This window comes from Leptodactylus fuscus, chromosome 2 (genome assembly GCF_031893055.1).
Source record: "Leptodactylus fuscus isolate aLepFus1 chromosome 2, aLepFus1.hap2, whole genome shotgun sequence".
In the NCBI taxonomy this organism is placed as follows: domain Eukaryota; kingdom Metazoa; phylum Chordata; class Amphibia; order Anura; family Leptodactylidae; genus Leptodactylus; species Leptodactylus fuscus.
The window spans coordinates 223716894-223788982 of record NC_134266.1 but is presented as its reverse complement, the minus strand read 5'-3'; the positions used below and the strand labels follow the sequence as shown (position 1 = coordinate 223788982).

The window sequence follows — 72089 nt, the reverse complement described above, 5'->3', positions numbered from 1 at the left end:
CGCAGCTATATACAGGGCTCTGTGCAGGTATGTGATATGGCAGTAGTAGAGGAGATGATGGAGCACAGCTATATACAGGACTCTGTGCAGGTATGTGATATGGCAGTGGTAGAGGAGATGATGGAGCGCAGCTATATACAGGACCCTGTGCAGGTATGTGATATGGCAGTAGTAGAGGAGATGATGGAGCACAGCTATATACAGGACCCTGTGCAGGTATGTGATATGGCAGTAGTAGAGGAGATGATGGAGCACAGCTATATACAGGACCCTGTGCAGGTATGTGATATGACAGTGGTAGAGAAGATAATGGAGCACAGCTATATACAGGACCCTGTGCAGGTATGTGATATGGCAGTGGTAGAGAAGATGATGGAGCACAGCTATATACAGGACCCTGTGCAGGTATGTGATATGGCAGTGGCAGAGGAGATGATGGAGCGCAGCTATATACAGGGCTCTGTGCAGGTATGTGATATGGCAGTAGTAGAGGAGATGATGGAGCACAGCTATATACAGGACCCTGTGCAGGTATGTGATATGGCAGTGGTAGAGAAGATGATGGAGCACAGCTATATACAGGACCCTGTGCAGGTATGTGATATGGCAGTGGCAGAGGAGATGATGGAGCGCAGCTATATACAGGGCTCTGTGCAGGTATGTGATATGGCAGTAGTAGAGGAGATGATGGAGCACAGCTATATACAGGACTCTGTGCAGGTATGTGATATGGCAGTGGTAGAGGAGATGATGGAGCGCAGCTATATACAGGACCCTGTGCAGGTATGTGATATGGCAGTAGTAGAGGAGATGATGGAGCACAGCTATATACAGGACCCTGTGCAGGTATGTGATATGACAGTGGTAGAGGAGATGATGGAGCACAGCTATATACAGGACCCTGTGCAGGTATGTGATATGGCAGTAGTAGAGGAGATGATGGAGCGCAGCTATATACAGGAGATGATGGAGCACAGCTATATACAGGAGATGATGGAGCACAGCTATATACAGGGCTCTGTGCAGGTATGTGATATGGCAGTAGTAGAGGAGATGATGGAGCACAGCTATATATAGGAGATGATGGAGCACAGCTATATACAGGAGATGATGGAGCACAGCTATATACAGGACCCTGTGCAGGTATGTGATATGGCATTGGTAGAGGAGATGATGGAGCACAGCTATATACAGGACCCTGTGCAGGTATGTGATATGACAGTGGTAGAGGAGATGATGGAGCGGCTATATACAGGGCTCTGTGCAGGTATGTGATATGGCAGTAGTAGAGGAGATGATGGAGCGCAGCTATATACAGGAGATGATGGAGCACAGCTATATACAGGAGATGATGGAGCACAGCTATATACAGGGCTCTGTGCAGGTATGTGATATGGCAGTGGTAGAGGAGATGATGGAGCGGCTATATACAGGACCCTGTGCAGGTATGTGATATGGCAGTAGTAGAGGAGATGATGGAGCACAGCTATATACAGGAGATGATGGAGCACAGCTATATACAGGAGATGATGGAGCACAGCTATATACAGGGCTCTGTGCAGGTATGTGATATGGCAGTAGTAGAGGAGATGATGGAGCACAGCTATATACAGGACTCTGCGCAGGTATGTGATATGGCAGTGGCAGAGAAGATGATGGAGCGCAGCTATATACAGGACCCTGTGCAGGTATGTGATATGGCAGTAGTAGAGGAGATGATGGAGCACAGCTATATACAGGACTCTGTGCAGGTATGTGATATGATAGTGGTAGAGGAGATGATGGAGCACAGCTATATACAGGACCCTGTGCAGGTATGTGATATGGCAGTGGTAGAGGAGATGATGGAGCACAGCTATATACAGGAGATGATGGAGCACAGCTATATACAGGAGATGATGGAGCACAGCTATATACAGGACCCTGTGCAGGTATGTGATATGGCAGTGGTAGAGGAGATGATGGAGCACAGCTATATACAGGACCCTGTGCAGGTATGTGATATGGCAGTAGTAGAGGAGATGATGGAGCACAGCTATATACAGGACCCTGTGCAGGTATGTGATATGATAGTGGTAGAGGAGATGATGGAGCACAGCTATATACAGGACCCTGTGCAGGTATGTGATATGATAGTGGTAGAGGAGTTGATGGAGCACAGCTATATACAGGACCCTGTGCAGGTATGTGATATGGCAGTGGTAGAGGAGATGATGGAGCACAGCTATATACAGGACTCTGTGTAGGTATGTGATATGGCAGTGGTAGAGGAGATGATGGAGCACAGCTATATACAGGACTCTGTCCCTGGCAGGTATGTGATATGGCAGTGGTAGAGGAGATGATGGAGCACAGCTATATACAGGACTCTGTGCAGGTATGTGATATGGCAGTAGTAGAGGAGATGATGGAGCACAGCTATATACAGGACTCTGTGCAGGTATGTGATATGGCAGTGGTAGAGATGATGATGGAGCACAGCTATATACAGGACTCTGTGCAGGTATGTGATATGGCAGTAGTAGAGGAGATGATGGAGCACAGCTATATACAGGACTCTGTGCAGGTATGTGATATGGCAGTGGCAGAGGAGATGATGGAGCGCAGCTATATACAGGACCCTGTGCAGGTATGTGATATGGCAGTGGTAGAGGAGATGATGGAGCGGCTATATACAGGACTCTGTGCAGGTATGTGATATGACAGTGGTAGAGGAGATGATGGAGCACAGCTATATACAGGACTCTGTGCAGGTATGTGATATGGCAGTGGCAGAGGAGATGATGGAGCGCAGCTATATACAGGACCCTGTGCAGGTATGTGATATGACAGTGGTAGAGGAGATGATGGAGCACAGCTATATACAGGACCCTGTGCAGGTATGTGATATGGCAGTGGCAGAGGAGATGATGGAGCGCAGCTATATACAGGACCCTGTGCAGGTATGTGATATGACAGTGGTAGAGGAGATGATGGAGCACAGCTATATACAGGACCCTGTGCAGGTATGTGATATGGCATTGGTAGAGGAGATGATGGAGCACAGCTATATACAGGACTCTGTGCAGGTATGTGATATGATAGTGGCAGAGGAGATGATGGAGCACAGCTATATACAGGACCCTGTGCAGGTATGTGATATGGCAGTAGTAGAGGAGATGATGGAGCACAGCTATATACAGGACCCTGTGCAGGTATGTGATATGGCATTGGTAGAGGAGATGATGGAGCACAGCTATATACAGGACTCTGTCCCTGGCAGGTATGTGATATGGCAGTGGTAGAGGAGATGATGGAGCACAGCTATATACAGGACTCTGTGCAGGTATGTGATATGGCAGTAGTAGAGGAGATGATGGAGCACAGCTATATACAGGACTCTGTGCAGGTATGTGATATGGCAGTGGCAGAGGAGATGATGGAGCGCAGCTATATACAGGACCCTGTGCAGGTATGTGATATGGCATTGGTAGAGGAGATGATGGAGCACAGCTATATACAGGACTCTGTGCAGGTATGTGATATGGCAGTGGTAGAGGAGATGATGGAGCACAGCTATATACAGGACTCTGTGCAGGTATGTGATATGGCAGTGGTAGAGGAGATGATGGAGCACAGCTATATACAGGACTCTGTGCAGGTATGTGATATGGCAGTAGTAGAGGAGATGATGGAGCACAGCTATATACAGGACTCTGTGCAGGTATGTGATATGGCAGTGGTAGAGGAGATGATGGAGCACAGCTATATACAGGACTCTGTGCAGGTATGTGATATGGCAGTAGTAGAGGAGATGATGGAGCACAGCTATATACAGGACTCTGTGCAGGTATGTGATATGGCAGTGGCAGAGGAGATGATGGAGCGCAGCTATATACAGGACCCTGTGCAGGTATGTGATATGGCAGTGGTAGAGGAGATGATGGAGCGGCTATATACAGGACTCTGTGCAGGTATGTGATATGACAGTGGTAGAGGAGATGATGGAGCACAGCTATATACAGGACTCTGTGCAGGTATGTGATATGGCAGTGGTAGAGGAGATGATGGAGCGCAGCTATATACAGGACCCTGTGCAGGTATGTGATATGACAGTGGTAGAGGAGATGATGGAGCACAGCTATATACAGGACCCTGTGCAGGTATGTGATATGGCAGTAGTAGAGGAGATGATGGAGCACAGCTATATACAGGACTCTGTGCAGGTATGTGATATGATAGTGGTAGAGGAGATGATGGAGCACAGCTATATACAGGACCCTGTGCAGGTATGTGATATGGCATTGGTAGAGGAGATGATGGAGCACAGCTATATACAGGACCCTGTGCAGGTATGTGATATGGCAGTGGTAGAGGAGATGATGGAGCACAGCTATATACAGAACTCTGTGCAGGTATGTGATATGGCAGTAGTAGAGGAGATGATGGAGCACAGCTATATACAGGACTCTGTGCAGGTATGTGATATGGCAGTGGCAGAGGAGATGATGGAGCGCAGCTATATACAGGACCCTGTGCAGGTATGTGATATGGCAGTGGTAGAGGAGATGATGGAGCACAGCTATATACAGGACCCTTTGCAGGTATGTGATATGGCAGTGGTAGAGGAGATGATGGAGCACAGCTATATACAGGACCCTGTGCAGGTATGTGATATGGCAGTGGTAGAGGAGATGATGGAGCACAGCTATATACAGGACCCTGTGCAGGTATGTGATATGGCAGTGGTAGAGGAGATGATGGAGCGGCTATATACAGGACCCTGTGCAGGTATGTGATATGGCAGTGGTAGAGGAGATGATGGAGCGGCTATATACAGGACCCTGTGCAGGTATGTGATATGGCATTGGTAGAGGAGATGATGGAGCACAGCTATATACAGGACTCTGTGCAGGTATGTGATATGGCATTGGTAGAGGAGATGATGGAGCACAGCTATATACAGGACTCTGTGCAGGTATGTGATATGATAGTGGTAGAGGAGATGATGGAGCACAGCTATATACAGGACCCTGTGCAGGTATGTGATATGGCAGTAGTAGAGGAGATGATGGAGCACAGCTATATACAGGACTCTGTGCAGGTATGTGATATGATAGTGGTAGAGGAGATGATGGAGCACAGCTATATACAGGACTCTGTGCAGGTATGTGATATGGCATTGGTAGAGGAGATGATGGAGCGCAGCTATATACAGGACCCTGTGCAGGTATGTGATATGGCATTGGTAGAGGAGATGATGGAGCACAGCTATATACAGGACCCTGTGCAGGTATGTGATATGGCAGTGGTAGAGGAGATGATGGAGCACAGCTATATACAGGACTCTGTGCAGGTATGTGATATGGCAGTAGTAGAGGAGATGATGGAGCACAGCTATATACAGGACTCTGTGCAGGTATGTGATATGGCAGTGGCAGAGGAGATGATGGAGCGCAGCTATAGACAGGACCCTGTGCAGGTATGTGATATGGCAGTGGTAGAGGAGATGATGGAGCACAGCTATATACAGGACCCTGTGCAGGTATGTGATATGGCAGTGGTAGAGGAGATGATGGAGCACAGCTATATACAGGACCCTGTGCAGGTATGTGATATGGCAGTGGTAGAGGAGATGATGGAGCACAGCTATATACAGGACCCTGTGCAGGTATGTGATATGGCAGTGGTAGAGGAGATGATGGAGCGGCTATATACAGGACCCTGTGCAGGTATGTGATATGACAGTAGTAGAGGAGATGATGGAGCACAGCTATATACAGGGCTCTGTGCAGGTATGTGATATGGCAGTAGTAGAGGAGATGATGGAGCACAGCTATATACAGGAGATGATGGAGCACAGCTATATACAGGAGATGATGGAGCACAGCTATATACAGGGCTCTGTGCAGGTATGTGATATGGCAGTAGTAGAGGAGATGATGGAGCACAGCTATATACAGGACTCTGTGCAGGTATGTGATATGGCAGTGGCAGAGGAGATGATGGAGCGCAGCTATATACAGGGCTCTGTGCAGGTATGTGATATGGCAGTGGTAGAGGAGATGATGGAGCACAGCTATATACAGGAGATGATGGAGCACAGCTATATACAGGAGATGATGGAGCACAGCTATATACAGGACCCTGTGCAGGTATGTGATATGGCAGTGGTAGAGGAGATGATGGAGCACAGCTATATACAGGGCTCTGTGCAGGTATGTGATATGGCAGTAGTAGAGGAGATGATGGAGCACAGCTATATACAGGACCCTGTGCAGGTATGTGATATGGCATTGGTAGAGGAGATGATGGAGCACAGCTATATACAGGACTCTGTACAGGTATGTGATATGATAGTGGTAGAGGAGATGATGGAGCACAGCTATATACAGGACCCTGTGCAGGTATGTGATATGGCAGTGGTAGAGGAGATGATGGAGCACAGCTATATACAGGACCCTGTGCAGGTATGTGATATGGCATTGGTAGAGGAGATGATGGAGCACAGCTATATACAGGACTCTGTGCAGGTATGTGATATGATAGTGGTAGAGGAGATGATGGAGCACAGCTATATACAGGACCCTGTGCAGGTATGTGATATGGCATTAGTAGAGGAGATGATGGAGCACAGCTATATACAGGACCCTGTGCAGGTATGTGATATGATAGTGGTAGAGGAGATGATGGAGCACAGCTATATACAGGACCCTGTGCAGGTATGTGATATGGCAGTGGTAGAGGAGATGATGGAGCACAGCTATATACAGGACCCTGTGCAGGTATGTGATATGACAGTGGTAGAGGAGATGATGGAGCACAGCTATATACAGGACCCTATGCAGGTATGTGATATGGTATTGGTAGAGGAGATGATGGAGCACAGCTATATACAGGACTCTGTGCAGGTATGTGATATGATAGTGGTAGAGGAGATGATGGAGCACAGCTATATACAGGACCCTGTGCAGGTATGTGATATGGCAGTAGTAGAGGAGATGATGGAGCACAGCTATATACAGGACCCTGTGCAGGTATGTGATATGATAGTGGTAGAGGAGATGATGGAGCACAGCTATATACAGGACCCTGTGCAGGTATGTGATATGGCAGTGGTAGAGGAGATGATGGAGCACAGCTATATACAGGACCCTGTGCAGGTATGTGATATGGCATTGGTAGAGGAGATGATGGAGCACAGCTATATACAGGACTCTGTGCAGGTATGTGATATGATAGTGGTAGAGGAGATGATGGAGCACAGCTATATACAGGACCCTGTGCAGGTATGTGATATGGCAGTAGTAGAGGAGATGATGGAGCACAGCTATATACAGGACCCTGTGCAGGTATGTGATATGATAGTGGTAGAGGAGTTGATGGAGCACAGCTATATACAGGACCCTGTGCAGGTATGTGATATGGCAGTGGTAGAGGAGATGATGGAGCACAGCTATATACAGGACTCTGTGTAGGTATGTGATATGGCAGTGGTAGAGGAGATGATGGAGCACAGCTATATACAGGACTCTGTCCCTGGCAGGTATGTGATATGGCAGTGGTAGAGGAGATGATGGAGCACAGCTATATACAGGACTCTGTGCAGGTATGTGATATGGCAGTAGTAGAGGAGATGATGGAGCACAGCTATATACAGGACTCTGTGCAGGTATGTGATATGGCAGTGGTAGAGATGATGATGGAGCACAGCTATATACAGGACTCTGTGCAGGTATGTGATATGGCAGTAGTAGAGGAGATGATGGAGCACAGCTATATACAGGACTCTGTGCAGGTATGTGATATGGCAGTGGCAGAGGAGATGATGGAGCGCAGCTATATACAGGACCCTGTGCAGGTATGTGATATGGCAGTGGTAGAGGAGATGATGGAGCGGCTATATACAGGACTCTGTGCAGGTATGTGATATGACAGTGGTAGAGGAGATGATGGAGCACAGCTATATACAGGACTCTGTGCAGGTATGTGATATGGCAGTGGCAGAGGAGATGATGGAGCGCAGCTATATACAGGACCCTGTGCAGGTATGTGATATGACAGTGGTAGAGGAGATGATGGAGCACAGCTATATACAGGACCCTGTGCAGGTATGTGATATGGCAGTGGCAGAGGAGATGATGGAGCGCAGCTATATACAGGACCCTGTGCAGGTATGTGATATGACAGTGGTAGAGGAGATGATGGAGCACAGCTATATACAGGACCCTGTGCAGGTATGTGATATGGCATTGGTAGAGGAGATGATGGAGCACAGCTATATACAGGACTCTGTGCAGGTATGTGATATGATAGTGGCAGAGGAGATGATGGAGCACAGCTATATACAGGACCCTGTGCAGGTATGTGATATGGCAGTAGTAGAGGAGATGATGGAGCACAGCTATATACAGGACCCTGTGCAGGTATGTGATATGGCATTGGTAGAGGAGATGATGGAGCACAGCTATATACAGGACTCTGTCCCTGGCAGGTATGTGATATGGCAGTGGTAGAGGAGATGATGGAGCACAGCTATATACAGGACTCTGTGCAGGTATGTGATATGGCAGTAGTAGAGGAGATGATGGAGCACAGCTATATACAGGACTCTGTGCAGGTATGTGATATGGCAGTGGCAGAGGAGATGATGGAGCGCAGCTATATACAGGACCCTGTGCAGGTATGTGATATGGCATTGGTAGAGGAGATGATGGAGCACAGCTATATACAGGACTCTGTGCAGGTATGTGATATGGCAGTGGTAGAGGAGATGATGGAGCACAGCTATATACAGGACTCTGTGCAGGTATGTGATATGGCAGTGGTAGAGGAGATGATGGAGCACAGCTATATACAGGACTCTGTGCAGGTATGTGATATGGCAGTAGTAGAGGAGATGATGGAGCACAGCTATATACAGGACTCTGTGCAGGTATGTGATATGGCAGTGGTAGAGGAGATGATGGAGCACAGCTATATACAGGACTCTGTGCAGGTATGTGATATGGCAGTAGTAGAGGAGATGATGGAGCACAGCTATATACAGGACTCTGTGCAGGTATGTGATATGGCAGTGGCAGAGGAGATGATGGAGCGCAGCTATATACAGGACCCTGTGCAGGTATGTGATATGGCAGTGGTAGAGGAGATGATGGAGCGGCTATATACAGGACTCTGTGCAGGTATGTGATATGACAGTGGTAGAGGAGATGATGGAGCACAGCTATATACAGGACTCTGTGCAGGTATGTGATATGGCAGTGGTAGAGGAGATGATGGAGCGCAGCTATATACAGGACCCTGTGCAGGTATGTGATATGACAGTGGTAGAGGAGATGATGGAGCACAGCTATATACAGGACCCTGTGCAGGTATGTGATATGGCAGTAGTAGAGGAGATGATGGAGCACAGCTATATACAGGACTCTGTGCAGGTATGTGATATGATAGTGGTAGAGGAGATGATGGAGCACAGCTATATACAGGACCCTGTGCAGGTATGTGATATGGCATTGGTAGAGGAGATGATGGAGCACAGCTATATACAGGACCCTGTGCAGGTATGTGATATGGCAGTGGTAGAGGAGATGATGGAGCACAGCTATATACAGAACTCTGTGCAGGTATGTGATATGGCAGTAGTAGAGGAGATGATGGAGCACAGCTATATACAGGACTCTGTGCAGGTATGTGATATGGCAGTGGCAGAGGAGATGATGGAGCGCAGCTATATACAGGACCCTGTGCAGGTATGTGATATGGCAGTGGTAGAGGAGATGATGGAGCACAGCTATATACAGGACCCTTTGCAGGTATGTGATATGGCAGTGGTAGAGGAGATGATGGAGCACAGCTATATACAGGACCCTGTGCAGGTATGTGATATGGCAGTGGTAGAGGAGATGATGGAGCACAGCTATATACAGGACCCTGTGCAGGTATGTGATATGGCAGTGGTAGAGGAGATGATGGAGCGGCTATATACAGGACCCTGTGCAGGTATGTGATATGGCAGTGGTAGAGGAGATGATGGAGCGGCTATATACAGGACCCTGTGCAGGTATGTGATATGGCATTGGTAGAGGAGATGATGGAGCACAGCTATATACAGGACTCTGTGCAGGTATGTGATATGGCATTGGTAGAGGAGATGATGGAGCACAGCTATATACAGGACTCTGTGCAGGTATGTGATATGATAGTGGTAGAGGAGATGATGGAGCACAGCTATATACAGGACCCTGTGCAGGTATGTGATATGGCAGTAGTAGAGGAGATGATGGAGCACAGCTATATACAGGACTCTGTGTAGGTATGTGATATGATAGTGGTAGAGGAGATGATGGAGCACAGCTATATACAGGACTCTGTGCAGGTATGTGATATGGCATTGGTAGAGGAGATGATGGAGCGCAGCTATATACAGGACCCTGTGCAGGTATGTGATATGGCATTGGTAGAGGAGATGATGGAGCACAGCTATATACAGGACCCTGTGCAGGTATGTGATATGGCAGTGGTAGAGGAGATGATGGAGCACAGCTATATACAGGACTCTGTGCAGGTATGTGATATGGCAGTAGTAGAGGAGATGATGGAGCACAGCTATATACAGGACTCTGTGCAGGTATGTGATATGGCAGTGGCAGAGGAGATGATGGAGCGCAGCTATAGACAGGACCCTGTGCAGGTATGTGATATGGCAGTGGTAGAGGAGATGATGGAGCACAGCTATATACAGGACCCTGTGCAGGTATGTGATATGGCAGTGGTAGAGGAGATGATGGAGCACAGCTATATACAGGACCCTGTGCAGGTATGTGATATGGCAGTGGTAGAGGAGATGATGGAGCACAGCTATATACAGGACCCTGTGCAGGTATGTGATATGGCAGTGGTAGAGGAGATGATGGAGCGGCTATATACAGGACCCTGTGCAGGTATGTGATATGACAGTAGTAGAGGAGATGATGGAGCACAGCTATATACAGGGCTCTGTGCAGGTATGTGATATGGCAGTAGTAGAGGAGATGATGGAGCACAGCTATATACAGGAGATGATGGAGCACAGCTATATACAGGAGATGATGGAGCACAGCTATATACAGGGCTCTGTGCAGGTATGTGATATGGCAGTAGTAGAGGAGATGATGGAGCACAGCTATATACAGGACTCTGTGCAGGTATGTGATATGGCAGTGGCAGAGGAGATGATGGAGCGCAGCTATATACAGGGCTCTGTGCAGGTATGTGATATGGCAGTAGTAGAGGAGATGATGGAGCACAGCTATATACAGGACTCTGTGCAGGTATGTGATATGGCAGTGGTAGAGGAGATGATGGAGCGCAGCTATATACAGGACCCTGTGCAGGTATGTGATATGGCAGTAGTAGAGGAGATGATGGAGCACAGCTATATACAGGACCCTGTGCAGGTATGTGATATGGCAGTAGTAGAGGAGATGATGGAGCACAGCTATATACAGGACCCTGTGCAGGTATGTGATATGACAGTGGTAGAGAAGATAATGGAGCACAGCTATATACAGGACCCTGTGCAGGTATGTGATATGGCAGTGGTAGAGAAGATGATGGAGCACAGCTATATACAGGACCCTGTGCAGGTATGTGATATGGCAGTGGCAGAGGAGATGATGGAGCGCAGCTATATACAGGGCTCTGTGCAGGTATGTGATATGGCAGTAGTAGAGGAGATGATGGAGCACAGCTATATACAGGACCCTGTGCAGGTATGTGATATGGCAGTGGTAGAGAAGATGATGGAGCACAGCTATATACAGGACCCTGTGCAGGTATGTGATATGGCAGTGGCAGAGGAGATGATGGAGCGCAGCTATATACAGGGCTCTGTGCAGGTATGTGATATGGCAGTAGTAGAGGAGATGATGGAGCACAGCTATATACAGGACTCTGTGCAGGTATGTGATATGGCAGTGGTAGAGGAGATGATGGAGCGCAGCTATATACAGGACCCTGTGCAGGTATGTGATATGGCAGTAGTAGAGGAGATGATGGAGCACAGCTATATACAGGACCCTGTGCAGGTATGTGATATGACAGTGGTAGAGGAGATGATGGAGCACAGCTATATACAGGACCCTGTGCAGGTATGTGATATGGCAGTAGTAGAGGAGATGATGGAGCGCAGCTATATACAGGAGATGATGGAGCACAGCTATATACAGGAGATGATGGAGCACAGCTATATACAGGGCTCTGTGCAGGTATGTGATATGGCAGTAGTAGAGTAGATGATGGAGCACAGCTATATACAGGAGATGATGGAGCACAGCTATATACAGGAGATGATGGAGCACAGCTATATACAGGACCCTGTGCAGGTATGTGATATGGCATTGGTAGAGGAGATGATGGAGCACAGCTATATACAGGACCCTGTGCAGGTATGTGATATGGCAGTGGTAGAGGAGATGATGGAGCGGCTATATACAGGACCCTGTGCAGGTATGTGATATGGCAGTAGTAGAGGAGATGATGGAGCGCAGCTATATACAGGAGATGATGGAGCACAGCTATATACAGGAGATGATGGAGCACAGCTATATACAGGGCTCTGTGCAGGTATGTGATATGGCAGTAGTAGAGGAGATGATGGAGCGCAGCTATATACAGGAGATGATGGAGCACAGCTATATACAGGAGATGATGGAGCACAGCTACATACAGGACTCTGCCCCTGGCAGGACAGCCATTGTCAGGTGAACCCCTTAGATGACACACTACGTGACCCTCAGGCAGGAGGTAATGGCCCCCCATCCTCCTCCTCACCAGGGCAGGGATTTCTCTTCCTCCTCGCCTGCTCCTCGCTGTTGCTATGGCTATGACCATTCCTGCAACGCAACAGCCATGTGACCTGCTGTATGATGGCTGCTGTGATGGGAGGTATGTCATCTCACCGCGATGTGCAGCAGCTCAGCCCCTGACACTGGAGCTGGGAGGATAGAGCAGTCATAGCAGAGGGCATCATGCAGGCCGCGGGCATGACGGGCGCCCGGTATGGGCACGGCGTGTGTTAGCGGGGGACGGGGCACAGCTGTGAGAGCAGGACGTCGTGCCTGGCCTGGACACTCAGCCTGGCATCGGGTGCGTATTGTCTTCTATCTCTTCTTATTGCCGTGCCATGAAGGAGAAGAGACCGCGGAGCCATCCGGGCACTGGGGGCAGAGCGGGGGAGGCATGGAGGGATACTGCTGCCGTGTACAGAGAGCAGGAGGCTGGCTGGGGAAGGAGTGGGCAGAGGCTGGGATGGCTGCCTGGCAGCTGCCTGCTGAAGGACACTTTATGGATCAGTGAATTATACATTGACCATTTGCAGCCGCCTCTGTCTCCTGACTCGGTGCCCGCTCTTTGTGCCCTGTAGTTTCCTCCCTGTGTCTATACATGAGGGGCATGCTATGCAGAACATACAACATACATGTATCTAGCCATGCTGCACACACATACATACCTGTGACTGTATACATAATGTTATACAGCGTAACATCCAGTGCACACATGTGTATCCATGTACATGGACTGCATACATTGTTATACAGATTGCATACATCAAACATATTTATAGCCATACAGTCCATGCATGTACAATGACATGCCAGATACACATATGTAATACATAAAGGTGTATCCATGTACCAGATATGTATACAACATGTATGTTCACACATAACATAGTCATGTATTGTATCTTATAGCACATACACATACATTATATACGCAGTTATATTTGTGCATGTATATGTTCACTGTTTCTTAGGTTCTCTGTGTGTGTGTGTGTATATATATATATATATATATATATATATATATGTGCTCATACATCACATTTACATGTTTGTGCAATGCATTTGTGTACAGTTGTATAACACATACAGGTACGTAGCACATATATATGTATATAATTCTTTATCTGTATGTATATGTATACTCGGCACAGACTTGTATATGTGGTTGTTGCAGTTGTCGGTGACTAGTAGTTAACTTAATGAATGCCATGTGTCTGGAGCGAGGCGTCTTTCTTTGTGTTCCTTTGAGCAGGTTATTGCCTCCATATTAATCATTGAACTTGATGACTGTAACACAATACTTCCCCGAAGATCAGTTTTTGGTTTAGTATGACACACAGCATAGCCCATTGTTCACCTCAGCGGTGACAAGTGGGTTAAAGCAGTCTATTACAAGTCATTACATTAATAATATTCGCTAGGGCCGAGAGGCCTGGAATAAGGACTGATGAGAACTTTCCCCTTATTTCTGTTCAGGAAAGAAGAAGAACAATATCATGAGATTGAAAGGTTAAGTTTAATATGAACATATAGGTTGGGATAGATGTGTTGGTTGTTTGTGCGGCAGCATTGTGTGTAGATGGCAGTAACACTACGTAATCCATAGGCGGGTTAGTGTAACGTATGTGTTTGTGAAGAGGTGTAGATGACGTCATTGTGTAATATGTTTTGTATTAAACTCCCCTCTTTTGTATCACATCGGACCCTACTTTTATGTATCCTTATAAACAATCATATACATTTTTTTTTATTTTTGCAAGAAAATGAAGTTAGGTATAGATTAGACTCAGATTATCCCATATTCTGGATTATTAGGGGTCATAGACAGTCATATAGAATCTACCTATAAGGCTATAGAGCCTACTCTCTCTTTTTTCAGCCTGTTCATGTTCCTGGTTTGTGAGATTTCAGATTATTTTGCAGTTAATTCTGGATTATCAGGATTGTCTGGAGTGTTATCTGTTAGGATTAGATTTTGTTGCATTTGGCAGAACATGCAAAATAGTAAATATATTCCTTATGTAGGAAACATTTAGTCAAATGATGTTACTTTATAAGGAAGTCAAAATCTCTCCGTCTGGCCCATGATAGACTATCACCCACATTCTCTGCCCTGGCTTGTTCGTCCTATAATCACAATTTGATGGGTTTGTGATACAACTCCCAATATACCCTTCCCCATATCTAGTTCATACTGCTTGTGGTCATTTCACACTGATGTTCATTATGGCAGCCATGGTCCAGCATTTTCTAGTTATATCCATGGCGGTCTCTGTGTGTGAGTTTCTCCTATTGGGGGTCCCCTGTACAAAGAGGTGGTCATGCATATGCAGGACATGTGCAGTGAAGCAAGATGTGATGACCTTGACCTCGCAGGGTGCAAGGTGCATGTGCTAGAGGTCTGAAGCAGACTGCAGCATGTGGACCCCTGACCAGTTTTAACTTCATTGTCAGGCAGGAGTTAAACAGGTTTGGGTCCTAAACCCTATCTGCATAATGGCAAGCTGGCAGCCTAGTGGTGCCAAACCAGCTGACAGATGCTGTTTACATTTATTTTAAAAAATTAGGTGAAAAATGTGCTAATTTTTGTTGGATAGGTTTGCCTTCTCCTAGTAGGTGGCAATTAGATTTTCTTCCTTTAAGAGGTCAGAATGCAACAGATGTATGTGCCAGGGCTGTGGAGTCAGTGGGCCAAACCACCCACTCTGACTCCTCTGTAAATGGCCGACACTGATGGTCAGTCAGAGACAGTAAAGATCTTCTAATTCATTAAAAAAACATTGAGTAAATATGTAACAAGCTATACATCTAATTAAGTATACAATATTAATGATAATTGTTTAATATAATGAAAAAAAAAATGAATCATTTTATTTTGAAGTCGGATTCAGTAACTCCAGGCAGAATTGGTCCCGACTCCTACTCCATAGCCCTGGGGTTATACAGGGACAATGCAGTCCGTGCCCTGGATGTACTTACTAATATATATGCTGAGCCCTTGTTGCCCCTTTCTTAGGTTCGCAGAGTGCAGTGGGGGCCACAAGTCTTATTTCCAAGGCCCATAGACTATAATGGGGTTACTTAGTTGTGTAGTTATGGGAGTCCTGTCTCTATGATCACTATGGATAATAACACTTATCTGTGTTCTGGCAGTTTTCAAACCTTACTAAAATTTTGCCTTTAGATGCCTGAGATTTAGTCCTTGTGTTAGATTTCTGCTCTGCTTTCCTCATCAGACCTGAGTAATATTGTAACCACATTTCCACTAATAACAATTTTATTTGAATTCAGGTCAGAAATATTGACTTAATTGAATATTGAATATTTCAGTGTTTTCATCTTCAGATACTTATACATACGGTGTAATGGTGTATCATTAGTACTGTCTCTGAGGAAACGACATTACATTACAGCCTGGTACGAATAGTAGATTTTTCCTAACCTTGACTTTTAATGCTGTAGTTCTTATTAAAGGGGTTTAATGGTGGAATAATAGCTTAGGACAGAGAAAGGTGTGAAATCACAATAAGAGTCATCTCTTTTTCACCATGCTACCTTAGGGACAGGGCCCAATCCTTTTCACCTTCTCCTGTTATGGTGGTCCAATGATGGCTTTAGTAGCCTCTGCAGCCAGTCACTGGCCTCAGCATAGCAGATAGTTCACCATAGCAGTGCCTTTATTACTGCAGTGGTGACCTACTAAACTAGTGCACGTGACCGCTGAGGCCAATGACAAAGAAGAGGGTCGTAACACTTTTTATTTCGCGCCCTTCCCTCTTGTTGCCCAGAAACCCCTTTACGCTAAGGCCTCAACTTGTGGGAAAGCTGCTTTTTTTGTTGCAGATTTTGCTACGTATTTTTCAAGAAAGCTAAAAGTGGACTTAACAGAAGAGAGAAGTATAAGTGCTTGTGTTATATTTCCCATTACTTTTGAAGCCGTCCTTGACTTTGACTCAAAAATACGCAGAAAAATCTGCAACTGTTAAAGGCAGATTTTCTGCCATGTGAACCCTCAGCCTTAGGCTGAGTGTACACAGGGCTTTTTGGTCCGGAACCTGAGGCGGAGGCCGCCTCAGGCTCCGGACCAAAAAATGCGTAGCCATGACTGAATGCCGGTGCACTACACCAGCATCCAGTCGCGCACTCCGCTACGGATTAGGCCTAATGAATGGGCCTAGTCGGTAGGAGGGAGTGTCTTCAGGCCGATTCGCGATTCAAATCAGCATTAAGAATGAGCATGTCCGTTCTTTTTTCCAGGAGCCAGAACAAACGGCTCCCGGAAAAAAGACCTGACCGATTTCAATGGGAGCTGTCTTTTTGGTCAGGATTTTGAGGCGATTACAGCCTCAAAATCCTGACCAAAATACTCATTGTGAACTCAGCCTTAATAAAGTTCAGGTGCAGTAAAATATACAGTAGAATTTTTTAAGTAGGGGAGGTTAAAAAAAGACAAAAACAAAACATACTCACCTGTCCCCAGTGCTCCAGTGTCCTCCCAGTGTGCTTCAGTTCTGCTGCTCAGCTTTTTTCTTTTGCTGATTGTGGCCTAAGAAAGGGACTCGGGGATGTCACAGGTAGTGTCGCCCCATGTCCTTCACCGATTGACCTCAGCAATCACATGTAGTGGGGACTTCTGCAAGAAGAAAACAACAGAGCTGCAGGACCGGACCGCAACTTCTTTTGGCTTAATTAAAAAAATTACTTTTAGCCTGTGCAACCCCTTTAATGTCATTGAGCTCTTGCGTAAGTTCTTTGTAGGGCTATGTCATCATAATTTGCAAAATCCAGTTTGTAGTGTATGAAATCACAGGACTGTGGGGTCAGTAGGCCAAACCACTGACTCTGACTTCTCTTTTTTTCCATCAGGTATGGGTAAAACTACTGTGTACACACAGAACTGTGCAGCCATTAACAATCGGTATGAAAAACGTACTGATGTATGGGACATACCGCGGCTATACTGTGCTTACCATATGTGATCTTACTAGAGATGAGCGAGTACTATTCAAAACGGCCGTTTCAAATAGCATGCACCCATAGGAATGAATGGAAGCGGCAAGCACGCCGGCGGCCGGCCGCTTAACCCCCTGCTTTCCAGCTACGTCCATTCATTCCTATGGGTGCATGCTATTTGAAACTGGAGTTTCGACTAGTACTCACTCATCTCTAGATCTTACCTTGGTGCTACTGTAGGGTTTATGGTCATTCATTTTCCAGCTATACTGATGGCATGCAATGATGTGTAATGGTATAATGTGATTTATGACTGGAGGAATATAGTTATAGGAAGCAGGTGACTATAATGTGAAATGGCTGGTATCTGCAGTCCTAGCTAAATAGAAAGAGAAGATATAGTTTTACCTTATTACACAGAATATTTCTGCCTCTGGTTCTGGCGTTGTTCTAAAGAAAATGTAAATCACTTTATTTGTTCTCTCTACCTTTGGACTTATTAAATATTTCATACCAGTGAAATGAGGAGTGGTGCTGTTTATCTCCGGTTCATCACTTCCTCCCTTCTAGCTATCGGCAGCTTTTATCCTGTGGGTATTTCACATTATAACTTCGGCTGAAGCCCCACGTTGCGGAAACGCTGCGGCAAAAAACATTTGCATTACAGAACTTGCAAAGTGAATTCTGGCTAATCTCATCCACACATAGCAGAAAAAAATCTGCAGCGGAAAAGGTGTGATTTAAAAAAATGCTTGTGTTTTTGAAAATCGCAGCATGTCAGTTATATCTGCGGAAACGCTCGCATTTCCCCTTTTGGTATAATAGGGGCAAAAAGTTTGCAGAGAAAAACTATGTGAAATTGCAATAAAAATGCTGCGGAAGAAACCCAATGTGTTTCCTCTTGCGTTTTTATCAGCAGCATTTTTTTTGCTGCGCTTTGCTTTGTGGATCCTTAGCCTTAAGGCTGGATCCCCAACATAGTGTGAACACCGCAGTATGGCCATAGCGGAAACGTGACAGCAAAAACCGCTGCATTTTACAGTCTTTGCAAAGTGGATGGGATTCTAACAAATCCCATCTACACATTGCAGAAAAATACGCGCAGTGGAGATGTGTCAATTTCCAAAACTGTTGCGGCTTTGGAAATCGCAGCATGTCAACTATATCTACAGAGACACTGGCAGTTTCCCTATAGGTCTAATGGAAGTAGAAGTCAGCAGAAAAGCGCTGCAGGAAAAGTGTTGCTGCCATTGTTTTTCCAACATTGGTTTTTGCTGTGGCCGTCTATATGGGGCCTTAGCCATAAGGAACTTAACAATAGTTAAATTTGTAGACAATATTAAATGTTAAATAACTAAACATTTTCCTGAGTCATGATTTCCTAAGGATCCATTCACACGGAGTAAACGCGTGCTTATTTTGGCAGAATACACGTGCAAAGAATACACATGTAAAAATAAGACTCCCATTGACTTCAATGACATTTTTTACTCGTGTAAAAAAAAACGCGTCAAAAAATGCGTTGCGTTTTTTGGCACGTTTTTTTACATTGACTTCAATGGGTGCCGTCTTACGCACGCTACACATTGAAATCAATAGGTTAAAAACCTCCCATTGATTTCAATGTGTAGCACGCGTAAGACGGCACCCATTGAAGTCAATGGGATTCTGTTTTACAGTGCTCACTCTTACACGTGTTTACGTGTCAGAATGAGCGGCGCGTTACTCCGTGGGAATGGAGCGTTATTGTGGACAGGTTATCAAGTATTAGTACTACATGCATGAGAAGCTATCTCAACCACAATAAGGAAATCATGGCTGGGTTTCTGCCAAGTGGCAGACCATAAAAAGTTCCTGCATTTATAGTTGTATCAATTGGCAATTGAACAAGAACAAGATTATTAATCTAATCCTTGAAGTGCTGCTAAAACTTTAATTATATATTTTTTTAAAAAATTCACTTTTAATTGTCTACAAATATAAATATTTTTATGTTGGTGGGAAAACTCCCTAAGACCAGGTTCACACAGGGTTTTTTTTGGTCCGGATTTTGATGGGGCATCCACGTCAAAATTCGGCTCAAAAAACTGCCTCCCATTGAACTCAATAGGAGACGGTAATTTCCTTTTTCTGCTTGCGGTTTGTCCAGAAAAAAGAAACGACATGCTCTTTCTTCAGGCGGATTCTGCGGCTGATTCAGACATCTGCCTCACGATACCGCCTCCTGACTAGGCCCATTCATTTGGGCCTAATCCACGGCGGTATGCCTTTTTTTCTGGACCAGATTCTGAGGTGGCTTCCACCTCAAAATCCGGTCCAAAAAAGTCTCGTGTGAACCAGGCCTAAGGCTACATTCAAACAAACTGGTCATTATTATTTTTATTATTATTGTTTATTTATATAGTACCATTATTTCCGTGGTACTTTACATTTGGGGGTTACATACAGTACACAAAACATACAGGTAGATAGAATACTAACAGTGACCGACTGGCACAGTGGGGTAGAGGGCCCTGCCCGCGAGGGCTTACAATTTATGAGGGAAGGGGGTAGAGACAGAAGGAGAGGGGGAGACTGTACAGATGGGGGTGCGGTGATAGTGTTATTGGAGGTTGTAGGCCTTCCTGAATAGGTGAGTCTTCAGGGCCTTCTTGAAGCCTGTGATTGTGGGGATCAGTCTTATGTGTCTTGGTAAGGAGTTCCAGAGTATGGGGGATGCACGAGAGAAATCTTGGGGACGATTGTGTGAGGAGCGGATGAGAGCAGAGCGGAGTAGGAGGTCATTGGAGGATCTGAGGTTACGTGTGGGCAGGTAGCGGGAGAATGGGTTGGAGATATATGGAGGGGGCATATAATAAATGTCCTTATCTCTGCTCTGTTTACAATTTTCTACTTTTAATCCCCTTATCTGTCCTCCAGGGGACGGACAGTGTTTGCCATCAGCATAAAAAGGTGTCAGTATACAATCAGTATGTGCATCAGTCTGTTTTAAAGTCTCAAACTGAATTCAAATGGACGGAAGGCATACTGATGTGTGAACCAAGCCTAAGGGTGCATTGACATGGAGGAAAATGGTGCTGAATTTGGTGTGGAATTTCAGCACTGAAAAAAAAGCTTACAGAATATGCTAGCAGAAAAAAGAACCCATTGAAGTCAATGGGAGGCTTTTCTTTCAGCGCTGAAAATTCAGCACCAAATAAAGCCCCGTTTTCCTCTCTGTGAATGGACCCTAAAGGGTACATTCACACAGTTTTGTGGCGCTGTTTTTGCCACAATAACTCAAGTAAAGAATCAGCACTGAAAAACAGACTCCCATTGAGTTCAATGTGTACTGTGCGGAAAACGGAATCCATTGAAGTCAATGGGAGTCTGTTTTTCAGCGCTGATTCTTTACTCGAGATATTGTGGTAAAAACATCGCCACAAAACTCTGTGTGAATGCACCCTAAAGGTCCGATCAAACTGAGTTTTTTGGCGAGGATTTTGGTGCTGAATCCGTGTCAGAATAAACGTGGAAAAAAGCCTCTCCATAGGGTTCTGCTAGTGGATTTTTTCTGCTAGCGGAAAAAAAAACTTCCTTCAGGTGGATTCTGCCTGCAAAAACCAACACAGTCAATTGGAGGCGGAAAATTCACGTGGAATTCCTGAAGCAGATTTTTTCCTCGTCAAAATCTTCACCAAAAAACTCCATGTGAATGGACCCTGAGTCAGTGTCATTTTTGGCCAGAATCAAAGCTGAAGGTGGTAGAAAGGTCCTGAAATGCTAGATATTCTATATTTTTCATATTTTATTATACAGTATTAGATGCTTAGCGTGTTACACGTTTATTTTCATAGGAATTTAGGAAAATTTAGACATTTCATCATATAAATATAGTGTGTTCTATCTAAGGCTCCTAGGTAATGTAGATATGCTGATTAGAGATGAGTGAGTACTGTTCGGATCAGCCGATCCGAACAGCATGCTCGCATAGAAATGAATGAACGTAGCCGGCACGCGGGGGGTTAAGCGGCCGGCCGCCGTCAAAACGGAAGTACCAGGTGCATCCATTCATTTCTATGGAGCGTGCTGTTCGGATCGGCTGATCCGAACAGTACTCGCTCATCTCTAATGCTGATATACTAAAGAAGCTTCTCTCTATTGCTGATGTCACATCTGATGGTCTTGTTGGAGTATTCTGTCTCGTGGTATTGATACCTATTTTTTGTGGTCCGCCCCCCTCTTGTGTCACTGGCTTTTTCCCTATATTACAGGAGGATTTCTGCTTCTGTCCGTGCCTGGTCGGCTCCTCAGCTCCATAGAATAGTCTGCTGTCTGTCTCTTTCTCTCGCCTGAGGTGTCTCTGTAGCATGGTTCGGCCCTGGATTCATCCTTGCTGTAGCCTGTAATCCTTATTTGTAAGAGGCGGCAGATGTTCCCTCAGCCATGATTCTGTTTTATTAGCATCAGCACGCTCCTGTCTAATGAATACTGACACCTCTAGGACATATTTACCTCGTTTACCTCTTCTTGAAGCTCCAGACCGTTTCTAGACATTTTCAGTTATTTTCTGGATAGCTTCTTGTTCTGTCTAAGTCTATATCCAAAGAATGAGATGCAAAACGGCTGTGAATAATGTCCATTTTTTATGGCCATCTTGCACCCGAGGGGCACCCGTTTTCATGGATCCCCCATACATTTGAGTGTATGGAGGGGTCCTTGAAAACAGACAAAACTAGGGCATGACCTATATTTTGATGATCCATTACAATTGGCTGTCAAAATCGCAGTCATGTGAATAGCCTCCATTCACTTACATTGAATTAAGGGTTGGTTCACACTAGCGCTTGTATTCCATCCGCAAGGAGTCCACATGGAGACCCCCCGAACGGAATGCAATCGCAATTGCAAGCGATGTGCTTGCAAAGGACATGGAGCCCATAGACTATAATGGGCTCCGTGTGCTTGCAGCGCACTGCCTGCACGAATGAATTGTGCGGGTAGTGCGCGGCAAGCACACGGAGCCCATTATAGTCTATGGGCTCCGTGTGCTTAACTGCACAGCGCTTGCATTAGTGTTGGTATTCCGTTCGGGGGGTCTCCATGCAGACTCCTTGCGGACGGAATACAAGCGCTAGTGTGAACCAACCATTAATATATGAATTTAATACGGTGGATAACCTCTTTAAGGCTCCGTTCCCACAGAGTAACGCGCCACGCATTCAGACACGTATACACATGTCAGAGTGTGAGTGCTCAAAACAGATCCCATTCACTTCAATGTGTGCCGACTCACGCGCGTTACACATTGAAATCAATGGGTTAAAAAGCCTCCCATTGATTTTTGCTTGCACATGAGTTTCAATAGTATGTAAACAATAAGGTATGGTTTGGTCCAATCCTAAAAGGCCCCAGTTTTTATCATTGACGAAGAGTAGACTAAAAAAAGTGGCGGGTCTCTAACTTCTAGTGACTGCTGGGACTACGCCTACATTCACACAACTATGGGTGAAAACGGCTGTGAAAAATGGACAGTTTTCTCCGCTTTACGCTCAAGGTGGTTTCGGTTTCTCAAATCCCTCATAGATTGCAGTGTATGGAGGTATCCATGAAAACAGACAAAAATAGAGCATGACCTATATTTTGACGGTCTGTTACAACGGACTGTCAAAATATCAGTCGTGAATAGCATCCGCGTGACAGCCGTTAACAAAATGTCCACCAGACGGCCTATCTTCACTGTTGTGTGAATATAGGGTAAGGGCTCGTTCACAACTGCGCTCTGGGTCTCCGCTTTCAGGTTTGCGTTTCCTACCCGAAACTGGACAGGAGACGGAAACCTGCAGGCATTTTTCAAACCCATTCAAATGAATGGGTTTGAAAAGTGTCTGGCCGTGAATGCCGGTGAGCGTTTTGAGTGTTTTTTTTTTTAACCAGACACAGTCGGACATGCAGGACTTTGTGTCCAGTTTAAAAAATACGGTTTCGATACGGAGAGCTCAAAACGCTCACCGGCGCTCACGGCTGGACACAGTCTGACAGTTTTCCGTCTTCTGCCTGCAGAAGACGAAAACCTCTGAACGGAGACCGGACGCTGGTGTGAACCTAGCGTAAGGCTGTTTTCACATGGCAGTATTTGTTCAGTGTTTGTGAGCCAAAATTAGGAGTGGAGACTACACGGAGATCAGGTATAATAGAAAGATTTGTACCTGTTCTGTGCTTTTATCCCAGTCCTAGTTTTGGCACACAATCCCTGATGAAAATCACTTGACCAAACACTGACCGTGTGAAAGCAGCCTACTACGTTTACACCTGGTCTACCAGGCAGCTTTGGTAAATGTGGACTAATGTGTTAGATCATTGCCGTTTACGCAGGTTCTAAACTACAAATAACATCATGTATGTGTAACATGGAGCCCCTGCAACACTAAATCAGATGCTGAGAAGAAATATACATTGTATACTGAATGCTCATAGTCAAGGTAGTGGGACATGGATTGTATGGCTTAATGGTAAGAGTTATCTAAAGTCAAACAATAGGAACCATAGCTGTCTATACAACTTGGTTTGGTCAGTGAATACAAATATCATCTGTATAATTCTACCGCAGCAGAGATGTAGGTTTCTTGTTAACATTTACAACCTTAGATTTCTGTCCTTTTGTTGGTTGCGTGGGAGCAGGTGTTCTAGGAGTCTGGGAATAATTGATCATAACCCGTGGTGGAATACACTTCTAAATGTTATACAGGTGGGAAATAGTTGCGTAAAGAAACCTGGCAGATTTCATTAAAGTCTGCTGCCAACCAAAGGGATTTGATGGGACATAAGAGGTGAAGTTGAGTTTTTTATTTTCTTCAATGCACCACTATATAAACTTGCATAACAAAATGAAAAGACCATATGATGGACGTCCTGCTATACTGTACTAACTATAGGTGGCGGTCAGACCTCTGTGACACAATTAAATTACAAAAGTCCAGGCACAAAATGAGGACTTTTCTTTAAAGTGAAAAAGATGGTAGTCACTCGTCTTAATTCTTCTCCCCGTCCCCAACAAAGAAAATCATGGAAGTCCCAGTAATCCCAGATCATAAACTATTCAAATAAGGACACACAGACGTCCATGCCAAAAACCAACTCAAGTTTTGGCCCAGTCCACTATTCATCACCTTTTTTTTACCACCCCACAACACCATACATCTATAAGTTGCCTATATATAAATCTGCACTCATTGAAACTATATTTTTACACAACTCCTAACTAACTGATCTGTTGTATTGTAACAATTTTTTGTAAATAAACTGTAGTTTGTCGGGAGGGAGACCTACAACTGGGTTATGTAGAAGAAACGTTTGTTTTATTATTTTAACAAACTGTAAATAATCCCTATCAAACTCTTAGGCCCCGTTCCCACGGAGTAACGCGCTGCTCATTTAGACACGTATACACGTGTCAGAGCGAGGCGCTTCAAAACAGATCCCATTGACTCCAATGGGTGCCGGTCTTACACATTGAAATCAAGGGGTTATAAAGCCATGTGTATCGCGCGTATGCTGGCACCCATTGAAGTCAATGGGATCTGTTGTGAAGCGCCCCGCTCTGACACGTGTATACGTGTCTAAATGAGTGTTGCGTTACTCCGTGGGAACGGGGCTGTAGGGTATGTTCACACAGAGTTTTTTGCAATCTGATTTTGTGGTGGAATCCTCCTCAAAAAAACGGCTCCCATTCATTTCAATGGGAATCAGTTGCAGTTTTTTTCACCGAGAGGGGGAAAAAAAGCGACATGACCTATCTTCAGGCAGATTCCGCCTTGAAAAAGCCATTGAAATAAATGAGAGGATGGTAAATAGCAATGCTTATTCTTATGTGTTTTTTGACGTGGTCTTTGCAAGTTACCAGGGATGTTACCAGTTCCATACAGTTTGCTGGAGCAAAGAACCAAGGCAAAAACTGTGACAAAAACGTGTAGAAAGGCACAACAAAAACCGCGTCAAAAAAGTTTCCTAATTCCTGAAGCAGATTTTTTCAGCATGCAAAAAACTCAGTGCGAACATACCCTTATGGTGCATTCACAAGGAGGAAAATGGTGCTGAATTTGGTGTGTAATCCGCATCAGATTCAACGCTGAAAAAAAGGAACCCATTGATGTCAATGGGAGGCTTTTTTTTTCAGCTGAATCTGACGCGGGTTCCTCACCAAATTTGGTACCATTTTCCTCTGTGTGAATGCACCCTGAGGCTCTGTTCCCACGGTTGTAACGCGCTGCGCTTTCAGAAATGTATACACATGTCAGAGTGTGAGCGCTCAAAACAGATCCCATTCACTTCAATGTGTGCCGGCTTATGGGCGCTACACATTGAAATGAATGGGTTAAAAAGCCTCCTGTTTTGAGCGCTCGTGTATACGTGTCTGAATGCCTGGGGCCTGTTCACACAGAGTAAAGGTGCGTGTATTTTGGCAAAATACACGTGTAAAAATAAGACTCCCATTGACTTCAATGACATTTTTTTTTTACACGTGTAAAAATACACGTCAAAATACACGTTTAAAATGTCATTGAAGTCAATGGGAGTCTTATTTTTACACGTGTATTTTGCCAAAATACACGCGCGTTTACTCCGTGTGAACGGGCCCTTAGGAGTATATTTTATCAGAGCACCTTCCCCCTGGTAGCTTTGCTGCATCCGCCATAGTGCTGAAATTCATGGGCGAGTGGATAATTGCATGTAGATCGTTGGCTGAAATGTCAAGTGTTTTCTGTTGCTTGCTTAATAAAATATGCTCATGTGCGGAGTTCATTGTTACAAGATTATGTGGTTAGGACCCTACTATAGCTCCCTGACTTAGAGTGCCGTGGTTATCCTTCTTGTTATCTAAGAACTACGGTATAGTTTTTCAATTCTATAGACTTTTGCTTTTCATTGCCTATTTTCATCTATTCATCATATATTTCTATATTTTGATGTATTAATTGGTTTAATGTTCTGTATTCCCTCATTATTATAATTCTCCATGGATCCATCCTGTTGGGTTTTGGATTACTCTATAAAATCATTCTGTTTACTACAATTTCTTCTAATATGAGTTACTGTCCCTTTGGTATATTTTTCAATCATCTGGGATGACGACAGCTGGAAATACCAATATGGAAAGTTTTGTCTGTACTTAAAGGGGTATTCCCATGAATACAATTATATCTATATTTGGAGATAATTAAAAGTGAAACATTTTTGCTAATATAAGTAGTTAAAAAGATTTTCTAACTATCTTAGTGGTGACGGTCTGTTGTTTTGATCGGTTGCCAATAGATACAACCATGAATTGAATGATTGAAATCGCTCTGACCCTTCTTTATACTCCTGTATCTCAGTTGCTTCTGCTTTAAGGTATACGTGTGTGATTTATAGCTGTCTGTGTGTACAGGTCAGCCCTTTTTTTTTTTATAGGGCTGGATCTCTGAGGATCAGATCAATTCATATATCTGCATCTCAGGCTTTATATGACAAGAACGGGTAGTCTTAGGCCGGGTTCACACCGGGTTTTTTGGTCCGGAACCCGAGGCAGGAGGCCGCCTCAGGTTCCGGACCAAAAAAAGGGTAGCTGCGAGTGAATGGCGGTGCACTGCACCAGCATCCAGTCACACACTCCGCTCCGGATTATGTCCAATGAATGGGCCTAGTTGGGAATAGGGAGTGTCTTCAGGTCGAGTCGCAAGGCCAATCTTAACTTCTAATGGTCTGCAAAGGGAGGGGGGGGGAGAATCGGCCTTTAAAGAACAAACCAATTTGGGCAATAAAGCACACGTAACATATCCTTGCTTTGCATGTAATATCATATTTGGGGGCATATGATGACTTAGGCTACTTTAATTTGTAATATTGCTGAGAAAATCTGCAGTAAACATGTAACAAAAGTGTAAGGGTGGATTCACACTACCATCATGTAATGTCCGTTGCTCTCATCCATCATCTGCTGCAGATGGAACTCAACTGCATTCACCCTCATGTAAAAAACCATGATGGAAGCTTTCTTTAGTCATGTCTTACTTTTTTGACGGCAGAATAAGTCCTATATGCGGTGTGGAGGATTGCTCAGATAGATGCTCAGTAGTAGTGCAGGAAACAGGGACACAGGGACTAGGTTGCACTCAAGTTCAGCATTTATTTCACTTGAGGTGCATAAACTTTGCAAAGGCACAAAAACAAAACCTTCCAGGCTGAGAACTAACTAAGCATAAGAAACTGTTCCCTGACTATACAGGAGCCTGGCTGCCAGACTCTCGCTCTGGTAACAACGGGTGGCACAGTACCTGGTTTGTAGGTTCTGTTTGGACAGGTCAGCTCTGTCAGTGTGGTGCCACACACCTAGTCCGCACACACAGACTAATATCAGGTGTTGATTAGTCAGCTGACCTCCCTGGTGTGGGTCTTACCAAACACCCTTTAGCTGCCTGGCTGGAACATACCCGTCCTCCCAGACCACACCCTTCACTTTCTCACAGCGGACTTTTTCTTTCGTTAGAAGTAAACATACATGATGAAAGAAAGCTTCCAGCGTGTTTTTTTTATATTAGAGTCAGTGGGAATGGACAGAGTGCTCACTTACCATGTGTCACTCTACTACCTTTGATGTCCGTTGCTCACATCCCATGATGGATGAAAGCAATGGCCGTTTACAACGTTAGTGTGAACAGGCTTTGGTCTGACATTACTGTTGTTACCGGATTCTGCAAGTGTTTCTGGTATTTGTGCTCACAAGAATAGCTCAGATGCAGTGCTATTGTTGCAATCAAAATTGCCGTGACCTTGATGGACTTCATTAAAGTCATATAAATGTGACAGCATCTGTTCTAAAGCAGGTCTAGAAGAAGCTATTATCGCTCCATTACAGGCATGACGCAACATGCTGCATTGTGTGAACAGGTTTATAATAACTATTGGCTGCTGCTGGAAGACAAGGAAAGAACATAATGTATGTGTTTTCTAGCAAAGCTGATGTACTGGAAAGAGGCAGGAAAGATGTATGTGGGCAGGCCAGAGTAGTCTGAGCACATGACAGGAAAAGCCAGTCAGTGCAGTAATGCTGGGACTAGGTAACAAAGACATTGTATATGGTTGGCACAGCTGGCAGCGCGCTGCCCTGTGCATTGTGTGGGGGAGGTGACGTGTGTGTGTATTATGGTGCTATGTCTGCTGCTGTGTTGTCCTATTTCCTCATACATCAGTTTCACTTTAGCAGAAAGCAGGCCCTTGTTCTACAGCGAGCAGCCATGCCTCCGCCCCTGACAGCTTCTGTAATGTGAAAGTGCAAGCAGAGAGTGCATGGAGCCGAATGGATACTGCTGCTTTCATTTCATTATAACTATTATCTATCTTATCTGCTTTTTTTTTCCCAGATCACTTAAAATAGGACCTTTGGGGATTTCTTGCTGTGGAAACAGCCCATGGGGTCTCCAGGTAAGAAGCCCTCATTTCATTACAAGGTACAGTTTAGGGCAAAGCTGGAGGAGGATAACTACATTATGGGCTAAGATTTCCTGCAGAAGGCTGAAGAGTCAATGCAATGGCTGCTTTCCTGTCGGCTTTTAGTAGTAATAGTACCTGATTGAATTTCCGTGGCTCGGCTCAGGATTCATCCAGGTTCTGCGCCCAGGTCTCTTCACATCTCCAAGGTAAAAGCTATACATAGGTGAAGTCATTAGCACTGACATTCTCTAGTCTCAGCGGGAGATACTTGTGGGCGAGTCAGACATATTTTATCAAGTGTGTGGGTGCTGTACAGTGCTGGCCGTGTTGATAGCTACAGTATGAAGGCCCTGTGTTTTTCGTAATGAGAAGCTAGCACAGAGCGAGAGGGATAAGGAATCCTACAGACTGTATTCTCATCACCAGGTGTATACAGTCATTCCGGTATGGTCTTGTATATGTCACAGTGTGCTCCGCATGATGTACTGGAGGAGATGGCCGTATAGGAAGTTTATTGTAAATGTTGAAGTCCCTACGTGTCATCATTCGCAGTAAATACTCAGATGAGTAATAGATTCCAGGCCTTGTGTCTATCTTCCTACTGTCTTATATTATGCAACGGCTGAAAGGATTGTGTTTCATGTTGCCTTAGAAGTTACGTCTTTGTTCTCAATTTGCAGATAGTGCCCTTCATTTTGGTCTCCTGAATCCGATTAATTCTGAAAGTTGTGCCTGATTTCTCAGTGGGAGGGGGTCAGAGGTATGTTCCCGTTCTCACTGTCGGAGGGTGAGTGAGCTGCGGTGTGTGTCCTTGTCGCCGTTGTGTACGGAATAGGTTGGTGTCGTATTTGTTTTTGTATTTGTCACATAGGACTCGGTTGTCATAGACTAACGCAGCAATATGTATTTATGTGGTGGTATCTGTAGACACTAGCACTCTCTTCTCTAGTATCCGTATGTCTCTCGAAAACAGGAACCAGTGTGTTAACATTCTTGCAATTGTAGAATAACATATGTCATGTGGATGTCACTTTTTATAATTTTACCCAACTACGACCAAATGTCAGTATGTTGTTGATAGAAATATTAGCATTAATAAGTGTTAATGGCGTATTAAAAGTTGAGTTCTAATTCACATTGACAGAAAGGACGCAGTTAATTATAGAGCGGGAGCAGACGGATCACAAGAAAAATAGATTAATGCTTGTTTACAGAGCGGTAAAATTGCAGGTTTTGGAGGAAATGATACCTGTGTCTTTTCACATGCTTGTTTTGAGGGACGGACATTGAGCTGCATGTCACCATGGCTGTATCTGTATTTTTTTGTTTGAATAATGCTTATGTGTCTCGAATTATGATGTATTGTATTATGTGGCCAAAAGTATGAGGACCTGTTACCATCAACAATTTTTTGGACATCATATTTTAAAACCATGGTGTAAAGGGGATTTCTGGGACCTCACGGGTCCATTCACATGGAGGAAAATGGTGCTTTATTTGGCGCTGAAGTTGGTCAAACAGTATAACAAACCTAGGAGTCTGCCCTGTTATGCCATTGGATAGAGGGTATGTTGCTTAGGGGGCGTTCACACTACCATTGGATTTGGTCAGCAGTGTCCATGGCTATTACAAAAGATTTACAAGATTTTAGCAATAGCTGGTCCGTCTGAAATCTCCATTCATTTCAATGGGATTTTATCTTGTCTGTTTGTGGCTGTTTACACCCATGTCCGTTTTTTCAGGCGGACAAAAAACCCTACATGCAGGAAGTGTCCGTTATTTTTTTAACATTGAAGTCTATGGGTAACAGAATTCCAGTGGACATCATTTACTGTCCATTTGTGTCCATTATAATAGGTGTCCTTTTTTTTTTTTTAATGGACATCTGAACGGAATCAACGGTAGTGTGAACCCTGCCTTATTAGTAGAGGACTGACTGCTGAGCTTATAGATTGTGGACAAATATGTTTTGTGGCTTAGCTATACCAACTACTGATGATGAAGTGATACTATTAAAAGGGCTGACAGTGGTATGAAATAAAGAAAGGAGTAAATACTCAGCTTACCAATCCCGGCTTCTATTATGAAAGCATTGGCAGCCTAATCACGTCATCGCTAGGCCCAGTGGTTGGCTGTACACGCCATGTTATCACTGAGGCCTGGGTCCAGACTGGTGGTAAATCAGCAAGGCTTTATAAAGTGAGTATTACTCTTTTTATTACTTTATACCATTGTCATCTCTTCATATAAATTTCCTGGGCTGGAAATCCCCTTTAAGCTTCCCCCCTATGCTGTTCTTTTTATATACCAGTATACACTGTTTGGCAATGAGTTGTCATGCCCAATGTGAAAACCGCTATAACCTGAATCTGTATTACTAAAATTGAGTTATTAGTTAGTAGTCATCCAACTTTAACTTTTCACGAAGATACCACCTGCGTATTTGGAATTTTTTTTTTTTTTGGAAAGTCAACGTATTTCCCCTTCTTCTTCCTAGAGAAGCATTGCATAGCCTGTAAGGCTTCTTCTTAAAGAGAAACAGCCCATCCATAGATTCTAGGCTTAGTACACTTCTGTACTATGTATTGCAACAATGGAGTATTGATACTTGATTAAGCACAGGTTAAAGGGATATTGTCCTGGTAGCCTTTCATGGCTAAGATGAGAATACCCATGTCTTCAATCACCTGAAATGGTCAGGATTATAGGAACAGCTAAACTGTTCTAGGCTAAGGACCCATGTAGCGAGCTACATTAAAAAATGCTGCATAAAAGACCAGGGAAAAAATGCTTTTTTTTTTTTCTACAACGTTGTTCACAGAAAGTCTTCCTCTGCGGACTTTCTGACCCTATTATAGTGATACGGAAACAGCGCATCACTGCCACATTTGGCTGTTTTTGTAACATGACTGGCAGAGATAGGAATACCCATCTGGGGATATACGTAGACTTTTTCACTACTGATTGATTTTACGTGTTGAGTGACTGTGCCACAAGATTTTATACAACTCAATTTACCTCTTAGTACTGCTGCTGTAACTGTAATGTTACGATCGATTAGTATTGCTACTAAATTTCTAGGTGTACTAGCTGCAGCCTTGGCAGAACAAGACCACAAGTGCAAAAAAAATCCAGCAGGGCTTGAGGCTGACGTCGACACTCCCATGTCTCTGATGCGCCTTATTCCCAGCAGCAGTGGGGGTCAGAAAGGATGGGGCCAGGAGTCATTAAAATAAAAAATAGGTTGCCTTTAGACAACAGTTTTAAGACCTTATTAACACAGCTATGGATAAAAACTATCTAGAAAAAGTGAATAAGGCCCAGTTCACATCTAAGGGTGCATTCACACTAAGTATACGCTGAGCTGATTCTGAACATAAAACACGTTCAGAATCAGCGCATACAAAGCAGATCCCATTCATTTCAATGGGAGCTGGCATACAAACGCTCCACATTGAAATGAATGGGCTGCTTTTTCCCCTATTGGTTTCAACGTTCAGAATCAGCTCAGTGTATACTTAGTGTGAATGCACCCTAAGTTTGGGTTTCCTATCTGCATATAAAAGCGTTTACCTAAGGAAACCGTGGACCCCATAGACTATAATGGGGTCTGTGTGGTTTCCACTCAGTTTCCTCCCAAAAAATGCGGAGATGAAAGTGTTGCTTGCAGGACAGATTTGAACCAGGCCATAAACTGCCTTGTTTTTTCATGGCCATTTTGCATGCCTGGGGCAGCAGACATGTCCTATATTTCCAGTTCATTAAAATGGACCCTTAAAAAATGGACATGCGAATGTCCCCATTTTAATCAATGTGTCCCAACCATCGTACGGCTGTTTTTGACATTCATTTGAATAACACTTAAGGTCTTATTCACATGAATGAAATAAAACGGATGCATGATGGCTGACTATCACATAGTTGTGTCTTAACCACATAAATTTCAGTGGTGGTATTCATATATCTATTAAAGAACATGTCCTATCTTTGTCTATTTCGCGGATCTCTCATCAGACTGAAGTCTATGAGGGATCCATCAATACGGGTCCTGGGCAGATGCCATAATGGTCATAAAAAAAAATCAGACCATTTAATCTGTTTTTCATGGCTATTTCTCTCCGTCATCATGTGACTATAGCCTAAGAATAAGATTTAATAACCATTATCTGTTCTCACAATGTATCCCAAGTGTTTTTCACTTTACTTACAGTTTCTCACGCAGATGTCAAACTTTTCTTTTAACAGAACATATATAACATACATTACAGGCCATACCTGCTTGCATGAAGGCTTTGCTACATGAAATAGGTGAGTTCTACAACAATATTCATTAATCGGAGCTACATAGAAGAGTATTTAGTTGGCAAATTAAATCTACTATAGTCACATGACTCACTAGAAGCGTGTTAGAAAGAGACTGAAATGTTCAGTCTTTTGAAATGCCCTAAGTACGTCTGAGCCGTTCATATTAGTGAAATCTGTAAGTGTTAGCCTATTGTTACAATGTATTTTTACCTAAACAATATTGTATGTTTGTAGCATGTATTATAGGCTGTTCAAATCCACTGCTGCAGTTACAGTTGTGTCATTCAGATGTCCAGGAATATTTAGCTTGTGGCAACAAAGGACAGTGAAATTTAGTAGTATTTTCACTAAAGGATGCCAATGTAAAATCAAACTGAAATCAGGTATTTTTGCTGCGCCATATCTGCAGGGTTTGCTGCAGGTCTCACGTAGCCTGAAAGAATGAGCATGCCGCTTCTTTTTTGCGGGAGCCAGAACAAACGGCTTCCCGAAAAAGAACTGAGCGGCTCCCATTGATTTCAATGGGAGCTGTCTTTTTGGTCAGGATTTTGAGGTGTTTATGGCCTCAAAAAACCCTGTGTGAACTTACCCTTAGTGTGCCTGCCGTGAGACTTGTGTCCAACGTTTCCTACGCTGTCAATGATTGTCAGCGCTATATGAGCATGTATATGTATGCATATACAGGGAAGGCTATCTATCATGGAAAGAAACATTAACCCATCAATTATAAACTTCTCTTGCACATGCTCCCTACAGTGCGGACAGCATCAACTGACAGGTCAGGACTAAAAAAAATCTAGTCTGTACACAAGCCAGATTTCCTAGTTCAAACCAAGTCAGGAGACAAGTCGTCTTGCATCCTAGTGATCTATGATTCTGTCTGTTTTTGCCTCTTGCAGTTCTAATACACCATATTGCAAGTATGGGATAGTAAAGCCATGGGGAGATAGGAACTCCCAGTGACATAGATCATTATGGATTCAAGGAGTAAAAATAAATAAATAAAAAAAGAGCTCATTTCCTTTTTTTAAAAAAAAAAAAAAGTAAAACACAAACACATTAGGTATCTCTAAGTCTTTAAATGCCCAAACTGCAAACTTAAAAATAAAAATATTTTTCCCATGCGATGAATGCAAAAATCAACCACAGTTTTTTTGCCATTTCGTCTCCCATTAAAAATCTGAATAAGAAGTAATCAAAATATCAGACATTCCCCAAAATGGTAGAAATAAGCAGTACAACTGGCCCTTTTAAAAAAGACGCTTTTGCAGCCCATATATACAGAAATACTGTATTTAAAAAGTAATGTGCATCAGAATATAGTGAGTCCAAGAAAAACTATTTTTCTTTTAAGATTAGAATTTTTTTTAAGGTGATAAAACATAAGCTAAACTACCGTATATATATTTGGTACCGCTGTAATCGTGCCGACCCAAGTGGGGACTTATAACGTGCTGCAGGGTGATAACTTATCACAGGACATAAAAGAAAGCCACTGAAAAGTCATTTAAAAAGTTGACTTATAGTTCTTTGCCACAGTGTAGAAGTTTCAAGTTAAACTTTGCCACATTTGTGTAAAAGAACTTTGGCAGTGACAATTAATTGGCTTTCCCATATCTAGAAATAAAAGCGGACAGTAGAAGCTTGTAGTCCTGCACCACGGGAGAACAGAAATCTTGAAAAGAATAGACAAGATAAAATTCACTTAAACTATGCACGTCTTAATACAAGGGGCATTTGTGATGAAACTTGCTGGAGCTCCTTTGTGTGTCCTGGGTGTCTTAACAAGTGTAGGCAGTATTTAAGTAAGCGGCAAGGTGATAATCCTGTGACACTAATATTATCTGATCATTCTGGATCAATCAGCCTGTCCTAGAAGGAGGAAATCTGGGTCCCGGGAGCATACCGATCAGGTTTTTACCACTACATAGCGCTTTTACTCTTTCAATCACACTAAAGCCTCATGCATATAATAGTCATTTAGATCCGTGAGGTACATAATAGAGGACCCATAGGATAGATTTTGTAACAAGATTCATAGTTTTAAAGCTGAACCATGAGTACTAAAAGAGCTAACGCTTTCAGGAGGAATATATATATATATATATATATATATATATATTTAGATTTATTAATATAGATATTCATTCCTTATAACTGGATGGAAAAATTTCAGATATAAGTCAAAAAAATCCAACAAAATAGTGTAGCATGCCCATGTTCCTTTTGACTCAGGGCTCTTCCTTATGTAACACACAGTATAAAGCTCTCCTTCATGTGCCGCACAGTTTAATGCCATCCTTGTGTTCTCCTTACGGTATAATGCCCCTTATGACCCCCGCATAGTATAATGCCACCTTGTGGCTCCCAATACTATAATGATGCCCCCTTGTAACCCCTGCACAGTATAATAATGTCCCCTTGTGGCCCCAGTATAGTATGTTAATACCCTCTTGCGGCACCCTCACAGTGTACAGCATGGGAAAGGCAGTATTTCACAGAAAGGAACCCACGTTTCTTATCAAAATATATTACAAAATGAATTAATGATAGAGATTCTTCTAGAAAATGAAAAGTTTTTCAAAAGTTTATTTAGGCTTCAAAGGGACCCCTCGGGTGTAATACCGATCACCTACTGGTTTACGTACTAATGGAAACACAGGAGTCCGGATTAGGATTCGTGACAGCGATAGCCTGCAAATCCCCATTCTTCCTCTGATGTAACAGGACCAAAAGAGGCTGATAACAGAGAACGATAGCATTTTGTATACAGGTTTATGTAACACAATGCTTTATTTTTCCACATTATTAGTAACTACTTAAAGCTAAGGCCCCACTTAGCGAGCCACAGCAGAAAAATGTGGCGGAACCGCATTGCACAGAAAGTCTGCAGTTTTCTTCTGTAGACTTTCTGCCCCTATTATACCTATACGTGAAAAAACAGAAGTTTTTCCATAATTGACTGTGATTTACAAAAATCCAATTTTTTTCCCCTGCAATGTGTGGATGGAATTAACCAGATCCATCCACTTTGAAGGTAATGTAAAAAGTGTTTCCACCGCAGCCAGAAGATTTGCATTTACGGCCTAATAAAAGAGCCTCATTTAAAGGGGTCGTCCTTGTTTCTGTCAATTTTTTTAGACTTTGAATTGCGCAACAGCATGCCACTCCATTCAGATTCCTCCCTACCCCAGTCCTAGGGGCTCATGCATAGGTGGGAAATGTCTTGTGTGAGATGATCCCTTGAATGGACATGTGACTGGTGCATTATGCGGTTTGTCTTATCCATGCTCTCCTATTTTCTTGTTTCAAAACTTGACCTGTTATGGAGTAAATTTTTTGGTGCAATTTACCATATAAAGTCTGACCTGTGCGATCCCACCATTCCTGTACATTGTACGGAATATTAAATAGTACGGACGGGGAGTCAAAAGCAAAAATTGAAAAACAAAAAATGGCTGCGGCAGGAAGGGGTTAAGTAGAATGTCCGGTGTGCGCCAAGTTAACCGGTTGTTAAGATTAATGATTGTATGAGATAGGTGTATAGTGTCATGTCACTTATAGTGATAGGCGCTCGTAGCTGTATAAGACATCCCACTGATCATATATTCCATTTTAAGGATTGCTATTTTCTATGTGATATAAATAATTCTCACAATAACAGATGGGTTTACTGTTCACTTGTTTTGTGCATTTTTGCAAACTTCCTTTAAAGGCGTACTGACCTGGTATTGTTGCGTTGCCTATATCTTACAATATGGAGCTTTGATTATGCATCATGGTTTTCCATTAAATGTTCTGTTCGAGAAAAACTCACAGACCTTGTAATTGCTCTTCAGCTCGTTCCTTTATAGCACCTTGACACATGGATCATTTTACTTGACTTTAACCGTTGTCATGGAGACCCTGAACCTGCGTGACCCTTATCTGTCATGGTAACATTTCTGAATGTCACGTTCCTCTAAGGTTCTGGGGGAAATTAGTGTAATGTTAATTGCAAACAGTCACGGGTGTATTCTCTATAATGATATAGTAATGTATGTAAGACTAACCACTGAAACCCCCTGCTTATGTTGGATACCTGAAGAAGAGACTATGGGTTAGTTACTGAATATTAGAACTTCGTCCCTACTGATCTCAATAATCTTGTAAGGGAATTGCCAGTTGTGCAATTCCCTACTGCTGCTGGAGGAACAATGGAAGAAGGGGCAGACAGTGAGCCCTAAACTCGACCCAGTTCCTGACCCTACCTAAGTGCAGGAGCACTGATGACTGATGAGTAACTGAGCTGTGATCCCTTATCTGAATAAGTGTACAGAGTACAAGACAGGACAGCAACACAGAAGTAGGGTCAGCAAGCCAAAGGGTTGGTAACAGTCGAGAAACGCAGTACAGAATTGAAGTTCGAGAGAATAGTCAAAGGGTAGAAGAGGTCCGAAATCCGAATACGATAATAGAAGAAAGAGAATGTCAAAGTCTCAGGACAGAGTCACAATAGCCAGCAACCATGTGTGAGCAGATGACTTGTTTATACTGTAGGAAGTCCAGAATTTGACCCAGACTTCATTGGTAGACAGGCTGTCAATCACACAAGCAAAACTAAGATTAACTATTAGAGGAACGGAGGGAAATAAAGGTGCAGGAGATGGGTGTGGCAGAAATTCAATTACAGAGAAGAGGCAATAGGGCGGTGTTCAGACAGAGCAACAAGAACCATAAGCAAGGAATTAAACTGAACACGCCTAGTGCTCCGCAGCGAGCAAGCGGAGGGTGGCGCAAAGACCCAAAGAGGCAGAGACGTTATAAATCTACTGTAGATGGACTTCCAGTAAATGAGTGTTCAGGGTTCCTGAAGTACAGTTCAGCTTTAGTACAACATCATTAATTGGTAATTATTTTACCAAGTATTGCTTTAATTATTCGGTCATATTGTCCAGCAGGATCATCTCATTTGCGTAAAATTGTACTCATTAGTTCACTGAACTCTTTCAGACTTAGCTTATATTTTACTAGTGTGCTTTTAGTGACAAATTTGTCAAAATGACTCACATTTAGAGATGAGCGAGTAGCATTCGATCGAATACCTCCCCTGCTTAGTTATTGTTGTACTCGGTAGAATACCACGCGGTAAACGTGGGAAAAATTTGATTCCCCTCCCACCTTCCCTGGCACCTTTTTTAAACACCAATATCTATGCAGGGGAGGCATTCGGCCGAATATACTCGCTCATCTCTACTCACATTAATTCACATTAATTCATAAATCCTGTAGCAGGGAGCGGTGGGTTTAGGTACTGCAGTGCTGTCCCATAGACTTCAAGAGGGCAACACTGCAGCTCCTAAAACTGCAGCTACACTTTGGCGAGTGAGCAGCTGATATGCAGGGGTCCTGGGTCCTGGACCCTCTCGTAGATCTAAGGATAGGTCATCAATATTAGTAAGCGCATAACTCCTTTAGGCGGAGGAACCATGTTGTGGAAGAATAGTTTTTTCATTGATATTTCTGGATATTACTTTTTATTGATTTATATATTCTACAATAGTACAAATAAAATAGGAGGAGCGTATAAGAAGATTGATTCCTCTACGCGCAGTGATCCTTGTTACCACCATAAGAAAATCCCTTCTGTAGTGCGTTTCATTTCATCACTTCTAGATGAGTCATGTGATATACTGTATATTGGGGATAATACATTTATAGCTAATATAATAAATCACAGGACAAGAAATACTACCATAACAATCTTAAATAAGCTTTTTAACCTTTTAGTACTGTTATTTTGTTTTTCATCTTTTATTTTAGTCTATGCACCCATAAACTACTGTATACAGGACCTTATACACACCACAGGGAAGATTAAACAGACCCTTTTGCTATATGAGTATTAATGTAAGGCTTTGTTCAAACCGCACCAACTTATATTGAAAAGTCTAGTTGGTTACTCCTTCCAATACATGAGCACCTCACAAAAAATATCTACTTTTTTTTAACAATAGGAGTGAATGGCAGTTGTATGGCCTAGTTTGGCATGTATAGCAGCTGGTTCTCGTGGCATATATGCTGCCTGTGGCATGTATATAGCCTTAGCTATCACTTACATGTTATCCAACTTTACTTAAACTTGAAATCTGCTATACAGAACTTATAGATTTCCCTTGTACCAGTAGTATGACTCCGGTATTTTATCATCCAGTCACCTATGAGCAAAGCCGCTAGATTTCCATTAAACTTAAGACTTGTACAAATCAGCATCTCGCCACAAAATAAAAAAAACAAAACTTTGATGTAAGAATTTTCAACTTTTCTAAATTTGAGCAATTTTCCTTTTGAAGTTCCAGAACTACCAGGTTTCAACAGAATTCTAAAGGATCAAGAGTTTTAGATACTAGCGAGGCTAGCAACAAAAAAACCTGTAACAATGGAGGTAAGAGACACCTAGTCACACACTTACATGGATCACTCTTTCCTCTTTCTCTTGTTCTTTCATATAGTAAGTATGAAAAGCAGATCACAAAGGTGCGGCTATACAGCCTAAAGTACTAAAACCTTTCACATTAATGTTTGGAATGTTGGACCTGTCACCAGATCTGAAAAGCCCAAATATTACCTGGTAGATGCCGTCACCTTGACCAATTTGGTGTCGTATTTGTCCACATCCATTCAGCTATTCCAAAGATAAAAGTCCTTATAGTGTTGTTGCCAATTAGGGTATAGTAGCCAAGTGGGCGGTAACATTACTTGACATACAGCACATGGTGACTGCGCCCCCCCAGAAACCACCCACTTATTACCACCCACTTGGCTAGTATGCCCTAATCTACATCAACACTTATAGCCTTATATCTGTGGAATGGCTGAGTGGATTTAGATGAATAAAACACCAAAATGCTCAGGGTGACAGCACCTAACAGATAATGTATGGCATTGTGCTTTTCAGACCTCCTCACAGGTCTTTTTAAAGGGAGCAAGAAGATTTTTAAACTATGTGGCAATAGATGCTACATAGTCTGTTTCTTCTACAGACACAGTAACTACACTGAGGATTATTTCACTGTATACATTGTATCTCCACTTGGACGTACAATGAGATAATAACAGTGCAGAATACTTTTTAGGGGCCTCTTCTAATACACATCGGTGAAAAGTACTAGGTTACAGGCCCTCATATACATGAGAACAATGTTGTCTGAACCTGTCTACAATGGGACCGGCCAACAATCTCATCTGTATGGAGCCTGCCAGCTCTTCCTTGACAGATGATGTTGGGAGAGAGAAGGATTGGACTTGTTGAATTGTAATGCCTGATTCCTTGTTCTCAAGGAAGATAAATTGCCAGACGTGTCTGGTCGCGGTTTACTTTTCTCATTGAGAACCAACGTCTTTGAACCAAATGTGAATGGTGAGTTGGGAGGAATGGCTGTCTGCCAATGAGCTATAAGTCAACAGCTATTGAAGGTGGTTGACAAACGAAAGATCAGATGAGGACAATTGTCTAAAGAAATGCCCTTAGATAAAGGGACCAGTGCTGCAATGAATATTATATAAGAATTATCGTAATCCAAGATTTTACCCCACTAACTTCTGCCTTGCACATTTTTTCAAACTCTTTCCAATTTACCATACTTAGTACAGTTTCTGTATGTAGACAATTACTTTCACCTTTCACCATAGATAGCATTATCTGTTGTAGGTTCCAGAATAATAAAGTATCTGTCAGAATAGGCATGGGCAACAGCAAAGTAAGGCCCGGTTCACATCTGTGTTCGGGTTTCCGTTCGGGGAGTCCGCTTGGGGACCCTTTGAACAGAAACCTATACGCATTAAAAAGTGGTTACCTTTAGGAAACCCCAGCGGACTCCATAGACCAGGGGTGGGCAATTAATTTTCCCATGGGGCCACATGAGAAATTGAAAAGGTTCTAGAGGGCTATGTGCGCTGTGGCAAATTTAGCTCCACCCACTTTTATATTGACTCCACCGGTTCTCATCCATTTTTCCATGTGCCCCCACAAAGTGTAATTCTCCTACAGTCACCCTAATATTATATGCCCCCACATTACAATGTTCCCCTCCGAATGTCTCACAGTATTAAGTCCCTCTCTTATGCCCCAGTTTAAACTGGCGGAAAGTAGAGGGAGACATTAAACTGGGGCAGCTGGAGAGGGACATTAAATAGTGGGGGTAGTTGGAGGGGGAAATTAAAATGGGGGCAACTAGAGGCAGATATGTCCCCCTCCAGGTACCCCCACAGTTTAATATTCTCCTCCACCTGCCCCAGTTTAATGCCCCCCTCCATCTGCCTTTGTTTAACTGCCCCCAGTTCCCTCCTCTTGCTCGCACCTACTGTCTCTTCTCTCCTCCTTATCTTCCATCAGTCTCTATTCCCAGCAGCTTGCTCTTTCTGTGTAACACAACGACACTGTCTTGTGTGGCTCCGCCCAAAAAAGAGTCTGATCATATCCTATTGAGTTAAAGGACCTTTGATGATGTCATCAAAGGTCCTTTAGGCGACTTGCCATTCAGCATCTACCTCTATTTTACAGCCTATGGGAGCCAGTCAGAGACAGAGGGCCAAATGTGGCCTGCGGGCCAAAACAATGCCCAGGTCTGCCATAGACTATGATGGGGTCGGTGTGGTTTCCACTCAGTTTCTGCACAAAACATGCGGAGAGAAAAGTGCTGCTTACAGGACTTTTCTCTCCTCATGTTTCGTGTGGAAACCGATTATAGTCTATGGGGTCCATGGGTTTCCCAAGAAACTGCTTTTTATGCAAGGCCGGGGGGCCTCACAGTCTGTGAATGTACTGGGTGACAACCTCAAATTTGCTGTTGTCATATCGCCATGCTGCTTATTGTTTCCTCTGTAGAGGATGTGGACAAAACGGCATACCTTTTTGTGATGGATGACAACCTGTTGGTCACCATCCTGTGGATTTGGTAGAGGAACGACTTCTCTAAAAATACCCAATATAATAATACACAATGCACCGATAGCCACAAGTCCGTTGTATTCTTCAATGCTGATATTAGCCAGCCAGTACAGCTTGTTTTTTGTGCCCTGGGCTACTAGGAGCTGTTATACTGTCGCTGTAATATGCTGTCCTTGTATAGATCAGTATTTTAAGCTGACAGATCTCTTCTAACATAAAGCATATATCTTTGTCAGATCTGTTCTCTGCAGGCTATCTTAGCATGTATGGCCAGCTTACTGCAGGTTTATTGCACAAATAGAATTTCTTTGTGCTGATTCATTTATTTGACTTCTTTTTAGTTTATTTAGTTTTGCTGGTAAATTTTCCAAATATCTTTCAAAGTTCCTGTAGATGGAAAATAGCCCAAGATGCTGGCAGAGAAACAAGATTACAGCAGGATGGATTCCTTTTCAACACCAGTAATTTATTTATCCATTTATTTTGGACTGTGAGAACCAAAGGATGAAAACTGAAATGTTTATGTGGAAAGCTAATTCATTTTTGGATTTATTGAGTTGGGTCATATTAGAACATTTTAGATGTCAGCTGAACTTGGCTGCTTATAACTTAATATAAAGCAGGAATTTACGTGTTACATGGGAAATATTCTCTTCCCAGAGCAGATCACCAAAATGTTGCAACCCAAAGGATCTCACACCCAAACTGGATTTTTATTGACTCTAGAGAAAATTTGTAGATCTCATAGATGACACCGAAATGTCAATTGCACTTATTCAGGATTACGGGTGTATTTTCGGTCCAGATTTTACTGCACAAAATCTGCACCGTCATCCATAAAAAAATATTGTATAGCACCTATATATTCTGCAGTTCAGGGTTTATGTACAGACAGAATGAGACTTACAGAGTAATAAATCAATTCACATAATAGGACTGAAGGCCCTGGTCACAAGAGCTTACAATCTGTAAGGTAGAAGTTAGAGAAGTATACTTCCTAAGTATCTGCTCATACAGATGCGTTCACATCTAAGTCTGCTAGGAGACGCCATCATAGTGTCCACCCAAAATTGGCAGACTAAAACAGTTGTGCGTGTAGTACAGGCAATGTCAGTTAAAAAGAATGGACATCTGACAGACCCCCTTATACTCAGTAGGGTCTGGCGGGCGCCAATCATGGTTTAGCGGTTGGTTTCTTGATTAGTCCTCCGACGGACAGCCAGTACTGGTGTAATACTAGCGTCACACTCTGATAGGAGCGTCATGTCCTATAAGATGATGTGTGGGTGAGGGATATGAACAGGGGAGGGTTATTTTGTGGAGCGTAAGTGCAGATGTGTTAGATTAGGAAATGTGATGGGCCTCTCTGAAGACATCTGTTATTAGGTTGTGCTTGAAATTGTAGAAGTTGGGGGTTAATTTATTGTCCAGGGTAGACTCTTGGATGGATGAAATGTGCCAAAAATGCACCAAAAATGTGTCTTCTGACTCAAAGTAAGCCAACTAAAAGATGGTATAAACCTCAATTAGACAGTTTGCACTGTCTAACTATTAGTATAATATGCACTGTATATCTATTATCTGGCCCACTATTACTATACATGCATTTAACCTTCATATGACATCACAGTGTTAATTATCCCTGTGCTGTGACATCACTGTGGTGACTAGAATTAGCTGTGACATCACATAGTTAGTAGAGTTGAAAAAAGACATATGGACATCAAGTTCAACATACCGGTATTTCCATATGTCCAGACATATATCCATTAAGTTAAACCACTGTGTTTAGTATCCATGTTCTGTGACATCACTGTATGCCTTCATATGATCTTCCTAGTGTTGATTATCCCTGTGCTATGAGCTCACTGCAGTGATCACAATTTGCTGTGACATCACTGTATATATTATCACTGGTCTGTGACATCACTGTATACCTTAATATGCTTTCCCAGTGTTGTTTACCCATGTACTGTGACATCATTCTGACATTGTCATATGACATTACTATTATTTTGTACCTGACATCACTGTGTGCATTATCCTAATGGTGAGATATCATTGTGTGTATTATCCATGTTCTGTAACATAACTATTAGACTAATTCCTTATGATTTGTATTGGCATATGTTTATGAGGTGCAGACTGTGCAGAAGTTGGTAACTGGAGCTTGAGGTTGCCTGAAGGTTTATTTGCCACGTAGGGATACGATGCCACTACTATAAATTGCATGTGGAACCCTTTAACAGATTTTGCAATGGGGACCGGAAACTTGAAGTTATGCCAGTGCTTGTCATTCTTAATTTAATAGTATCATTGTAATGGCTCGGAGTCCCTGATGTGATTGCAGCAGTAGTTGCCATGATTTTAAGCTGTCACTTTTCCCCGTACACAAAGCGATTGGCTGAGTTGCGTCCCTGGCTGGTACCTTATCATAGACAACACTATAGTCATCCCTTTGGGTGGCAGACACTGGTGAGAGGTATTACCAGCCTGTGCAACGAACACGAGATGAGACTATATCATAAATCCTAAGTTATTATTCCTAATAATGGTCTAATAATTTAGGAAATTCATTGGAAGTATCTGATTCTTTAATTCTTATTTAGGATTCAAAATTCTTAACCCGTCTCTTTACTCCCATGAGAAATGGCATCTCTGCCATGTTCTTTGTACACTTGTGGTGATGGATTGAAAGGCAGGCTGTTTATCATGTCAAACATGAGGCTGACGGCGAAGTGCTGGGAGCTCAGGCCCAAGGCTGCAACAACGCAATTTCATTTATTTACATTAAACTAGCTAGTCTGTCCATGTCTTATAGAATATGACAGCTTTGATCAGATAGATGGTAGATATGTTATGGTTCACTTGATACCTCAGAGGACTTCGCTTCAAGACAATCCTTTCTAAAACTCTGTATTTGTAATATCACTTGACACATAGTACCAGCTGTATAGTCATTGGGTTTCGGTCCTGTTTAGAGCGATCTATGTAAAAAATGTTGTTTTCCTTGGCGTTTACGGAGATGTAGGTCTGTCCTTCTGTTCAATGGTGGTCAATGTAAGGAAGAAGTAGATCAAGTAGTTTTGACAAATCTAACAACCCAATAAAAAACGGATGTCCATGTCCGTTATTGGCAGCTATTTTGCATCCGTTCTGTTTTTCTGTTCGTGATGGCTTATTGTCACCCATTTTGCATCCCTTTTCAACTTTCAGTAAAACAAATGGATGAATTTCAGTGGTCTTTTTTGACACATCCCACTAATCTGCATTTAACAAATGTAAAATAGACGTCAATCCGTTTTACATCAGATGAAAACGGATCCGGTGATTTCTATTGGTGCATAAAAACAGACATACTTGTCCACATGATGGACGTGCCAAAAATGACAATGTGAATAAGACCTAATGTGATGCCTCAAAATGTTGAGTTTTATTTCCAAATCCTTTGCTAGTGTGTGAAGTCATAGCATAGATGGCTTTTTACAAAGTGTGGCCCTGGAAAAGTTGAACGTTGTTCTCCAAATGGTGAACACAGGCTCATTCAGACAGTGTGTAGAGTGCCCATATTTAGCTCTTTCAGTGGCATTGCCAGGGCCCCAACACACACAAAAAAATATTATCAAATAATAAAACTTACCATCATTTTGTGATTAAATATTACTTTCAGACTGTTATTGAAAAGCCAGTATTGCCTATGGCTCCACTATATAAGGTTCCAATAATACTGTCAGATTATTACCGATAACACTACATGGTGATAATGTAATATATTGCAGTAATATTACAATACTGTTACTGAATAAAAATAACTATAGAGACCAATATTACTATCATGCAATATTAATACCGTGCAGTGACCATTTAACCATATATAGTCATGCACAGTGATTAAAGTGGTTACTCTTGTCTGTACAATATAATACGGGCAAATGGTGGCTGAAGTGTTGTGCCTGTTGCTGCCCTATGTACTGTGCCCAGTGTGTGACACTGTCATCCCCAAATACTTCACTTCATTAATAATGGTATCATTACAGCCCAGAAAAAAATGTTCCACACATTGTTTTGACACTATAATAGTGCTAAATAAGTACTGCGCCGAAAAATAATAGTGGCAGATAGTGCTCCATATTAGGCCCCAGATGGTAATAGTGCAACACACACTTAGGCGGGAGCCCCACACTATGAATACGCAGCATTTGTGTGTTAGGGTCCATTCACATGGAGGAAAATGGTGAGGAATTTGCTGTGGAATTTCAGCGCTGAAAAAAAAGCCTCCCGTAGAAAAAGGAACCCATTAAAGTCAATGGGAGGCTTTTCTTTCAGCGCTGAAATTCCACACCAAATTCTTCACCATTTTCCTCCGTGTGAATGCACCCTTACAGTACCTGTAAAGTGGATGGGATACCGGTGTTTTTGTAAATCGCAGCATTTTAAATATACCTATGGAAACGCTGGCATTTTCCATACAGGTATAATAGAGACAGAAAGTCTGTGGGGGAAAACTCGATGGATTTTCTGTAAAAATCCCTATGGTAAAAAAAAGTGATGCGTTTCCGCCTCAGTCTTTTTTTGCTTCTTGGGGGTAATAGACTAAAATTGTGACCTGTGTGCTTTTACATGTAATAGTGCCATATTGTACACCCTACATATTAATAATTAGCAGGAGGACCCGGCTTCGCACAGGTATATTTAATTTTTTGTTTGTGTAGTGGCCCTATAAGAATTGCCCAGTTTTGCACTCGTGTATTTTGTATGTCGTTTGTGTGTGTGTCTCTGCCCGCGACTTCGTCTGCTTGTTGTTGGCGTCGATGGTTTGCCTGCTCTGGTGTTTCAGCAGCTCTTAAGCTTTCCTGCTGCTGAACTTGTTCCTCACGCCGTGCCTGTGATTGTTCCAGCATCTCAGCAGCTGGCTGGGACATCATATAATGAGCATGTTGCTGGCGTTGATGATTCGCCTGCTCCGGCGTTTTGGCAGATGTCAAGCTGGCCTGCTGCTGAACTCGTTCCTCGTACCGCGCCTGTGATTTTTCGGCATCTCAGCAGCTCACTGGGACTCATTATAATGAGCGTGTTGGCGTCGATGATCCGCCTGCTCCGGTGTTTCAGCAGCTGTTAAGCTGGGCTGCCACTGAACTCATTCCTCGCACTGCACCTGTGATTGTTCCGGCATCTCATCAGCTCTCTGGGACACCATATGATGAGTGTGTTGTTGGCGCCGTTGATCCGCCATCAGCTCCGCTTGAGGAAAACTCTGTGACTTCCGGCTACCTTTATAGCTGTTGTTTTAGAATTTTGCAACAAATTAGATTTTCTTTTTCCTAGCATGTTTAATATTAGCAAACTGCCAATTTGGATTAAAGGTGTTTTCCCATCCAGTGAGTCAGCACTGTCTGGAGCAGATCAGATAGTATGCAAATGTGTGTACACAAACCGCTGAGGGTTAGTGTGTGTTTACATAGAGAGATAACAGTCCTGGCTTTCTCAGAAGCTGAGATAAGAGCAGTGTAATATAGTATATGAACATAAATTCATAACAGTCGTGAAGGCATGTCATGGCATGGCATAAAAAGTAGCCTGTGTGTTAATCGAGGTTACAAACTATCTATCTGCCAAATTTCATTCAAATCTGTTCAGCTGTTTTTGCGTGATTGAATAACAAACATCCAAACTTTCACATTTATAATATTACTAGCTGGTACCCGCGACTTCGTCTGCGGTGATTGTAGCAGTGGGTATATACAGGCGGGGGTAAGGTTTTCGTACTGTGTATATGGTATGGGATATGAAATGTAAGTTTGTATCTTGTTTTTGCTGTAATTCAGATAATACGTGAGACTTTTGTGTTGAAGTTACTTTGTATTTGAGCTGCTATATATACGGTGTTGTGAGAAACTTTACATAGTGACTTTGGGACTGAGGTATTTGAAGTTAACCCTTTCCCGCCGATGGCATTTTTTGATTTTCGTTTTTGACTCCCCTCCTTCTAAACCCCATAACTTTTTTATTTCTCCGCTCCCAGAGTCATATGAGGTCTTAATTTTTCCTGGGACAAATTTTTCTTCATGATGCCACCATTATTTATTCTATATAATGTACTGGGAAGCAGGGAAAAAATTCAGAATGGGGTGGATTTGAAGAAAAAATGCATTTCTGCGACTTTCTTACGGGCTTTGGTTTTACGGCGTTCACTGTGTAACCAAAATGACATGTCCCCTGTATTCTGTGTTTCGTTACGATTCCGGGGATACCAAATTTATATGGTTTTATTTACATTTTGACCCCTTAAAAAAAATCCAAAACTGTGTTAAAAAATTATTTTTTGAAAAGTCGCCATATTCTGACAGCCGTAACTTTTTTATACGTGCGTGTACGGGGATGTATAGGGCGTCTTTTTTTGCGGGAACGGGTGTACTTTGTAGTTCTACCATTTTTGGGAAATGTTATTGCTTTGATCACTTTTTATTCAAATTTTTAGCAGAATCAAAACAGTGAAAAAATGGCAGTTTGGCACTTTTGACCATTTTTCCCGCTACGGCGTTTACCGAACAGGAAAAATATTTGTATAACTTTGTAGAGCGGGCGATTTAGGACGCGCGGATACCTAACATGTATGTATTTCACAGTTTTTAACTACTTTTATATGTGTTCTAGGGAAAGGGGGGTGATTTGAATTTTTAATCCTTTTTATTTATTGTTTTTATATTTTTTTTAACTTTTTTTAAACTTTTTGTTTTGCATTTATTAGACCGCCTAGGGGTATTGACATGGGTGGGCGGTGTCGCGGATTGTCAGAGTGGTGGGGGCAAACATGGCTGCTCCGGAGCGTTAAAGAGAGCCTCCTGGAGAATCGATAAGGTGAGGGGCAAAGTGGTAAAGTATATGTATGTGATTGTGTGGGGTTAGGGGCGAGGCTGCAGAGGGCAATATGAATTTTGTGGCTTGCTATGGTCCAAAGTGTTTGAGATTGCAGAGATGGTGGTGTGAGTTTGGGTTTTGTGGGAGTCCTGGCACACACGTATGTGCGCTATTGTGACGAAAAGTAGCCTATTGCGCAATCGAGTGTAGGGACTATGTTTGTGGAAAATTTCAGCCAAATCGGGGTCCAAAGTGTGTGAGATTGCAGAGATAGTGGTGTGAGTTTGGGTTTTGTGGGGGTCCTGGGAAAAACGTATGTGCGCTATTGTGACAAAAAGTAGCCTATTGTTTAATCGGGTGTATTAACTATGTTTGTGGAAAATTTCAGCCAAATCGGTGGAGCGGTTTTTACGTGATTGAGGAACAAACATCCGAACATGCAAACATCCAAACTCACAAACTTTCACATTTATAATATTAATAGGATTAGTAAATAAATAAATAAATAAATTATGTCCAACAGTACAAAACTACCACACAATTGATTAATAAAACATAATAAATTTTATTAATACCTACTAAAACAGTAGAATCACATGACATATATGAGAGACAATTACATAATACAATTGCTATAAGCAAGTGGGGGTAGACAAAACTACACAGTACCAACTAGCCAGTAGTAGGTAGAAAACAGATGGCCAATAACAATTACATGAAGTAGGAATGGTCCTGGATAAGAACAACAATATATAATAATGTATGGTGCAGGATGCACCTAACCATAAACAGCAGTGTGACAAAGCCAGGAACCCAGTATCTCTCCTAGGTGGTATAACAATACAGTGTTGCCATCTTACCTACCAACAAGAAAGGAAACGCCCGACGCGCGTTTCACCTGCACATAGGCAGGCTTCGTCAGGGTCCCCTGGTCCCTGGGTCATGGTCCCCTGACGAAGCCTGCCTATGTGCAGGTGAAACGCGCGTCGGGCGTTTCCTTTCTTGTTGGTAGGTAAGATGGCAACACTGTATTGTTATACCACCTAGGAGAGATACTGGGTTCCTGGCTTTGTCACACTGCTGTTTATGGTTAGGTGCATCCTGCATCATACATTATTATATATTGTTGTTCTTATCCAGGACCATTCCTACTTCATGTAATTGTTATTGGCCATCTGTTTTCTACCTACTACTGGCTAGTTGGTACTGTGTAGTTTTGTCTACCCCCACTTGCTTATAGCAATTGTATTATGTAATTGTCTCTCATATATGTCATGTGATTCTACTGTTTTAGTAGGTATTAATAAAATTTATTATGTTTTATTAATCAATTATGTGGTAGTTTTGTACTGTTGGACATGATTGTATACCCACACATAAGTTTACATTTTTGCCTCTTTTATGTGTTATAAAATAAATAAATTAGTAAATAAATTAGTAAAGTAAAGTAAGTATAGTAGGAGGAGGATTAGTAGGATAGGAGGGATAGGATAGGAGGATAGGATGCCCGCACAGTTATATTCTCCGTTCCCACCAACAGTAATAATGCCATTTTTAGAGCTACTATAATAGGGATTTTCTTAGCACCCCTTTAAGGAAGGTACACCCATGGCATTTACCTAGATTGCCCCACTAACATTGGCCCTGGTGAAAATTTGATGGAGTAGAGAATGAGCAGCGAGCATCAAAATAGTGAGCAGTCATTACTTCATCCATCATACACGCTGTTTCTTCTTCTAATGAACCTTGCCCCAGCCCCAGTGAAGATGAATACAATAGGGTTTTTAATGTGCTCAGATCTCATTTACATAATTAATGCGCATTCATCAATGAAGTAGCAAATATCATATAAATAATATAGTAATAAGAATGCAATATAATTATCTTATGTGAATGTTCATTCACCGTGACTGTAAAAACAGGCCATACTGGAGGAGAACGGCTTAAATATAAATCATTACACGCTTGTTTAATCACTGCTAATTATTATATATTCCCATTACTTGCAGAAATCATAGATTATGGGGCAGATTTACTATTGAAGATGTACCAGGATTCGGGCACAGCTTTTGTATCTACTTTACACTATATTTATTAACTGTTTTTTGTTTTTTTTTTATATATATACATTTTCTGTGCCTTATATGACAGGTAGGCAAGGTTTGCTCAAAAGAGGGTGGGAACTTATTTTGGAAGGAAGTGGGGCTTCAGATGCAACACCTTGCACCAAGCCGTACACGCCGGCGTTATGGCAGACTGCCGAACACTTCCCATTCACTTCAATGGGAGCGCTTGTAACAGCGGCATTTACGAGCGCTCCCATTGAAGTGAATGGGAAGTGTTCGGCAGTCTGCCGTAACGCCGGCGTGTACGGCTGTGATACACGCCCGGAGTTACTCCGTGTGAATGCCCCCTAAAGCTGCAAAAGTCTGCCAGATGAGTTTCTGATTAAAAGAAAGATGGTTTGATCATAATTTAGTTTAAATTATTACACAGAAGAGAGCAGAGAAGTGGCTGGGGATCGAGAGATCAAGATCTTGTCCGATTTGACTGTGAATGGCATTTTCAGCTTGCTATGTAATGTAATACATGATAGTTGCGCAAAATAATAGGATAATGTTTTTATTAAAGGGATAATCCGGTTTCTACGATTGAATATATGATCTGACACCTGGGACTCCCGCTGATCTCCAGTACTGTGCAGTGTGGGGGAGGGCCACCCCGCTCACTTGCCCTACAACAACGTCACTGGGGCAGCGCTGCAGTACCTACACTCAATATTACAGTTTATTAGGGCGAGTATACAGTGTGGCTCTCCCGCATTGCCTCTGTACTGGAGATCTGTGAGGATTCCAGCTGTCAGATTTCTGCAGAAAATTCAATATTGGAGTGAGCAGCGCTCTCCATAGGCTGTAGATGGGTGCAAGTATTCTATCGGTGGCTGTCCGGAAGCCACCAATTCAGTATAGACTATCTGAAAAGGATGGACGGCACTCCAGATAAGTGAGGTTTATTTACAGAACACACATTCCATGTTAGATCAAGTGCCGTCCGGAGCTTGTTGTGTGAACGCCTCTATCACCAAGACCATTGCTCCTGGGGCCCTACTCCAAACCAAAAAAATTTCTATATATGCAGCAGCCTTCATGCCTCCATGTTCTATTTTCTGAGAAAGGGCTTTGACAGTCTGAAACGTTGCTCTTGGCTTTTGAATATTTACGTAACTTTTTAATACAACCTTTTATGATATATTGTGGTTGGTACTACTTGATCTAACATAGAATGTGTGACAGCAAATAATCCTTACAAGCAAGCTCAGCTATCTGGAGTGCTGTCCATCCTTGTCAGATCTTACAAATCAGATAACCGGATCCCAGCAGATCTAATATTTATGTCCTACCCTAAGGATAATCCATTAATCTTAGAAACCAGATAACTCCTTTAAAAATCATTCTAGTGTAAAATACATGCATTATAAGGCAAGTCTAGCGTTTAGATTGGCGCGGTAAGTTATGGGAGGTGTTAACTCCGGCTGACAATGGACACCCATGGTTATGACTGGTAAGATGAAAGACGTGAATGCAGCTCAGGTGTTTCCTACAATTGTCTAATTGCTACTAAGAAATGCCAAGTGCTGTAAAAACTAGAAGCTTATTAGCAGATCATTAGCATCAATGAGTTATGTGCTCACCATCCTCCTGGCATTAAACAGGCTTCAAGTACAGTGTTTTAATCAGTGCCATGCAAGGTCAATACCATGTATAACGTAGTTATGAATGACGTTATTCTATTATATGTTATTAGAATATATCTTTTATCAGTTTTCTTTTAATTATAGATTTATCTTTTATGCAATATTAGATGAATACGAGTTTGTTTTTTTTGTTTTTTTAATAATCTAAAGCTATTTATAGTCGCTTCCCTGCCTTGTACTATATAGAAAAAATAGGAAAAAAAATCCTGACTACAGTAATTGCTGCTTAGTGTAGTCAGAGTCCCTCCATTGTAACTGCGGCCTATTCTGTAATAATTCATTTGGTTGGGGAGAATAACTGTGTGTTTTGGAACAGGCTACTGTAGACAGTTAAAGGGGGATTCTGATCACATTAAAGGGGACCTTTCACCACTTCCAACAATTGTTAATAGATGATAAGAACCGGAGTTGATTCCAGTTCAGTTGGAATTAGATGATTCCAGTGCAGTTGGAATTTTGTTCTTGCACTGTAAAAAGTGCTTTTTTGTGGCTTTTTACTTCAGTTTTGCTGCTTTTTTGATGTACCGTATATACTCGAGTATAAGCCGACCCGAATATAAGCCTGGCTGAATATAGGGTATCTGCAGTGCTCCTGTTAACCCCTTCCCAACAGAACAGGAGCACTGCAGATACCCTATATTCAGTAGACCGGGCACTTTCAGACACAGGGATACCTAATGTGTTTGTGTTTCATAGTAATTTTCTACTTTTATATGTATTCTAGGGAAAGGAGGGATTTAGAAATTTTATTTACTTTATTTTTTTATTATACTTTTTTTAAAGCTTATTTTTTCCCCACTATTTTATGGGAGATTCTATATATTACTATTGCGGCTGGTCATAGACACCCCCTCCAAAAAAAAATAAAAAATAAATAAATTATTTTTTTTTTGCTTAACTTGAGTATAAGCTGAGGGGGGCTTTTTCAGCACAAAAACTGTGCTGAAAAATTCAGCTTATACTTGAGTATATATGACAATATGTATGACAATATGTAGGGTTCTCTTGGTTTCGCCTTTTTATGCTTTTTCTCATGGGCCTCTCTTTAGGACTTTTTTTTTTACAAACCATAAGAAGGTCAGAGAAAACCATGTCTGAAGGCAGTCTTAATGTAATTTCTCCATGGGAAAAAAAATTCACCATACCTAAAAGCATTATGAATTTGTGTTTGTTATATTATATGTCTTATATGCATATAAAGTTAGAGCAAATTTTTCTGGCAAAGAGAATTTTCAACCAAAACTTTAACTTACCAGATGTATATAAGTATCCTGATGTTTAAGGTATGGATAACTATAATGGATGAGGACAAATCATATATTTTTTAGGCTAATCCTTTTTAATAATCAGTACAAATCCTGGTGACGTATCGCTACTGCTGTGTTATGAAATACAGTGAATAGTAAAGTCTATAAAAAAATAAATTGTGCTTTTCAGGTTTTATGCACATGTGATCTTGCAAGTATTCTTAGTGGTAAGCTGAACTTACTAACTTCTTGTTTGTTCTCTGTTTCTTTAAGTTTCCTTTGTCTGGTCCAGAATGGCAGCCTGTGGTGTGAACACGAAGAACAAAGTCACAGTTCATAAACCAGTTTGGGATTTCCTCAACAAAGAGACTCCATCCAAACTGAATCGACTGAGAGAAGACAGTGGAGTTCGCATCTTGATTGATGGTGAAACTTCTGAAATTTATGTACTGCGGTTGTCTTTTGATAGTCACGTTCCTGCAAATACTATTTCACTTGTCAGAAAAGCCCTGAAATCTTTGTTAAAAGATACTGAGAAAGAATTAAAAAAATCCTGCAAACAACATCAAATTTCAGGTTGCATGGCTTATACAGATAAAAACAGTGAACATGCGGGTGAGTTACATCTCCGTAATGTATATAGCAGAGGTCAGCAAAGTACGAGTAGTCGGGGATTACCTGGCAGTTCCAGTGGCGGAGCAAGTGGGAGTCATGGGAACTCACGTGATCACCGAAGAGAAGAGGTAGAAGATGACCGGGAGAACCAGTGTCCAATATGCCTGGGTGAGATTCAGAACATAAAGACCCTGGAGAAATGCCAGCATTCATTTTGTGAGGATTGCATCACCAGGGCTCTGCAAGTGAAGAAAGCATGTCCAATGTGTGGTCGCTTCTATGGGCAACTTGTGGGCAACCAACCTGAGAATGGTAGAATGTTAGTATCCAAGGACTCCAGCCTTTTGCTTCCTGGTTATGAAAAATATGGAACGATTATCATCCAGTATGTCTTCCCACCAGGCATCCAAGGGGTAAGAGATGTAGAACTTATCTTTTAACTACTGTAAACTGTGAAAGGACAGGAAATCTGGTGATAAAATCTGGGCGTATAGCTGGTCATACACCTTAGACAGATTTTGCTGAATTCTCTGTGGCCAACAATTATTCCTGCCGACCACACCATACATGTTTGGTTCAGCTGACCATGCACATGTTCCCAAAAGGGAGTGTTATAAGCCACTGTCCGATACCTCTTGTGGTGTTTTTCCCTTTAGAAGAGAAAGGATTGGATGCGTTGAAATCCAAGCTTGGCCAACCCTTCTTGCCCTGACATCGGATGTTGGAGAATAGTTGTGACTACCTCATACGCATTAGATGGTTGGCCATTTCTGCTGAACGTGGCTTGTTTGGCCTGCTCATCTGATGTGTATGGCCACCTTTACCTAGTAAGTGTGATGGACATCTACACCAATATCTTTATCAGTGGTAGGGACAGTACAACCTGTTCAAAGAACCATATTTTGGGAAAATCATCCTTTTACCTAGACCAGGGGTCCTCAAACTTTTCAAACACGGGGCCAGTTCACTGTCCCTCAAAACACTGGAGGGCCGAAATATTTCGCCTCAGGCGGCAAAAAGGCTAGGTTCACCCCTGCTCCTCAGTATGCCCCCACCCCACAGTATTATATGCTCCTCATTACCCCCCACTGTATTATATACTCCTCAGTACCCTCCCCCCACTGTATTATATACTCATCAGTACCCCTGTATTATATGCTCATCACTAGCCCCCCCTGTATTATATGCTCATCAGTACCCCCCCACTATATTATATGCTCATCAGTACCCTCCCCCCACTGTATTATATACTCCTCAGTACCCCCCCCCACTGTATTGTATACTCCTCAGTACCCCCCCACACACTGTATTGTATACTCCTCAGTACCCCCCACTGTATTGTATACTCCTCAGTACCCCCACACACACTGTATTATATACTCCTCAGTACCCCCTACTGTATTATATACTCCTCAGTACCCTCCCCCCACTGTATTATATACTCATCAGTACCCCCCCCTGTATTATATGCTCATCACTAGCCCCCCCGTATTATATGCTCATCAGTACCCCCCCCCACTATATTATATGCTCATCAGTACCCTCCCCCCACTGTATTATATGCTCATCAGTACCCTCCCCCCACTGTATTATATGCTCATCAGTACCCTCCCCCCACTGTATTATATGCTCATCAGTACCCCCCCCCCGTATTATATGCTCCTCAGTACCCCCCCTGTATTATATGCTCATCACTACCCCCCCCTGTATTATATGCTCATCAGTACCCCCCACTGTATTATATGCTCATTAGTACCCTCCCACTGTATTATATGCTCATCAGTACCCCCCACTGTATTATATGCTCATCAGTACCCCCACTGTATTATATGCTCATTAGTACCCTCCCCCCACTATATTATATGCTCATCACTACCCCCCCCCCCCCCCGTATTATATGCTCATCAGTACCCCACACACACACACACACACACACACACTGTATTATATGCTCATTAGTACCCTCCCCCCACTATATTATATGCTGATGAGCATATAATACAGTGGGGGGGGGGGGTACTGATGAGCATATGATACAGGGGGGGAGGGTACTGATGAGCATATAATACAGGGGGGGGAGGGTACTGATGAGCATATAATACAGTGGGGGGAGTACCCTCCCCCCCCGTATTATATGCTCATCAGTACAATCACACCCACACTGTCCTACTTACCCATGAAGAGCCGCCGCGGTGCGTCCTCCTCCTTCCAGACTGCAGGAGTGATGACGTCATTGCGCCTGCGTCGGGGGCAGAGGTCACTCTCTGCCATCAGCCATCAGTGTAGGCCGCGGTCGGGCGACCCCTGACAGCTTTCAGTTGTATGTGCAAATGCACATACAACTGAAAGCGGCGATCCGCTCACTAACGGGGAATTGGATTCCCCGTTAGTGAGCGATCCAGACGACAGCGCGGGCCACATGCGGCGGGCCGGATAAATGTCCTCGGCGGGCCGCATGTGGCCCGCGGGCCATAGTTTGAGGACCGGTGACCTAGACTATATTTTCAGCCATGTCATATCCTACGTAGGTTGACCTTTTCAATGAACATCCCAGAAGACTGTTTATCATCTCAAGAATTTTTTCCTGTACATTTTTTCATGTTGCTGGGTAAATGTGAATTTTTATAACCATAGGTCCTCTAGTATCCGTAGAGCGCTGATGCTTTGCAGTCTGTAATTGCGCAGGAAAACTAATTACCTTGATGAAATTGATTAAAGTAGAATTCCACTTTTGGCTGAGTGTTTTTATAATGGCTTATATATGCTTTTAGCTTTCAGGAGTGATCTCACTTGTGTCTCTCCTGATATGTCAAGTACTTAGTTGGATGATTGTTTTCAACCTTATGATACATAACGCAAGTCACCGAAAACAACTCAGTCCTTATCTTGCTATTACCCACTAAGTATTAATTGGGGCTCATTCAATGTGATGGTGGTCATGAATATATTTATGTAATGAGTTGGTAACTAGCTATTTGTGATGGATAGTCCCATTGCAATAGTCTCTTCGTTTAATAGGCCTGTTGTGAAGTATGTTGGGCTTTTTATTGTATTCAGTGGTGAAAAGAATTAGTCTGTAATAACCTTACAGATGAGGAAGGAGGACGTAAGGTCCCCCACTTTGTCACCAAATTATTGAGTACAAAAATGTGGACAATATGTAGCAAGGTTTAAGTTGGCGATTGACATGTTAATTGTGCTGTGCCATGAAACTTTCACTTTTTCACTGGCCTTTTATTGATGTTTGGTGTTCCATGTTATAAACCTCAAGTTAAAAATTGCTATATATGTACTTAACTTTTATCTAAGTTCTCATCTTGGGTCTTGGCCATCTTCTTTGGCATGTGCGCTTGGAAGTCATAATTCTGCTCATATGTACCAGTTTACTTACAGCGCACTTTTTTACAGGAGTTTTTCAAGTTTTAATAGAGTTATAGAACTTTTACTTATGAACAATGGACAAAAAAAAATAAATCCTCACCTGACTGTGTTTGTATCTGTGGCGGAGTCTCCGTCGCAGATTCCACAAAAAATCGGCAGAGAGAAGAGTACTGCATGGAGTACTTTTCTCTCCATCGGTTTTATAGCCATCTGGATCTGCAGGTGTCCACGGGTAACCGCTATTTTAGTGGAATCTCCATTGTTTGGGTTCCACAGCGGATACGAACAACGGAGAGCAGATGCAAGTGTGAACCTAGACTTAATACATTTGGAGCTCATTGTTATAAAAACTTATCTTCACCCATATGTAGTAATACAGCAGCATAGTAGATAAAGCTGGATGAAGACACAGGTCCATCAAATCCAACCAATGGGGTAACTATGAATGGCGGGGCCCTGTGGCAAACTTTTGACATGCCCCCCCCCCTCCAGACCGCCACCGAAGACCTTGATCGACCCCCTCCTCCGCATTTCTGCGCGCTCTTTTATGCCCCTAGTGGCCTCTGCACACAGTATTATGTCCCATAGTGGCCCCTGCACACAGTATTATGCCCCATAGTGGCCCCTGCACACAGTATTATGCCTCATAGTGGCCCCTGCACACAGTATTATGCCCCATAGTGGCCCCTGCACACAGTATTATGCCTCATAGTGGCCCCTGCACACAGTATTATGCCCCATAGTGGCCTCTGCACATGGTATTATGTCCCTTAATGGCCCCTACACACAGTATTATGTCCCATAGTCGCCCCTGCAGTCAGTAGTATGCTCCACTGTGGAAACCCATAAACAATTATTATACTCTGGGGTCGTTTCAGACCCCAGAGTATAATAATCGGAGACCCAGGGTGAATAAAAACATAAAAAAAACCACTGTTACTTACCTGTCCCCTGTCTCCGCTGCAGTCCTCCGCTGTCGTCCTTCTTCAATGACGTCGAACGTTACATGACCCGGGACGCAGGCAGACAACTACAACTAGGCCTGAAGCCTGCCCGGATCGTGGAGAGGTAAGTAACACTGTTTTTTATGTTTCTTACCTCTCTCCGGCCTCTGATCATTATACTCAGGGATTTGCAAAGACCCCCGAGTATAATGATAGTCTATGTGGGGCCCGCGGTGTCACTTACCGATCCCGGCCCAGCCAGGATCGGTAAGTAAATAAGGCCCGTTACCGGCTGGAGTAACTCCAGCCGGTAACGGCCTATTAAGAAAAAAGAAAAAAACGCAGCAGTAGCGGCTGTGCCGGGCCCCTAATGTCCCGGGCCCTGTGATAGCTGCCTCTGCTGCTACGGCGGTAGTTACGCCACTGAGTCCAACCTATCAAGTTCATCCTGGAAGGCAGGTTTATAGGTTGGACCCAATAACTTTATCCATGACTGAAAGGCAGAAGATGCATATCTTGGTTTTATATACAGAGTCTTTCTACCTAAAGACTATTCAACTACAGAGAGAGTAATCCTGTAGTATTTCTGTCTCGGACCACTAAAAATTTTACTATAGAGACTCTGCCAAAGTAAACCCAGAATCTCACTTTCCAGTGACATGGAATGGGTTGGGGATGTGCTTTAGAGGAACACTAAACCTAGAAATATACGAGAGCGAATACAAACAAGATGTGTGTTACCAGACTGCTAACAAGTCTTGAAGAAATCTGGCAGAGAAGTCGGGGATTTTCACACTTCGCTTTCTCAGTGTTTTGTCTGGTATGTTGAAAAACAGGGAATCTTAACTAAAGTGTCATTACTTAGTCTTACTATGTTATATATCTAAGGTGTACACTCACCGGCCACTTTATTAGGTACACCATGCTAGTAACGGGTTGGACCCCCTTTTGCCTTCAGAACTGCCTCAATTCTTCGTGGCATAGATTCAACAAAGTGCTGGAAGCATTCCTCAGAGATTTTGGTCCATATTGACATGATGGCATCACATAGTTGCCGCAGATTTGTCGGCTGCACATCCATGATGCGAATCTCCCGTTCCACCACATTCCAAAGATGCTCTATTGGATTGAGATCTGGTGACTGTGGAGGCCATTGGAGTACAGTGAACTCATTGTCATGTTCAAGAAACCAGTCTGAGATGATTCCAGCTTTATGATATGGCGCATTATCCTGCTGAAAGTAGCCATCAGATGTTGGGTACATTGTGGTCATAAAGGGATGGACATGGTCAGCAACAATACTCAGGTAGGCTTTGGCGTTGCAACGATGCTCAATTGGTACCAAGGGGCCCAAAGAGTGCCAAGAAAATATTCCCCACACCATGACACCACCACCACCAGCCTGAACCGTTGATACAAGGCAGGATGGATCCATGCTTTCATGTTGTTGACGCCAAATTCTGACCCTACCATCCGAATGTCGCAGCAGAAATCGAGACTCATCAGACCAGGCAACGTTTTTCCAATCTTCAATTGTCCAATTTCGATGAGCTTGTGCAAATTGTAGCCTCAGTTTCCTGTTCTTAGCTGAAAGGAGTGGCACCCGGTGTGGTCTTCTGCTGCTGTAGCCCATCTGCCTCAAAGTTCGACGTACTGTGCGTTCAGAGATGCTCTTCTGGCTACCTTGGTTGTAACGGGTGGCTATTTGAGTCACTGTTGCCTTTCTATCAGCTCGAACCAGTCTGGCCATTCTCCTCTGACCTCTGGCATCAACAACGCATTTCCGCCCACAGAACTGCCGCTCACTGGATGTTTTTTCTTTTTCGGACCATTCTCTGTAAACCCTAGAGATGGTTGTGCGTGAAAATCCCAGTAGATCAGCAGTTTCTGAAATACTCAGACCAGCCCTTCTGGCACCAACAACCATGCCACGTTCAAAGGCACTCAAATCACCTTTCTTCCCCATACTGATGCTCGGTTTGAACTGCAGGAGATTGTCTTGACCATGTCTACATGCCTAAATGCACTGAGTTGCCACCATGTGATTGGCTGATTAGAAATTAAGTGTTAACGAGCAGTTGGACAGGTGTACCTAATAAAGTGGCCGGTGAGTGTATATAACCTCTGACAAAACCACAATCCTCCATCCTATACTAACTGTCTGAAGTAAGGGAGTAGAGGGAAGAAGATTACTGTGTATATATATATATATATATATATATATATATATATATTTGTGTGTGTACGTCACAGGCCTATATAAGCTTACTTGGACCCAGTGAGTTTTTTTTTTTTTTTTTTCAGATTTTGCTGCTTATTTTTTTAAGCCAATGCCAGGAGAGTATTGAGCAGAAGTGAGAAGTGTAGCCTCATTCACATCTGCGTTGGTATTCCGTCCAGGGGATTCTGCATGAGGACCCCCCGAACGGAATACTGAACGCAGCTGAAAACGGTGTGCCAGTGAAAGCACACCAACCCCATAGACTATAATGGGGTCCATGTGCTTGCAACCTGATCTCCGCAAGGATCACGCAGACAGGAAAGTAGTTCGCAATCTACTTTCCTGTCCGGATAATTCGTGTGGGCAGTGTGCGGCCAGCACATGGACCCCATAATAGTCTATGGGGTCTGTGTGCTTTTACTGCATGCCGCTTGCAGTTGCATTTGGTATTCCGTTTGGGGGGGGTCTCCATGTGGACTCCCCGAGTGGAATACCGAATGCAGATGTGAACCAGGCATATACGTGTTTCGGCAAGTGTTTTGCTGTGTTTTTTTGAGCCAAAGTCAGGAGTGGCTACAAAAGAAATGAAAAATATAAAGGAAGCATTTCCGCTAGGTTCACATTAGCGTTCAGGAGAATCTGCCTGAGATGCTACTTAAATCACAAGCAAGACTTTTCTCTCTGCCAATTTCAGTATAAAATCATCGGAAGCCGGGCGGACCCCATTACAGTCTGGTTTCCGCAGGTAACCGCTTTTTTTAGGTGGACGGGGTTTCTGTCCCAAAGGTCCCCATGCACAATGCCTTGGCCCATCAGTTGTCCTGGCTTGTGTAGATTTAGTTTTTTGATGTACGGGAGCCTTCTTATAATTCTCTTGTATCTTGCACCACTTTACAAATGGATTAAGACTAATGCACAAAGCGCTTGTATTAATAAATCAACCCCAGTGCCTTTTTACCCTGATATACACAGTATGTAAAAGTGAACACAGAGAGTCGCAGCAGATGAGCCAACTCAGGGTTGAAATGGTTAACTGTATTAGCTAAGTACTTAGAGAGTTGTCTGTATACAAATGACTTCACCCTCATCTTCCTGCCAGGTTAATAAACAATTGGCTTTTAATAACATCTAATCCGTGGCTATATCTTACCTGGCGTGCCCTCGGTGTGTTTATTCAGTCGCACTAATACATTTTCTATGCACCTCAGCAGTAATCCATCCTGGGAAGCCATAATGTAGCCTGTGGCTCGCTGCCACTAACCTGAGCGTCAGTGCAGGGATGTGACAAATGACAAGAAGAGAATTACACTTCTAGATAGATTACCGATTACTATGGAATATAATACAAGGTGAACGCCAAGGTGTTCTCATAATCTGACATTATACACTTATGCGCTTCTACATGTGCAACAGTTGTTTTGTTGTTTTTCTGGATTTTTTAAAGACATGTCAGCATTGCTTATACCTCTGTTTTAGTAAACACTTGTATTCTATATAAAATAAGCAAATTATACTATTCCTCTTGTATTCTTAATGGAAATGTTTGAAATGTCAATGGATTGTGTCTCTTTGCACCCAGATCCTGATCCGTCAGCGCTGATGGTGTTACCAGTATGTCGGGGGTGGGAGTCCTAACAATACAGTTATCTATGCTGCTAGGATCCCCTGCCTCCCCGCAATATACTGTCTCCTACTAGAATCAATTGTTTTTTGTTTTTTTTTATATACCGTATATACTCGAGTATAAGCCGACCCAAATATAAGCCGAGGCCCCTAATTGTACCACAAAAAAATGGGAAAACGTATTGACTTGAGTTTAAGCCGAGGCGGGGAAATGCAGCAGCTACTGGAAATTTAAAAAAATTTAAATGGTTGGAGTTTTTGGCTGCAGTAGTTTCTGGGGAAGGGGAGGGGGTGTTTTGGTTGTCTGTCTGCCCCTTCCCTGAGCTTGAGGACTGGGGTTTTCCCCCACTTGGAACTCAGTCTGGCTGATTATAGGGCAGGCCCCGAGGGCCACATGAGTAACAAGAGGTTGTTGCGAGGGCCGCACACAGCAGCTAATGTCACACACGTATTTCAACAGCAGTCATGAAAACAAGATATGAAGTAGTAATATGTAACAGCAACATATATTTGCAGTGCGCAACAGCAACTAATATATTTAACAAAAATACAGCAATTAAAAACTAAACATTTATTTGATATCATTTTTTTCAATCTTTTTTAGCTTATAAGTGGTGATCAGTCAGCCTTGTTCTCTGAGAAGATTTTGTTAGTTTCATAAAAGAAAATTATCTGTTTACATATACACCCTTCATCTGCCCCCAGTTTCATGTCCCCTCCATCTCTGCCCCCAGACTCATGTCCCTCCCATCTCTGCCCCCCAGATTCATGTCCTCCATCTCTGCCCCAGATTCATGTCCCCTCCATCTCTGCCCCAGATTCATGTCCCCTCCATCTCTGCCCCAGATTCATGTCCCCCATCTCTGCCCCAGATTCATGTCCCCACATCTCTACCCCCAGATTCATGCCCACCCATCTCTGCCCCCAGATTCATGTCCTCTCCATCTCTGCCCCCAGTGTCATGCCCCCCATCTCTGCCCCCAGATTCATGTCCCCCCATCTCTGCCCCCAGATTCATGTCTTCCCCATCTCTGCCCCCAGATTCATGTCCTCTCCATCTCTGCCCCCCAGTGTCATGCCGTCCTCTCCATCTCTGCCCCCAGTGTCATGCCGTCCTCTCCATCTCTGCCCCCAGTGTCATGCCGTCCTCTCCATCTCTGCCCCCAGTGTCATGCCGTCCTCTCCATCTCTGCCCCCAGTGTCATGCCGTCCTCTCCATCTCTGCCCTCAGTGTCATGCCGTCCCCTCCTTCATCTGCCCTCAGTTTCACGTTCCACCTCTATGTGTACACACATTAAACTTACCTTCTCCGACGACTCCGAGTCCTCGCTCCCTCACCGCACTTTCTCTCTCTCTCGCGCGCTAACAGTTGTAGACGCGATGTGATGTCATCACGTCACATCACGTCTACGCAGCAGCGTGTAGCAGCGAGTAGCAGCGTGAGTTTTGCACCTCTGCGGCCCACACAAAAGTCTCAAACCGTGTCTCTAAACTTTAGAGACAAAGTTTGAGACTTTTGAGCGGGCCGCAGATATGCCTATAAAGGGCCGCATGTTTGACATGCCTGATATAGGGTATCTACGGTGCTCCTATTAACCCCTTCGCGATGGAACAGGAGCGCTGCAGATCCCCTATGTTCAGTAGACCGGGCACTGTCAGACACAGGGATACCTAATGTGTATGTGTTTCACAGTGATTTCCTACTTTTATATGTATTCTAGGAAAAGGAGGGATTTGGAACATTTATTTATTTTTTATTTTTTCAAAGCTTTTTTTCCACTATTCTATGGGAGATTTTCTACATTACTATTTCGGCCGGTCATAGACCCCCCCCCCCCCCCCCCCAAAAAAAAAAAAAAAAAAAAAAAAAAAAAACTTTTTTTTTTTTTTTTTTTTTGCTTGACTCGAGTATAAGCCGAGGGGGGCTGAAAAACTCGGCTTATACTCGGGTATATACAGTACATGATACTCCTAGAACTAAAATGAGTTCCTGGATCTTACTATGAACATATAGGTAGCTACTAGAGATGACAATGTCTCATTAGCTTACATCAGCTTATAGTTAGATTTCTTCAGTCTGGATATTTTGTACAGTTCCAGCTTGGTTCATGCTTGATCATCTGGCTGATGGACTCTGGGATGGTCATCACATCTTACCCAGGATGACAGAGAGAGATAGCAGGCAGACCTGCCATAGATCCCCCATGGATGGCCACCGCCCCCAGACGTGTGTGTCTGTCACTCATTTATGTTCATGAGAGAGGGTGTTACCTTCCATCTTGTTGCTTTATAAAGACAACTCTAAAATGGTGTACACATTGATTTTTTTTATTACATTGTATTTAGTTGAGTTTTTGTTGCGTTTTTCTCTGTTTCTTTCCCACTATTAAATATATTGAGAAAACGCTCATGGTTATCATCCTGCGTTTTTCAAAAATGCATGTTTTTGGGGTTTTTTTAAATAGCTTTTCTGTAGCTTTTTTCCCCCATAAGCTGTAGATGAGATAAAACAAAAATTTCATTCACTTTGCTGGTAAAGAAAAATGCTTTGTTTTTCATTTGTATTTGTGTGCTGTTTCTGCAATGTAGACCATTATCCTCAAAGGGTTTTTCAGTGATTTTTTTTATCTTTTAATGGCCTTAGAATAGGCCATAAAATTCTGATCGATCTAGGGCTGACAACCAGCTCCCACATGGATCAGCTGGTTCATGGGTGCGTCTGATGCCCATACTGTACAGTGCAAGGAGGTAGAAGTCGATAGCACTGTACTCTTATCTCCCATTGATGCAAATCGGAGTTGAACTGCAGTACCGTCACTTTGCCACTATACAGTGTATGGAGCTATCTGCACATCCATGCACTATATAGTACAGCTGATCTGTGTGGGTGCTGACTGTCAGAAACAACGAAGTTTAGAATGTATAGAATTTAAGGATACATCTCTGGAGAACTATTAGGTACTCTAACCAGACGACTCTATCAGTTGGTTCTCTATTTCATTCTTCTGGACTTGATCTTGAGATATTAAGATTCTTTGCAGTTCTGTCCTAGATGGTAAATTTCTGGACTATTAATCGCTAGATTAAGAGAAATTGAACTATAATTTATGGTCATTAATATCCCGCATTGTGTTGAATTTCTGTCCTACAAGCAGAAAACTATATTATTGGATGTCAGTAAATTCCTCTGTGGGCAATGGTCTATACCCACAATGACAAAGGAGGAATAAATGTTCCAGTCTTAGCAGAAAATATATGCATGTAAACACTTTTACCAGTAATGGAGCGATGTCAGTTTATTTGTCAAAGTGGGGAAAAAAATCTTTCCGTCTCTGTCTCATAAGATTGTAAATGTGACAAAGGTTTGAGTATTTATATATTCTACAGTGTGGGAAAGAATATTCTGTAGTCCGCGAAACTACTGGTGAGTGTTCACAGCAGCAGGAGATGAGGAGTTTGACCTTGTAGGAGGCAGTGACCACCACATGACTTGGATAGTTATTTTAATCAGGTCGTAACGGCATCAGAACGGAAAAACATTGGCAGTTAAGACAAGTGAAGAAAAAGTAGTGAGAGGGTGCGGGGTCCTCTATGAGAGCAAGCATATGATGAAAAGACTGGAGATCCCGCGCTCGCTTAGTCTCTAGGAGAGCGAGTGATCATCTTGTGCCTCAGACAGGCTTGTATGACCCAATGTAGGGGAACTATCACAGTGTCTCCATACATATCATATTATCGGTGAGACCACTGACGTCAGTTCAATGTGTATAGTCAGCTAAAAGGGAGTCTGTCACTAGAGAGCAGGTTACCAACCCAGACTTGCAGATAGATAGGTTAGAGCCACCTGAATCACATGGTGTTTCCCCCTTGTGAATCGGTGTCGAAATATTTCTGTTTTTGGCAATATGCAAATGAGGGCATTCCTAATTCTGCAAAGAGGTGAGCAACATCGTCCTCATTGCTTCAAAGTGCTCATGAGGGAAACAACGTTAGATTCATGTGACCCTAACATATCTATGGGGCAGACTTGGTATTCCGGGTTCTGGTGTCAGGCTCCTAACACAGAAGTAAAAAAGGCATTGTGAGGTCTAGGAATTGTTTAGCAGCATCTGTCTATCGGTATTGTATACGTTAAAGGGGATATCAAGTTTTTGGAATTTTTTTTTAATAACAAGATGCATCAATACAAAACACTTCCTAATATACACCCTGTATAAATTCAGCACTATTTATCCGATTTATTTTCAGGTCATTGACCTCTGCTGTGACAGTTTGTTTGCAAGCTCATTCCTCCCTTGTGAGTAGTGCAGCCAGCAAACAACAATAATGGAGAGCAGGCAGATGAATCATGGGAAATGTAGTTTGTCCACAGATTCACTGCATGTAAATAACAGTGATACAAGCAGCAGCAAGTAAAATAAAGCCAGGCAAAGGGTGTACAAGGGAACAGTGAGTATTAAGAACTGCTGTGGATGTATGTGCAAATAATTTTTGGAAGCTGGATAACCCCTTTAAGTGGCATGTATCTTCATGAAGTTTTAATGATATTGTTGGGTGACATACACATGAATCCAAAAACACAGGGTGGAAAAAAATTGCATAAAAACTGTTTGCAAATGATGTGAAGCCTGAATTCTAGCAACTATAATATCTTTCTAAATTATATAGTTGCTTTTGGATTGGCTTGTTTAGCTGAATATACTGAATCCACTGAAAACAACATGTTTTTCATACTAAATCCTAGGTATTTTTGTAACAGTAATTGACTTGCTATATTATAAGTGCTGTGTATATTTTAGACTTCATTGTATACTTTGTCCCTGCAGTCAGAGCACCCAAATCCTGGCGTGAGGTATCCAGGAACAACTCGTGTGGCGTACTTACCTGATTGCCCAGAAGGGAATAAAGTCCTGACACTCTTTAAGAAAGCATTTGACCAACGTTTGACCTTCACCATTGGGACATCAATGACTACAGGAAGACCTAATGTCATAACGTGGAATGACATTCACCACAAGACTAACTGCACAGGAGGACCACAGTTGTAAGCCTTAGCTTTTACTCATTTACAGCATTATGGAAAACACTTATAGGGGTATTCTGATCCCAAATGCATTTTTCCTACTGATGTTCTATTTACAGGATAGGTTATCTTTGTCTGTCCTGTGGGGTTCGACGTTGGAAGCTACAACAGTGTATGAGGAATGGAAGCAGTAAGTAATAGGAGTTGAGCTGCATTTCCCTGGCACCACTGCTATACAGTGAACGGAGTTGCAGCTTTGTTCCTAGTACTTGAATACGAGCAGATTGCTGACGCTCTCCATCCACTGATGTAGCTACCAGCGCCAGGACACAACTGGATCAGTTGCTTTGTGCAGTGTCTGATTATTAGACACCCATAGATCAGATACTAAAAATCTATCCTGTGGATATGTCAATAGTATTAGAAATGCATTCGGGGCTGATAAATTCCTTTGAGATCTCTAAGATTCACCTTTTACAGGAGTTTCTAGCCCTCAGTCCATTTCTAATAATGATGGCCTATCTACAGGATAGGTCATTGATATGTGATTTGTGGGATCCGACACATGAACCCTGCACAGATCAGCTGTTGACGCAACCTCTGGGTGCCAGGAGCTGCTAGTGGATGGGCAGCAAATATGGACAGGCAATAAAATCACCACTGTGTACTGCTATAGTTTCCAACACCTGAATGCTGCTGCAGTAGCTGATCTGTGCAGGGTCCAGGTGTCAGACCTCCACAGATCACATACTAATGACTTATATCCTCTGGTTAGGTCATCAGTATGAAAAATCAAATTAGGGCTTCTTACTGACCATGACTGTAAGCCACTTATGAAAGAGTCGGAGCAGGAGTCAGAATTAGACTGTGGAGTAATAAAGGAGTCTGAGTCGGACGCCACAACCCTGCTGTTTTCTGTAGTTGTGCACTGCTCGATCTATAAGGGTAAGTTCGGACGGGGTTTTTTGGACCAGAACCTGAGGCGGAAGCCACCTCAGATTCCAGTCCAAAATAAGGGTAGCTGCGACTGGATGCCGGTGCAGTGCCCCAGCATCCAGTCGCGCACTCCGCTCTGGATTAGGCCCAAATGAATGGGCCTAGTCGGGAGGGAGTGTCTTCAGGCGGAGGTCATGAGGCGTATCCGCCTGAAGAATGAAGAAATCGCTGACCGGCTCCCAATGAAATCATTTTTTTTTTGACTGCCTCAAAATCCTGACCAAAAAAGCTCCTGTGTACTTACCCTAAGTTTTTTTTTACTAACTCAAGTTTCACTGTAGTGGACCTTTTTATGTTAATTTGTGCAAAAAAAAGTCCATATAATTATGTATAATGTAATTGTGTATTTAATCTATTGACCCTAAGCTTAAATTTCTTCTGTATTGCCTTCAGGTTTGGATACCCTGACCCCACTTACTTGCTGAGAGTTCAAGAGGAGTTGCGAGCCAAAGGCATCACTGCTGACTAGAGGGGGAAGAAACCTGTCGTCTGTGAGTGTTAGTTGGGGGTCGACAGGTGAAGGAGAATTTCATGACAATAGAGACCAAACTCCCATCTTCAGCGGAGACAACTTAGGCTTTGTTTTCTTTTCTGTTTTGTCCTCTTCCTCTTCCACTTTAGCTCTTTTGCTGATTGGATATTGAAGACGATAACTTATATGGCGACTCGGCATAGAGCACATGATCTTTCATGTTTAATGTTATTGACTTTGTTGGTTCACCGTGCTGGTGACTCTGAAGATAGTCGGAGAATTGATGGTGTCTGTGAAACATTACTACAGACAGAACTCTTGCTGGACCACGGATGAGAAACCTGCGGAGATGCCTCCTCCGGCTGGATGTCCAGTTATTCACCACTTTTCTCCTTTAGTGTTTGGCTATAGTTCAGAGAAAGAGAAGACAAGTGTTTGTGATCTTACAGTGCATTCCGGTTCCTGCAGTTCTGATATCCATTTCTGTGGAATTCCATCATATCCTGAGCTTTGTAGCCACTAGAAAAGACCAGCGTATAATTGTTTCGGCACATTCTGGATCCTGTAGTCCTGATAACTGCAATTCATTATGGATCTTGTTATTTTCACACCTTTGATTGCCCATTGTACTAGATGCTGCAATGCGACTCCTCCTATAGTCTTCATTTTACTGTACCTTTTTCTTTTCCATTGCTCCTTCGTTTCATTGCAGAGTATCTCCACATGAATGGCGTTACTTAATATCCTTTCCGAAACAATACAAAAGGGATTTTCAGACACCTAGAATTCTAGCTGCTAGTTGCCATTTACAAAAAAGCATGACAGGAATATTTAGCCACTCAATTGGACACGACATAGTTACAAAAGTGAAGATTTTTTTTGCCTGTTTGTGTAATGTTTGACCCATGAATGTAAGAATTGTTATCCAACCTGGTCACACAGTTATGTCTGGTAATACAGCATCATTCACATTTGGTTTTCTTCTCTCTTCTGTTGAGTTTACGTTTAGCAGCCAGAAATATGGCATAGATTTTTTTATTTTAATATGCTATTGAAGGTGATGCCACAGTAATATTTTCCAGATAACTTTACATAGCTTTCCCTTACACTGTACATCTTCAGAGCCAAGTAGCCAGTGCCCCTACAAATTTGATATTGGTGCGTCCATTTTTCAGCTGCTTTCTATGGCTATATATAGAAGTCATTATTAATAATTCTAAGTATCAGGTTGTCACCTAGAGTGGTCTAAGTGGCTCCGAAAGCCTTTGGTAATTTGCCACGTATGATCTGAGATGTCTTTCAGAGATATTTTTGGTAACATTTTCAGTGCAATATCTGTCGTGCTGGTTGGGGTGCCACAGCGGTAGGTCTATTTCACACAAGGCGGGTGCACATATAGCAGCCAACTACAGCTCTAAAGATCCTTACCGTCACTATCACATGGCTGCGAGGCCTGTCACAATACTGCTGTTAGTTTGAGGCCTCAGACTGGTCAGGTTCGAACTTGCGGCCATAATACGAGTGCAGAAATTTGCCCATATTATACTCTTGTGATATTGACCTTATATTTATGTGACAGAGCTTTACAGGCTGCTTATGTCTGAAGCACCATTGGTGAAATATTTTAAAGAAGGAATATTCAGAAAGATCTACCCCATGTAGAATGTTAAATATGTTAACTAATCTGTGTTTAAGTTTTATTACAATTTATTTCTAATTACTTTGTGTTTTATTTATCGGTCTGTATTGGTTATATAATTGAAGCATCTATAGACAGCCATCTTGGCAATTCTGCTTTCATAATCATAGAGATGGGGTTGACCAAGACGTGGAGACGGCGAAGATCTTGTCTTGAGTCTGGAATCACTTGTCTTCTCTCCCATATTACAATATGTAATGCTCGCTGTATGGAACCCATATTACTGCAATAGCTAATACTTATTGTATGGGACCCGTCGTGTATTTCTTAAAGTGTAACTAAACTTTCAAGTAACATTTGTTTTTTCTTGTGGCGTTCATGTTCTCAATAAATTTTGCTTTTATTAACAAATTTTGTCTCCTTTCTGTGAAATCCTGTACTTCTCTATACTTTCCTTTATTTCTCTATTGAGAGCTGAGATTTGTAGGTCTAACTGGAGTACAGCTCTTGTGTAAAAGGGCAGCTGAGGCTTGCGGGGGGTCTCTTCAAAGTTATATCTTGGGCATTATAAAACAGTGAGCAGTGCTTTTGGTGTCATATGAAATAATTCAGTTTTTCTTGTTCATTCAGAGATATCACCAGTTGAGAACACAGTTGGTATTAGTTGCAGATGCATCTTTATTAGAGATGAGCGAACAGTGTTCTATCGAACACATGTTCGATCGGATATCAGGGTGTTCGCCATGTTCGAATCGAACACCGCGTGGTAAAGTGCGCCAAAATTCGATTCCCCTCCCACCTTCCCTGGCGCCTTTTTTGCACCAATAACAGCGCAGGGGAGGTGGGACAGGAACTACGACAAAAAATTGGAAAAA

General features: G+C 42.8%; 1 protein-coding gene across 5 annotated transcripts; it reads left to right on the top strand.

Moving 5' to 3' along the window:
* Positions 1–12818: 12818 nt before the first annotated feature.
* Positions 12819–71605, top strand: DTX3 (deltex E3 ubiquitin ligase 3). Of its 5 annotated transcripts, none has more exons than XM_075265680.1 (6): positions 12820–13107; positions 29138–29198; positions 29888–29967; positions 54574–55328; positions 67911–68128; positions 69497–71605. In XM_075265680.1, exons 4-6 carry the CDS (start codon positions 54594–54596, stop codon positions 69570–69572), a joined length of 1029 nt encoding a protein of 342 aa, XP_075121781.1. In that variant the 5' UTR covers positions 12820–13107; positions 29138–29198; positions 29888–29967; positions 54574–54593; the 3' UTR covers positions 69573–71605. The 5 variants fall into 5 exon arrangements, with proteins under 5 accessions (XP_075121779.1, XP_075121781.1, XP_075121782.1 ...); XM_075265676.1 differs by lacking the exon at positions 29888–29967 and adding an exon at positions 33453–33515 and having other exon boundaries at positions 12887–12906; XM_075265678.1 differs by lacking the exon at positions 29888–29967 and having other exon boundaries at positions 12819–13107.
* The last annotated feature ends 484 nt before the right edge of the window (positions 71606–72089 follow it).

Bases quoted from the DNA above. Each gene is read 5' to 3' on its own strand.
- DTX3 (XM_075265676.1), top strand. From the start codon at position 33,491: ATGAAGGCTTTGCTACATGAAATAG. The intron at 33,516-54,573 runs GTGAGTTCTACA...TGTTTCTTTAAG, and splicing joins GGCTTTGCTACATGAAATAG to TTTCCTTTGTCTGGTCCAGA. The intron at 55,329-67,910 runs GTAAGAGATGTA...TTGTCCCTGCAG, and splicing joins TCCCACCAGGCATCCAAGGG to TCAGAGCACCCAAATCCTGG.